Source organism: Trachinotus anak, unplaced genomic scaffold (assembly GCF_046630095.1).
Source record: "Trachinotus anak isolate AG129_WGS33_773 ecotype Australia unplaced genomic scaffold, CSIRO_AGI_Tana_v1 ptg000016l, whole genome shotgun sequence".
Lineage (NCBI taxonomy): Eukaryota > Metazoa > Chordata > Actinopteri > Carangiformes > Carangidae > Trachinotus > Trachinotus anak.
This window is the reverse complement of record NW_027273867.1, coordinates 26,374,444-26,442,500: the sequence shown is the minus strand read 5'-3', so window position 1 is coordinate 26,442,500 and position 68,057 is coordinate 26,374,444. Positions and strand designations below refer to the sequence as shown.

The window sequence follows — 68,057 nt, the reverse complement described above, 5'->3', positions numbered from 1 at the left end:
TTCAGTTTATTGCAAAAAGTTCCTCCTTGTTCACTTAACAAGTCATAGAATGTCATAACAGGTTATAAAAGGTCATAACATGTCATTAAAAGTCATAACAGGTCATAACAAGTCAGAACCGGTGATAAAAAGTCATTAAAAGGTCATAACAGGGCTGAAAAGGTCTTGTGATGAATCAGGCACAATCCTCACTGCCTACAGCAACAAAGCAGCCATTTATTATAACAACAGATTTTTATCAGGTTTCTCACAGTAGAAGTAATAAGCTCAAGAAATTACTACAACCCAAAGAAAATAACTCAGCTAACTGTTGGTGAGCAGTTACACCACAGGGATTTACTATTACATTTCCTTCAAGCTAGCAAAGTCTCAATAACATAGAACTCAACAAGTTACTCTACAACAACGCAATATCACCACAAAAGCATTTTATATTGAACTCATAAATCCTCTTATAACCTGCACTTTTACTGATTCAAGTATTTTATCAAAGATTTTTCAAGTCAACTCACCACCAGGACACTAAACAGCAGACAGGTAACAGCATGTGTGTCTGCAGGGGCCCAGCAGAGGGTACTCATGTTAACACAACAAACCAGTCCCATGGAAAATGAATAATAATTAATTATAAACAATGTTAACACAAATAAAATAATAATGGAAAGTGGGATCATTAAGTCTGCTATGCGCGTGTGTGTGTGTGTGTGTGTGTGTGTGTGTGTGTGTGTTTTGAATGGTTGTCTGGTTGAACTGTGTTGCTGCCAAAATAGAAACAGGGAGAAACAGAAACATCCAGACTCAGTCAGACTCTGTTTATCAGCTGCTGATAAAACATCAGTTACATAGGTCAGTGGCATATTATTATTTTGTTGTTGTTGTTTATGATATTTGTCAGTAGAAATAAATTGGACTTGGTGTTTTAGAGGGAAAGGCCACAAGAGGGGAGAAGAGCCCCACTTCACATTATAGCCCACAGGCCCATGTTTTACTAAGACATTTATGTTTCACCTGGAGATTTATGTTTTACTGGGACATTTATGTTTACTGGGACTCAATGAAGTGAAATTTGGCTCTACAGGCTGTTTCTACATAAACATACAGACTCTTGAGATATTAAATTTATTTTATATTTGTTCTCTATGTTTTTGCATCTTGTCATGAACTCATATCTTATTAATAAAGATTACATGAACTTTATTTGAACATGCAGAGACAGTTTAGTGTTAAACTGAAACTGAATTTGTCTTTGGAAACAACTCCTGTTGTTGTTAAACTGATTCATCAAACTGACATGAATACACAAACCTCATTAGAGGCTGTTAGCATGCTAACACACAGACACACACAGTAACACTGACAGATTTACTTCAGTCTTTTTGTCCTGTGTTTTCTGTCCTCAGTTGACCTTTTAGTTCATTCTCTTAAAACTGGTCTGAGCTCAGGATTTTGTTTCTTCACCTTTTTAGTATCAGACTGTGATTCAGTCCATCTGACAGTCTGAGCAGCATCACTATGGATCACTCACATTCAGCTACCACCAAATTTCTGTGGATTTACAGCCAGTTTTACACATTTACATGTTGTTGTAACATCTGTCTGTCACATCTACTGCACTGGGCCAAGAAACTGACTCCAGCAATGTTGATACAAAAAATCAGCTGCTCTTTCATGTTGAATGAAAACACAAAGATTGTTCAGCTTATTCTCTGAAGAAAGTTCATGGTGTTTAAAAGAAATCCAGGGAACTCCCTCTAACCCAGTCTAAAGGAAACCCAGAGAACTCTGATTATAACTTAAAAACCTTTTATTCAGTGACAGATAAATCAGAAGAAAATCACTGAATTACTGTTTGTTTATTCCAGGCTGTGTACCTCCCCCCATCTCTCTCTCCTTGTCTCCCTCCTTCTCTCCCTGATGCGGTTAGGGTTAGGGTTGATGTTTGTTTTATACTTTCATCCAGGTATACTACTTTTTATGTCTCTATTTCCTCCTAATTATGTCAGTATTTTATTTGACTGTAGTCATCGATCAAATCATCTCATCATTTCATTTCTCTGTAAGGCACATGTTGACTTTCAGTTTTCAGTAAATAATCCGACTTGACTTAAATATATCGAACAATAAAACGACAACAACAGTATTAATGACGACTGTTGGATTAAACCTCAGCAGGAAGCAGATCTGCTGCTGGGAACAGGAAAACAACAGTTTCTTGTTTAGTGAGTTGATGGGGTTTCCCAGAAACTGTCACATGCAAGGAAATACAGCACACACTGAACACACACACACAGTAACACAACAGACACACATACAGTAAAATAACACACACATTTACACTAACACAGTAATAGTTTAAAGAACTATGTATCCTTCAGTGCCATAGACAACCAGGATCTATTCATGGAGTTCAGGTTGATTCATGTTTGTTTTTAAACTGTCCTCAAACATCTCATTTATTCAGCTGAAGTCTGATGTCTCACTGTGTCAACTTAACAAAGTATAAGCTCTTTAGTGACTGAAAATACTGTCACAGAACAGTTAAACACTTTATACACACAAATACAGCAGAAAACCATAGAATAAAAGTGACTTCATCTCCATTTCTGTACTGTACTGGAAACTCAGATGTACATCATAAGTAATGATGTCATAAATCACAGGTACATTCTGAGTTCATTTTGTCATGTCATTGATGACATCACAGTTTATAGGGTTTAGGGTTAGTTTTCAACAACCACTCATCCAAAAAACTTCACAGTTGATGCTGCACTTCATCGAATCCTCTGAAGTGGATCTGATAAGCTCCATTAATTATATTATATTATATTATATTATATTATATTATATTATATTATATTATATTATATTATATTATATTATATTATATTATATTATATTTAGAAAATCCAAACACAACACATGAAACATGAACACACAGAAACACAAAATAAGACAAAGTTTAGCATAAAAACATAAAAACTTAAAATTACTGATTTGAAAAATCCTGATAACAGTCTGAGGAGAATCAATAACTGTCATTATAAATTATTATGAATTTGATCAGCTGTTTCAATTTGCAGATCCCACCGAAAACGTTTAGATCCAAAAGAACCAAATCTGTAATATTAGACAATGAAACATTGTATATATACTGTAAATTGTGTATAGATATTATCAAGACAAACAGATAAAGGTTGTCAGACAAGTGTGTGTGTATGTGTATGTGTGTGTGTGTGTGTGTGTGTGTGTGTGTGTGTCTCAACACACTGCTCCTCAGCTCTAGTTTCCTCTCTCAGTGGTTGGTTGACTTCAGGTGTTCCACTCCCACAGGAACACACAGGTAAAGAGGAGGGACAACACACCCACAACCCTTGTGTAATACTGGGCATACAGGAACATATGTACCATTGGGGATTTATAAAAAATCAAACATTTAAATTTCTCACTTACAAAAGTCTTCAAACCTTAATCTGGGACTTTGTAAGACCCCCTACAGCAGCAGTTGCAGCTTCAGTCTTCTTGAATCTCTACAGACTCTGACCCTAGATCTGGATCTTGTGTGGTTGCTTCAGGTCATTGTGGAGCTGAAAGGTGTCGCTCCAGTCTCAGGTCTGTGGACTCTGGATCAGATTTTCATCAGGACTTCTCTGTATTTGGATGCATTCACGTGTCCAGTTCTGACCAGACTCTTTGTCCCTGCTGTTTCATTTATAATCAGAGAGGTCAGATGTTGTTCTAGTACATTGACTTCACCACTTATGTGTAATCACAGGTTTCACTGACTGATGTTTAAGTGAATGATAAAGTTTGTTGAAACTTTATTATTCACTTTTCATGGAGTCACAGTTTTACAATCACAGTTTAACAGTCACACACATTAACTTTGAAGTATTGTGACTTTTACTGCAGTAAACCTTCTTTTAAGTCAGACACTTGAGTCAGTTGAGTCCGATGATGACATGTTTCCCGACCTTTCAATCAACATCTGTCATTAAAGTCAGATGTCATGACTGTCATTGAAGTCATTAACTGTGACTTCATGATCTAGTTCTGGTCCCGGTCCTGATCCTGGTCCTAGGTCATGTGTGACCCTGCAGCTGTGTTGTTCCCATCAGTCGAAGTCTGCTGATTTGAAAGTGGTCTGGAATGTGGTTGGTCTGGTTCAGAGCTGCTCTGATCAGGTCTGAGTCGTTAACATGAATCAATGTGTTCACAGGAGTTCGTTAATTAAACTGGAAACAGGTCTGTTGGTTTTAGTCACTTATAGAAAAGACTGTGAAGAAAACATGAAGAGCCTAAGGGAGAAGAGATTTAAATCAAATCACAGTAACTCAGTAACTTTATGTTTTCAGCTTCTTGTTTTCAGATGTCAAAAATGTCCTGAAGTCTCTGATACTGAAAGTGAAACCTCTGGAATCTACCTGTTCAGGTGTGTTTCAGCTCACTGATTACAGTGGTGACAAACTGAACTGATGAGCAGGAGCAAGAGGAGGAGGAAGCACTGGGAGATAATTTTAGTTTTAAATATATCATCACAATTATTTCTGTCACAACTGGAATTTTAGGGTGTGTATCATCTGTGACATGTTAGGTAACATGTTACTGACGTGTTCACGTGTTCTTCCTTCTCATCAGCTCTTTGTGTTCCTGGGATTTGTTGTCCAACCAGTTCTCCTCTGAATAAGAACTTCATACCACACATAGCATACACACATACACACACACTCACTCACGCACACACACACACACACACACACACACACACACACACACACACACACACACACACACACTCACTCACACACACACATACACACACACACACACATACATACACACACACACACACACACACACACTTAAAGGTAAACAAAGATGCCTTGATCACACACAATGTCAATTTTTTCTACATTTCCTGGTTGGAAATGTGTGTGTGACCAGTTTAAAGTAAAACTGTTTGAGTTTCTGTTTTTACAAAAATGTTCAAGAAGCTTCACCATTAAATCTTTCATCAATGTTTTATCACACTGGTAGCAGTAAAAGTTGAGGCAGATGTATTTTATAGCACACGAGCACACAAGTCTTTCAATGTATATAAACTCTGGTGTAAACGTGAACCTGTTGTTGTTGTTAGCTGATCTCAGATCTGTTTGAACCAGCAGCATTAACATGTTTCTCTGTGACACACGCAGCCTCTCACACTTCACTCAAACAGTGTGCAGTGTAACACATCATGTAAATACACTGACAATGATGATGATGATGATGATGATGATGACTTTCCCATGTGGGATCAGTAAAGTTATTTAACCAGTTACTTTCCTGATTCAGTATTTACATGTGACATATGTTAACTTCATGTTCAGCTCCTCTTCAGTTGAGTGACAAGAATAAATAAAATGCTCCGTACATGTTAAAGAATCATTAATAATAATGTAACACTGACAGATTTAGGACATCATGCTGACAAGAGTTTTTATTTGAATTCGTTTGAACACAGAACTTTACCTGCTGAAGGTAAATGAAACTCTCAGTCAATGTCTTTGAATTTATTTCTTCTACCTTTCGTGTTTTTTCATCTTTGCTTGATTTTGTATCTTTAATCTCATTTAACTGGATATTGTGTTTGCTCTATTGCAGTGTGTGACTCTTGTCAGTTACCAGCCTCATCAAGATCCAACTTTAGTCTAAACTCAGATTCAATCTGATTTAAATCTGGTTCCTGATCTGGATTGAATTCAGTGTAAATCTGGTCTAAACTCTGAGTGAATAATGTGATGTAAGCAGACAGGAATTGATTGGATCAGTTAAAGTGATCAAACAGTGTTAAACTGAGGGTAGACAGATGGGTGATTGGGGGAGGGGGAGGAGGAGGAGGAGGAAAAGGAGGAGGAAGAGGAGAGACTATAAAAGCTGCTGTTCCCTTTGGTCGATTACAGAAACTCAACAAGCTGAAGTTTCATTGCTTTAATATTTGTTTTCTTGAACCTGCTGAACAACATGCTCCGACGGTGAGTCACTGATTCACTTTGTTAAACTATCTTTGTCTATCTCTAATAACTGTAATCAGGTAATTATTTAATATCTGTTTCAACATTTTGTACAGTGACAACCTGAAGTTTTTATGTTTCTCGAACTTGAATGTTGGACTTTTGACGTTTCCGTAGAAAAGATTTAATTTTATTTTCTCTGTTATTCAGAATCAGACTTTATGTTCAATACATGATGAACTGACTCATCATAATTTAAACAACATAAACACATCTTTTTAATGACTGAAGTGAAAATCCTGCTGATGTTTGTGCTGCTGACATCAGTATTCAGGTTCATTTGTTGGCCGCTCTGAATAAATCTCCAGTGTTGGAGGATAAAGCCACAGTCTTCTCTGGTTTTTCACCCGACACGCAACTCTCATTATGAACCTTAAAGCTTTTCTGTCTCTGTGAAGATCTGAGCCTCTTTTTTCTCACAGCTCATTTCTCTCTATACATTGGAAAAGAAGAGACGCTTTGTTTTTTTTCTGTGGAGAAAACACAAAGAAACAGTCATTTAACCTTCAGGCTGAAGACTGGTTTCACCTGCCACTCAACACACCTGACATTCATCACTTCACCTTTGTTCTTTCACTCAGGTTCTTCACATGCTTGTCTTCATCTGGTATATTTGATATTCTTTATCTTATATTCTTTAATCTGTTATATACTTTATGTTATATTCTATACCTATATTCTTTACTTTGTGTTTTCTTTTACTTTCTTTAGTTTACATTCTTCACTATTGTTAAGTTTATCTTGTTTGTGTTTTTCTTTATGTTAAACTCTTTTTATTGTCTTAAGTTCTGCTGTTGAAGACAGAGAAAACTTTCAATCACTGTCTGATGTGAACTTTCATTAGTTTGATGACACTTTATATTTCTGATTATTTATTGTAATATTGTTGATTTATTTTGTTATGTTAATATTTTGTTGTTTGAGTTCACACTGAGGATTTTTTCAGGTGTAAAATGTTATTTTAGACTGAAAGGAGTAGTTTTGTTCTTTTCTCTTCCTGTACAACATCATGCAAAACACCATGCAAACAAGCTGCAGTCAAATCAACCCATTCACTGTGAATTTGTGTGTGTGTTTATGTGTGTGTGTGCGTGTGTGTGTGCGTGTGTGTGTGTGCGTGTGTGTGTGTTTTACAGGTGTGCTGTGTTCTTGCTTGTTGCACTTGTTGCTGTTTCTCTGGCAGCTCCAGTTCCAGGTAAGCAGTGACATCAGATCAATGATGATCAATAATGTTATCATCAATGTTGAGGACAGAAGAACTTCACACATTTATTTATTGAGGCAGGTGCGTAGGAGCACACTGTCTGTGGGATGAGGCGATTGGTTGCTGACTCACAGCCCCTCCCACTTCAGACTTTTTCTTTGTCCTTTCTTTGTCCTTTTTCCTGATGTTTTAATTACTATTGATTACAACTGATTACCATTGAACTATTAAAATCAGTCATAGATTATTTTGATATCTTTATTATGTATTGGCAAAGATTCAAAAGCAATCACCAGTCTGTGATTATTGATTTATTCATTGAGTTTTATCTGTGCAGGTTTGTGCAGGTTCAAACCAAATAATGAGAATAATATGCAGAGAGTTTTATGGATCAGTGTTAAACAAATGTTTATGATAAGAGAAAATAAATTTAAAATTATCAAATAGTTTGATGGGTGAGGACTCTGTAAAATGTTTGCTAAGATAAAGTGTATTTTATGAATTTATTACCACTGATTATTTTTATCAATCACATCATATATATAATTAGAAATTATTACTGCTAATCACCTAAAGAATAATCAGTAATTGCCAGGTTTATGATACATTTGGAATAAATAAAAATATAATGAGGAGGCTTCTTGTTATAATTTATACTGAAAATCATATATATATATATATATATATATATATATATTATAATATCAGATTATTATGAATCATCACTTTGGGATTTATTGAAGTTTAATGACGCTTTTAAATTAATAGAAAATTGTATTAATTGCTGTATCAATACTTCAATGAACCACTATGTATAACACTGTATAACTATGGAGAAGCTTTTAAGGCTCATGTTATAATTGTATTATATAATATAATTTTCTTTTTTTTCATTGAGAATATTGGACAAAATGTCAATAATTAGATATTGAAACATATTTCTAATCTTCTCATAATGAAACATACAAAAACACAGTACGTATGACACCACACACACACACACACACACACACACACACACACACTCAGTTAATGATTGTTCATTAGGCTGATGTCCTCATGTATAAATCATTCACACAGTCTTCCTCTGGGTCTCTGGAGGTGCAGGATGTGGAGCCAATCTTACCCTCTAAATGAACAATATTTTATTAGTTTTACATCATGCTCCAGGGGTAATAACTCAAGTCATATCCAGTCAAGATGACCACTTCATCTCTCACTTCTCTTTGTACATTTCCAGAATATGTTTACATAACGACCTGTCTCTGGGGTTAAATCCAACCTGCCTCCAGTAGTGCTGTATAATGCAGTTTTGTCATTGTCATCTATACTTTGTGTTATCTTAGCCTGCCCATGTCTGATATAATCTGTAGAATAATAAAACTGCATTGATGCTCCTTCATAGAATTTAGTAAACTGGTCTAAACACAACATCCTGACACAAGTTCAGTTAATTTGAAACAATGAGACAATTTCAGTAATTGCTGATAACAAATAGAGGGTCATTTAACGTCAGGAAGCCACTGGAGTTCACCCAATCATATATATACCACAGTTGTACTGCCCAGTTGTATGGCCTTATGTTTGGGACTCCCACATCATCTTCCTCCTTATGTTGCTGCAGTTCATCTATTTTCACTCAAACTCAACAGATATATTTTGTAAAGGTTTTATCAAAATTCAGAAACAGGTTTTGGCAGAGGGTACAATAGCCTAGGTAGCATGTAGCAAACCCCATTTAATGCCTCTTATAATGAGTGAGAGGGAAGTCCTCGTGGAGGACTGGAGCTTCTGTAGGCGTCTGTTGTTCATCAGGTCAGCCTGAGGCCTGAGAAATGTCCAAACTGCTGTAAACATTCAAGGAAACACACAGTGGTTATGTATAACTTAGCTAGGAACAGCAGCCTGTCGTCTGCAAAAAGGGAGACTTTGTGTTCCAACCTAATTATTGTGAGCACTTGAGAACTATTAACAATTAAATATTATTTCCTTTTAAGACATTGTAAGTTGTTTCAGATATGAATACATGTTTAGATATGAATCACTTTATCATTATTTATTTACAGTAAGAAATAATAAAGGCCACATGCTGGATCCGGTTTTATCTACTGGTTGTTCTCTGTATAATGTCTTATGTAGAGAAACTGAGTTTTGACTCCCATTTGTATTTCATCCTCAGCAAGTGTATTTAGCCTCACTGACAGTTATTCTCAATTCATTTAATTCCACTTGTGTAAATATTCAAGAGGATTTTCTCAGACCTTGTATAAATGATGAATTCTATTTAAGAAAGAAAATCTGTCATAACGCAAAATGCAGATTGAGACCTTTAAGGTTCAGGGATTTCATGAAAATGTTTAATTTGGAAGTTAAAAATGCTAAGTGTTCTAAGTTGCCAAGTGCTAAGTTTTTCTCAGATCCTGTAACTGAACACATGATTTCAAACGCCTCTTCAATAACCATCACAAATAACTTCTGCCCAAACTTCCTTCTCAGCCAAGGTGTTGGAAAAAATAGCTGCTGAGCAGCTCATTCATTTTATGAATCATTATCTTCAGTCAGATTGTACTGACACAGCTTTGGTTGATAACCTCTGATGGCATCTGACCTTTCTCTGACTTACACAGAGGAAAGAGAAAAAACAAACTACACTTTAATGAGCTGGTTGTTCTACACTCATCAGAGTTGTCTGTCACTGTGTCTGTCTGTCTGTCTGTCTGTCTGTCTGCCTCTCTCTCTGTTTCTCCAACTGCCTGTCTCTTTATCTGTCTCTCTGTCTGTCTGCCTGTCTCTCTGTCTGTCTTGCTCTGTCTGACTGTCTGTCTAATCTTGTGTTTTCTTGTGTTACAGAGGGAACAACAGATGAAGGTGAATATCAACTTTTCATTTTTAGTAAATGAATCATTAAATTGTTTTAAAACAGCTGGATACACAGCAGCAGCCAATCAGAGTGAAGCAGACTCATGACATCAGACAGTGTACAGTGCTGATAGCATCCTCTAGAGGTTGTGCTGGTCATTACACCCACAGTTTACTGTTGATTTGATTTCTGGAAATGATCAGTTAGAGAAACATGTGTGTTTACTGTTCTGATCCAGATAGAAGTGCACCACTGCTGGCTCACCTGAATGGTAACACACACACACACACACACACACACACACACACACACACACACACACAGAGCAACATTTACAAACACATATAATAATACAGAAACACACACAAAGACTCACCAACATTAATACACACAAATGCTCAAACTTAAACAATCACACACATACTGATAACTCAGATGTCTCTTGTTAGGGTTTAAGCATCTTTTTTTGTTGCTTTATTATTATTATTATTATTATTATTATTATTATTATTATTATTATTATTATTATTATTATTATTACTGTCTTCTGCCACAGCTCAAACTCCTCTCCTGAACATACAGATTTGTTCAAACTGGGGACAAATGGCAGTGAAATACACGGTTATTGAAATGCTGCGTACATTGTGATGATGAAACAGGTGTGTCAGTCCTTAGACAGACTGACTCCTGACAGACCACCTGATAGAGCCTGAAACCTGCTGCTCGCTGCTTTAATCTGAGCTGCTTTGTTCTGTTTGAACCAGAGTTGCTGCCAGTTACATTTATTTCTTATTGTTGTTGTAGGAGGAGCCACAGATGAACCTGTGACTGCACAGCCAGGTAACAACAAACACTGTTATACACTGTAACACATTATACACACAGTAACACATTATACACCCTGTAACACACTGTAACACATTATACACACAGTAACATATTATACTCACAGTAACACATTATACACACAGTAACATATTATACTCACAGTAACACATTATACACACTGTAACATATTATACACACTGTAACACATTATACACACAGTAACACATTATACACACTGTAACACATTATACACACAGTAACACATTATACACACTGTAACACATTATACACACAGTAACATATTATACTCACAGTAACACATTATACACACTGTAACACATTATACACACTATAACATATTATACTCACTGTTGATCTTTCTGTTTCACCTTCCTTAGAATCAGATGAGATCACTGAATCACCAGGTCAGTGTTTGATGTGGTGTGTTCAGTTAACATGTGAATTCAGTTATAATCCAGTTTAAACTTAACAAATAAAAAATCTAATTCTTGTTTCCATCTTTTCATGTATGTTTTATACTTGAAGTTTCATATAGTTGTAAATATTTTTGTTTGTCAGCCTCTGATGACAGTGACGGAGAAGACTCCACCATTGATGAGACCGACAACGCTGATGGTGAGAATAACATTTCAGTCTTTAGTATCCAGACCCCGATTACTTACCTTGCTGATTAATGAAAGGCTCAGGGCCTGACAGATCAGGGGCCCTCTGGGCTCTAAGATAAAAAACTACCATAGAGAGATTATTCCAGCCACTGAACTGTTATTCTTATTACTGCTACACATCTGGCATGATGTGTGTGAACCATCATTGTTATTGCATCACTATACATTTATTTATCTCTTCAAGTGATGCTGACAGCATCGACTCTGTTGAACAAACTCAAGGTGAACTGTCTGTCTGTGTGTTTGTCTGTCTGTTGGTCATTCTGTTGTCCAGGTTTCCTTCTTCCTTCTTTTTCTACTTGTCTTTAGTTTAACATTGATGATGTCACAGCTTCTTTCTTGTGAAACTCTAAAACAAAGAGTAATGTGAGACTAAGAGGAAACAAACTCAGACCAAACCCCAGAAAGAATGAGGAAGTTAAATTCCTTACAAATGTATAAGGAAACATGTCTCTGATTCCTGCTGGACTGAAGGTGTTTGATATGTAAGATATTTGAGTGTCACAGATTCATAGCCAGATACATTTGAGTCTTTTACTTCCTTTGACTCTGCATACTGTTGCTCCATTTTCTGCAAAATAACTACAGTAAAACTAATAATTATACAGTAATAATATTCACCTGTACTACATTTACAAAGTGATTAACAGAGAGGAGGCAGAGGAGAACATGATTGTTTCAGTCATGTAAGACAGAAAGAAAACCTATAGCCTGATCTGTTGTGGTGATATGAACAGTATGTAATAGGCCATGATCATTCTATGTCAGGGTCATGTGACTGTTTGTTAGGGTAAGGTGTATGCTGAGATTTCATGTTGTGAAACCTCTTTTTCTGGCTTTAATTTAAAGTCCGGCTTTCTATTACTTCTATTACTTATACCCCATGACTTACCACATCACCATTACTTATACCGCATGACTTACCACATCACCATTACTTATACCGCATGAGCTACTGCATCATTATTACCTCTACTGCATGAGTTACTGCATCACTATTACTTATACCGCATGAGCTACTGCTTCACTATTACTTATACCATGAGTTACTGCATCATTATTACTCATACTGCATGAGATACCACTCTACTATTACTTATACCATGAGTTACTGCATCACTATTACTTACACCACATGAGTGGCTGCGTCCCTATTACCTCTACTGCATGAGTTACTGTATCACTATTACTTATACTGCATGAGCTACTACTTCATACCATACTTTATACCATGAGTGACTGCATCACTATTACCTCTACTGCGTGAGTTCCTGCATCACCATTACTTAAACTGCATGAGTTACTGCATCACTATTATACTGCATGAGTTCCTGCATCACCATTACTTAAACTGCATGAGTTACTGCATCACTATTATACTGCATGAGTTACTGTATCGCTATTACTGATGCCACATGAGTTACTGTATCAGTATTACCTCTACTGCATGAGTTACTGCATCACTATTACTTATACCGCATGACGTACTGCCTCACTATTACTTACACTGCAGGAATTACTGCATCACTATTACTTAAATTGCATGAACTACTGATTCACTCTCATTAAACTGCTGTTATATCTCTGCAGATGTGAACACAGAGGAGTCTGACGCTGAACTCAGTGAAACTGGTAAACACACAAACTATTTATCCAAACAGAACTCTGTTCTCTTTAGTACACAGTGACATCACAAGTTCAACAGTCAGAGAAATACATTTATTTTCCTGAAAAGCTGAATCATGAAATACTGATCTGAAACTGAGCCAAGGGTTAGGGTTAGGGTTAACAGATGGCACATACTCATTACTACCTATACTACAACTACTAGTTGTAGTATATTACTATACTACCACTAATAGTACAACTACTACTGCTACTATACTGCAACTACCTCTACTACTACTGATACTACAATTACCATTACTACTACTACTATACTACAACTACCACAACTACAACTATACTACAACTACTACAACTACACATATTACAACTACCACTACTATTACTATAATACAACTACTACAACTAGTGATACTACAACTACTACAATAATTACTGATACTATGTTACTACTACTGATACTGCTGATGCGACTTGTACTGTTGCTGGCACTGCAACGCTACTATTGAAACAATTGTTAATATTGCTACTGCTAATAATATTACAGCTAATACATCTGCTGCTACAGATACTGCTGTTACTGTTACCCCTACTATTACTGCTTTAACTACCAATAATATTGCTTATACTGCTACAACTACTATTACCACTGCTGCTGTAAATATGATGACAAGAACTACTAGTACAGCTACTATTACTCCTACTACTGTGATTTCCGTTGCTACTCCTAATAATACTACTGTTACTGCCATGGCTCATGCTAGTACACAGTACAACACTAATACTTCAAGTATATGATGCTGAATCATTGCTTCATGTGTTAACAGACATAATGTATGTGACATTATGATGTAATACATCATGACATTAAAGTACATCCGACATGTGGCATGTGACATATGACATCATCACATTGTTAAACATCAGGTTGATTTGTCTCCACAGCTGCTGATGGTGCAGACTCTGTTGAACCATCAGAAGGTAATCTGTCTGTCCACCTGTCTGCCTACCTGTCTGCCCACTTGTCTGTCAGCCCACCTGTCTGTCCATCTTTATGTCTGTCTGTTGTTCTGCCTGTTGTTTGTCTGCTGTTCAGGTTTCCTTCTTCCTTCTTCATATACGTGTCTTTGTCTTAAGGTTGATGATGTCACAGTTTCTCCTCTCATTGAGAGAAAACAAACTCAGACCGAACTCTAGGAAAACAAGGAAATTAAATTCAAACATAAAGGAAACATGTTTCTGTGTTTCAGCTCCTTCGGATTCAGCTGAGGAAACTGATGAAGAAGGTCAGTTTTAATCTAATGTGTTTGAAATGCAGCACAGACATATGAGGAACAGTCAGAAAACCTGATGACAGTCCCTCCTCTATTTTAGGATCATTTCACACTTGGTTCCTCAAAACAAACTCAACACGATTAGTCAGCATTTTTTGTGCCTATGTGAACACTCCACATGCATTCAGTCCCTCTGAAGACCAGGTGGTCTCTGTTCAGTCAAAACCTGTATAAATCCTTTTAATAAGTAAAATGTCCTTCCAGACCCAATTTCCGTCTTTAAGAGACTGATCAGATCAGGTTTTCAGACCTGATCTGATGGTTTGATCAAACACACGTTTCTCTTTGGTACAGTGTGTTTGAAAGTTACATTATCTTACAACCGGGTATCCACAAAATATTTCAGTCATATCAGCATCATTCATCATGTGATACTGTAGCCCAACAGCCAAAGGAGTAGTTTAGTGATCGGCTTGTTGACTTAAGTCAAGTCAGCTTCACTGTGATAATAGATAATAACAGGTAATAACAGATTTTTACAGGTAATAACACATTATAACAGATGATAACAGATTATAACCGGTAATAACATATTTTAACAGGTAATAACAAATGATAAAAGGTGATAATATGTGATAACAGGTAATAACAGATGATAACAGGTAATAACAGTTGATAACAGATTATGATGATAATAGGTAATAACAGATGATAACAAGTAATAACATGATAAAAGGTAATAACAGATGGTAACAAATAATAGCAGAAGATAACATGTGATAATAGGTAACAACAGATTATAATAGGTAATAACAGATGATGACAGGTAATAACAGATGGTAACAGATAATAACAGATGGTAACAGGTAATAACAAATACCTGTGCAATGTCTTTAATTCTCAGATACTGAGGACAGTGCAGCTGAAGTAGAGACTGACAACAACGCTGCCACTGGAGACGACAGTGATGTTGACTCAACTGAAAACACTGACACTGATGCTGAGGCGACCACAGCAGAGGAGGAAGACAGCGAGACCCATGACCGTATGACTATGGAGGACTCAGAGGAGGGGGAGGAGGCAGGGAGTAAGAAGCTAGCAGAGGAGGTGCTTGGGGAGGAGGGAGATGAAACAGGAGACGCTGATATGTCAGAGGAGGAAGAACCAGCAGAGGGAGAGCAGGAGGTGGATGACAGTGAAGTGACTGATGACATTGCATCCGAGAATGATGAGGACAGCAAAACTGCTGACAGTGACGGTGACGGTAGTGACGTAGACAGCAACAATGACAGTGAAGTTGAGCCTGACAGTGAGGAACACAGTGACATGCTGGACTCTGAGGTCACTGAGGAGCAGGAGGAGGAGGAGGAGGAGGAGGAGGAGGTGACTCAAGACAGTCCTGCAAGGTCAGATACTGAGGATCCTGAAGAGCAGAGTCCAGAGACTGTGGACTCCACTGAAGGTAAACTGTGACTGATGACAAACAAATTCTTTGTTTTTATAAAGTATTCAAGAATACATCTGAATTCAGATGTCAGATGAGTTTGTGGATGAGTTCATGTGAATTCAGATGCCAAAATGTCGAGATGAAGCTCAGGTAAATAATGTAGAGACCAAGGTGGAGAAAAATGGCAACAAACAAAGTCTGGTGCAAGAATTTTAGGATCCAGACTTAAGGTATAAGAATTCAGTGAAATCTAGCTGAAGAACTCCAATGACAAGCAAAATAATTCAAAGGATAGAACAATGGATCAAGGAATCAAGATAAAGACACTAGAGGTAAAGTAATTTAGAGGTTGACATCATGAATTCACAAGTGTCATGAGAAAGATTTCACAGGAGTTTATAAAAATAAAAAGTTAAACAAATCATTTGGTGACCAACAAATAATTCAGAGTTCAAGATAAAGAAGTCAAGGCCAAAATTAAAAATTTTAAAGCCAAGATGAAGAGTTCAGAAGTGAAGAGGAAGACTTCTGAGATTATTAAGGCATCAAGATAAAGAGCTAATATAAATAAAGATTCTGATTCAAGGTCGAGAATTTTAAGTCAAGTCAAGATACAAAAATAAAAGAATTCAGATGTCAAAATGTAAAATTTGAACATCAACACAATTCAAAGGTCAAAGCTTCATCTAAACGACATCAGAATATCAGTGAACAGTTTCCAGAGAGTAAAGTTCATGTTGTGTCTTGTTGCAGCAACACCTGCTGACCAACCAGAACAACCTGATGACTCTACCCCCGCCCAACCAGAGGGTAAAGGTCCCACCCTACTGTGACATCACACTGCCTTACAGCCAGAAACTGTTCAGTTTAGTTGTAGCTTTTAGAAACACATTCAGCTTCACAGTGTTTCAGTTTAGTTCTGTGTCAATAGGTGGTCAATGTTTTAACAACTGGATTCAGTTAAATCCACCAAACCTCAGCAGTTGAAGACCTGGTTTAGTGGACTCAGGGATGACATTGTAGAGAAGCAACCATTCTGCACTTTACTTATCTTTAATGAACCATACTAACTTTTTAAATCTCTGTTTTCTCCTTTTAGCTTCGGTTTAGACGCTCAGTTTCTGCATGACTCCAGGTATCATTACACATTGTGATTACTGATGGAAACACACATGTCTATTTCTATGTAGATGATACCGTTATATATGTCCTAGGCTCTGATCTTCAGTCTGCCTGTGATATTTTCAAATGATCACTTCTTCATCATAGACAGAGTTCATCCATCATTGTCTCTTACTGTCCTGCCGTTAAACCCTTAACTGGGATCCAGCTCAACCATATATCTGTAAAACTCTCTTGTTTAAATGTTGTAACGAAATGATTCAGTAACTACAGAGTCTACAATATTTCACATATACTCATCAATCTAAGTGGAACTAGTTTCAGGTCCTCTGCTTGTTTTTAAATGAGATGTAAACTGTCCTCAGGCTCAGTTTAGAAATGTTAAAACTTTGATTATCTGATGTTTTTATGACTCTTGTTTTTACTAGTTCTTTGTTGATTGTGGTTGTCTTTCCTTACATGTTGGCTTGTTTGCTGCTTGTCTGATTGTCTCAGAGATGATATGATCAAGTCTGACTGTAGCTTTTAAACATTTCATCCTGTGCTGTATTCAGGTGAAATAGGAAAGAACAGTACTGTGAACAAGCTGACATCGAGTCATTGTTCAGTGGTTCTGTGGTTGGGGACACACGTGATCATCACAGATACTGAGCTCAGTTTTCAAGTCATGTGTGTCTTTGTTTTCTCCCATCAGACCATCCACCGCACAGTGGAAGACAGTTGCCATGACAACAACAGAAACAATAACAACCAGCTAAACTGCAACTAAACTTCAACTATCAACCTCCTGTTATCTTCGTTCCTCAGCTCCTTCCTGATTGGTTGTCTATGTTTTTCAGAGTAAAGAAATCTGTCTTCCACCAATCAACTGTCTGCTGTCCTTTAACTTGTCTCACTTTCTCTCTGTCTGTCTGACTTCATTCTAATGCAGAAACATTAAAAAAGCTGCTGATCTCAGATCTGCTCTGTGTGCACATACAGTCCATCGTTTACTTCACAAACATTAATTACTGTTTTCAAAACAGAGGTGTCAGAGCCAAACACTCGTCTGTACACAGAGGAACTGCAAATAAAGTTTGAACTTTCAGAAACTCAAGAGTCTTTATTTTAAAGTTGAACATATTCCTGTGTCCAGTCACGTTTTAGATATTGATCTGTAATTATAAACCTATAAACATTAATCTGCAGTGCAGAAAAATATATTTAATCTTTAAGAGTAGAAGATGCTAAAACTTAGCTTAAAGGTAAATCATAATAAACTGATGCTTTATGTAAAACTATAGAGAGGGAAACATGTCTGGTTCTTCTAGAGAACACTGGAGAACATTTAAACCAAGAACAGAAACTCCAGACAGACAACAGGGTCATGTGACCAGAACAGCTGAGATTGTTAGTTTTCTGCAGCCTGTTCTGTGGAAGAGGAGACAGTTTAACTGCATTTATCATGTGTCATCTACATATATATATATATATATATATATATATATATATATATGTGTGTGTGTGTGTATATGTATGTGTGTGTTTGCCCCAACTTCTCCTATGAAGACATATTTTCTATTTTTCCTACTGTTTTTACTGTATTGTCTTTGTTCTCCTCTGTTGTGTCCACAGCTGTTAACACATTAATAAGTATAGTTTGTTAGAAACGTTTAACGGATGAAACTGTTTTAACAGTGTTTATGGAAACTGAACAAACATTATTACACTGACACTTAAGGCAACAACATGGGTACAACATGTTCAAGCTACACAGTAAGAGAAAGTAGTTATGTATATACACATTTATCCAATCATATACAGTATGTACACATATGACTACACACATGTACATATACACATGCACAGACATGGGATGTCAGAGTCAGAGTGTGACGGGACAGAAATCTTTCTGTCGAAACAGTCTTTTTTATTGCACGACATATTTTCAGTTTGTGCCACAGGTTTGACCCTTTTATTAAATTACTTTTGTTTTTTTATTTGTCAACTCCCTTTCCGTTTGTACACACATATTCCTCTAAGATGCTATTTCCTGTCTGTCTTGTCGCAAATATGCTTTAATTATTTGATGGTAGCAAAGTTCGAAGTTCAAAGATGGTAGTATGTGCTTTATACATGATTTGTGCTATAATATACATTGTCAGATTTTTTGTATCATAGTAAGTAGATATTTATTGGTTTTGTAAAGTTTGGGTTAGATAATGTATGGATCAATTAGTAATTAGCAGTTGGGCAATGTGTCCATTACAACATGTTTTAGATAAAGTCATCAAACCCACAGTCTGTGTGTGATCTTTGAGAAAACACTGGAATAACAGATTTTTTAAACAATAGCAGTGGTCAGTCAGCATTGAGATTCCCTGTCATTTTTCACCTATAATCACATGATGACTATTACACCTGACCAAAAAAAAGGGAACTAACTGCATGTACCACCTGATGAAGGTAAGGAAGCTGAAAATGTTGAATTACAGCTGAACAAAAGAACATTGCTGATGTAAACAGCATCAGAAAACTACAATACATCAGTTTTAATAAAAACACCTGTCAGTCAGCATTTTTGCATTAGTGGTGGGTGGGCATGCATGGTGTGACTGTACCTGGAAGTAATGAGTTTTAATGACACCACCCATCTTTACTGGAAACCACAGAGAACTGGTCAGACCAGATTCCTCACATGAGTGTTGGTCATGCTGTGTTCACACCCTGCAGCGTGTTCACAACAACGTTCACAACAATATACGCAACAATGTACGCAACAATGTTCACAACAACGTTCACAACATCCACAACAATGTTCACAACAGTGTTCAGAACATTCACCACAGTGTTCACAACGGTGTTGACAATTTTCGCAACAATCTTCACAACATTCACAATAATATTCACAACATTGTTTACAAGTGTTCACTACGTTCACAACAACATTCACAATGTTCACAACAACGTTCACAACAACATTCACAACATTCACAACAGTGTTCATAACGTTCACCACAGTGTTCACAACAGTGTTGACAATGTTCACAACAATGTTCACAACATTCACACTGTTCACTACAATGTTGGATCAGTGGATGTGGACAAAAGGACTGGGGCAGATCACCTGAAGCTGATTACAGGTGTGTTGGAGGGGGAGGAGTCAGATTACCTGGTGCCAGAGGTTGCTGATATGGAAGACTGAGTCCAATGATGGAGCAGATGAAGTTTCTCTGACATGATGAATGTAAACTGACCTGCAGGTCCTAAGAGGTTAACTGAACCACACACCCACATACACACCAACAAAGAAGAAACAGAGCCATGGGGAGGGGGGAGAAACTTCCTGCCAGATAAACGGTGTTTATTTCAAAAAGACTCCTTATTGCTTAATGGGGTCATGGCGGAGGCCAATGGGTGTGTTTGTGTGTGTGTATGAGTGTGTGAGATGAACAATAAAACTCCCTACAGGTGAGTTTCACATGGAAGCAGCTGATAGGTTAATATCTGTGAGAAGAGATTTACCTTTACCTAAGACACACACACCTTAGTAGTGATAGGAGACATATTCAGATCGTGTTGTTCAGTAGCATCAACCACAACAGCTGTAATTTCCACTGATGATGGGTTTTTGATTAGTTCTTGAAATCCCACTGTTGAAAGGATGTCGGTCTAATCTCCTCTGAGCTGTTTCCACTTTTGTTGTTTTGTCCTCATAGAGAAATGATAATAAGTTTCTTATACCAGTAACACTATAAACTTTATATCCTGTATAATCAGTAAATAAAGATGCTATAACTGAACAAAGTGAACTGAACAAAACAATCATAACTAGAATTCCCATCTCCTGGTTGTTTCTTCCACCACCCAGTTGTTGAAGGAAATATGGTCATGTTCTCCCTTTCCTGTTTTACAGCACTGAATAATGACAGGAACATTGTGATGTCACAGTGAAACTGACCTTTAACCTTTTGGATATGAAATGTCATCATTTCAGTTTTTTTAATCATATTACACATTTTGGTAATTGTGTCATAAGTAGTGTATAATTTCTTGAGTTATGGCCAAAAAAGTGTTGTGTTAGGTCACTGTGACCTTTGACCTTCAACCTTTGACCACCAAAATCTAATCAGTTCATCCTTGAGTCTAAGTGAACATTTGTACCAAGTTTAAGGAAAATCACTTGAGACGTTACTGAGGTTTTCAGAAGAATGAGACGGGTGACCACTTTGTCTGTGGCCCCAGTTCTGTCTGTTTATGGCCCCAGTTCTGTCTGTCTGTGGCCCTCAGTTCTGTCTGTTTGTGACCCTCAGTCCTGCCTGTCTGTGGTGCTCAGTCCTCTGTGCTTCTGGGGTCTGACTGGTTCATGTTACCCGACCGTCCCACAGCTCTCGGTTACAGTTGAACATCAGGATCAAAGGTCCAGGTGGACTCCACTCATTCAGAACCAAGCTGGACCAGACTATACCTTAAAGTGCCCTTAATTCCTCTTCTGGACCTGATCCCAGAGTCCACATTGGCTCCAGCTTGGTTCTGGTTTCAGGATGTCCTGCTGCAGATGGATGCAGACTCATGTTCTGCCCTGATTCTCACACACAGCAGGAACTCACTTAAAAATAAAAGCACACAGGTCAGTGGGTGTTCTAGCATTTCCCACTGAAAGGACAATCTGTTGAACACAATCTGATGCGGGAATCTAACACAACTACACACATACTTTTAACATTAATATTTGTTATTATGTTGAGTATTTACATCAGTTTAATAGATATTTCAATTTCACTTTTCAAGTTAACTCAGTATCACATTTACAAGTATTTCCTCTGTAACTGTGTGTGTGGTTTTATTCATATCATTCATAATTTGTCTGTTTGTGTTTTAATTAACCTTGTTGTCCTTGGTTCAGAGAAGATGGTGGTTTAGGTTCAGTTCTGAAGAGTCAACATGTCTGCTTCTAGTCAGCAGTGATGTTTGTCAGTATTTAATCTCCATCATACACTGAGAGGACACAAGGAGGTGACACTGGACAAAAATGGACATTTTCTGACTTTTCTCTGATGCAGACCAGTAGAATATAAATGTGATTTTGTGGATGGAGGGGGTCCAGACTGAAGATGATCTGTGTGGTTATAATAAACTTTTTGCTCCTTTTTACTTTGTCCACCAGGGGGAGTAGTTTACATTATTCATTATCCTAATGGTTTTCTTTGTTTTACAATCACAGATTTTCTTATATTGAAATGAGAAAAAAATATTTATAAGGCCGTACAGTCTCTGGCTCTGTAAAAATATATGTTCATGTGTATTAGTTCTGACATTACTGAGACAAAGAGAGGTGCATTTGTCAGACCACACTGAGGAGGAGGAGGAGGAGGAGGAGGAGGCGGAGGAGGTGGAGGAAGTGATGGATGTAGTTCAGAGGAATGCTGGTATCTCTGTGTCTCTGTAATAAAGCTCCTCTCTATACGTCCACTTGCTCTGAAACTGAAGAAAAAGCCTGAAACAAACTTTTCTTTCTTGTCATGAAACTGAATCAGTTTCAGGTTTGTTTCAGTCTCAGAAGGTCTCTTTTCTCTACGGGAGACACAGGTTGAGAGGAAGAGGAGGAGGAGGACAAGGAGGATGAGGAAGAGGTGGACAAGGAGGAGATCCATGAGGCAGGTTGTCACTGTGGACTTTCTGCTGTTGGATTCATGTGAATCTGTTGAGATTCATCAGTCTAACCAATAATAAAAACTGAGTGTGATTGTGTTTTTCTTTCAGTGAAACAAAGAGCAGCTCTGAAGTCACCAACACTGTGTCACTGTGACATCCATGACCCCAACCCATTATCCTCATGTCTGAACCTTTAGATATGTTCATATGCTGCATATTCATCTGTTAGTTAATGTATACAAACATGGTCTATAGTCACTTTACAGGTCTCTCCAGGACCAGGTTATGCTCCAGGACTCATGTTTCTGTTGAACAATAGGAGTCTGTTTTAACCAAGAAGTTAATTAGACCAGAAACCTGAGGAGGAGAGGAGGAGAGGAGAGGAGAGGAGGGGAGAGAGGAGGAGAAGGAGTTATATTGTTGTTCTGACATATTTAGAGCTGTACAGGGTTGTGTTGTCTATATTTATATATATATTCCAGTTGAGGATGTCAGTAGACCAGTGCTCCCAGTCGAGGATGTCAGAAGGTCAGTGCTCCCAGTTGCTGGTGTCAGAAGACCAGTGCTCTCAGTCATTTACAAACTAAGAAGGTTACAAACTGTATTACCTGAATGAGTGGTTGGTCCTCCCTGTGTGTAGCCAATGAGGCAGGTGTGGTCATGACCTCACTGCAGAAGATAACAGATCTTTATTTCTATTCTAGTACAGGCCTTGTATTAATCCCATGCGTTGAAGTTACCGCATTACATGTTAATACAAGCTCAAAACTCCCTGTAATCTTTTCAAATTAAAAGCTCTTGTTTGAGGTACTTATATATATATGGTCAGTTTATCACCTGCAGTGGATTTGAGTCCACATGCTCCAGTCTGGAGTAGCAGCTGGATGACATGCTGATGAGCTGAGGGATGCACTTAAAAAAATATAATGAGTTTAGTTGACAGTATATTTAAATCATTCTGCTCCTTCTGTGTCCTCCTTCTTCCAGTTATACTGTAGGCAGGTCACCTGTCCAGGTAAACCCTGCCCCTCCCATAGTGCATGCTGGGATACACCTGCTTAAGATATGTCCTGCAGAGGACACAATGATGGATGGAAGTTACAGTTAACAACAGAAGAAGTAGTCAGTAGTAGGATTTCTTTGGCTTTGAGTATAGCAGTAGATGCAGTAGCAGTAGTAATATTTGCAGTACTGTTTGTCATAATGTTTGTAGTATGTTCAGTAGTAGTATGAGCAGCCCCTCCCCTCCCTCAGTCTGTATAAATATGAGTGTTTGAGGGAGGAGTGGAGACTCTTCAGCTGCTTCTCTTTAGTTCAAGAAGAGAACTGAGACAGCAGCATGCTGCCACCGTGAGTACTGCTACTACTACTACTACTACTACTACTACTGCTACTACCACAATTATTAATAATAATAATAATAATAATAATAATAATGATAACTTCATTTGTGTAGTGCCTTTAAAAGCAGAGTTTACAAAGTGTTTAGACAAACATTTAAAAAGCAATATTACCACTAATTTATACTGTTAATACTACTATGCTACACTGGACTGCTGTAGTAATTGAAAAGTACTGTAATACACTGTACTGCTGTAGTAATTGAAAAGTACTGTAATACACTGTAGTACTGTTGTAATATAATAATACTGCAATACTCTGTAGTATGGTTGTAGTATAACAATACTGCACTATGTTTTGAGTACACCAGTAATACTGCAGTACTACTGTTTAATTGTGTTGTAATTTTGTGCTTCATCCTGATTTGATGCTGATTTTGATTGACAGGCTGTCTGTCCAGTCAGTGTTCAGCTTCATTTTCATACTGTTGTCAGCTGACTCCTCATATCTCCAGAATGTCAACAGCTGTGTTTGACTGGTGGAGATATGACATTATACTCATGAACTCATATTGATTATATTGACTAGTATTGATTAGTATTGACTAAAACCTGTACCGCCTCTAATTGATTGGCATCGTTCACTGTTGAGTGCTGCTGATCTATGCTGACTGGTATTGAAGAGTGCTGATAATTATTGACTGAGATTGTGTTGTATTGATTGGGTATTGGCTTGTGGATTAAAATTAATTTAAATTTACTGTTACCAATTAGTATTAACTGACCACTGTGGACGTACAGCATTTCAGTGTTGGTCATTATTGATCAGTATGGATTGGTATTGATTACTGCAGTAATCTCTGTCACAACAGAAACCTGTTGATTGTGTGGATGGTCGTCTTTCTGGCAACAAGTGTCTCTACGGCTCCTGTGGAGGGTAAAAATACATATATATGTACTTTATGGACACAAATACACATATGTTTACATATAGGTTCACTTGAATGGTTAAAGTGTTTATACAGTTTACATTTTATCATTTCATTTCACTTTGTTTTTTTTATGCTTTCCAGAGAAGGAGCGAGAGGAGGTGGAGGTGGAGGCCACAGAGGAGGTGGAGGGGGAGCTGTCAGAGGAGGAGGAGGGTAGGCCTGTGTGTGTGTGAGAAAAAAAGCTTTTATCTTGAAAAGACAACTTCCTGCCAGTTTCTATAAACTCAAAACTTGTCTGAAAAGTGTTTCTACTTATGACAAAAAAGCTGATTCTATAAAAACTTGTTTTCAAATTAATCAATGTGGTCCATTGATTGAGTGATTAGCAGAACTGATTTGGTTCAAGGGTCGAGAATAGACATGTTAAGACGTCTCCTGAGAACTTGAGGTGGACATTTTTTTATATTTTATGGTTTATTTAGACTTAAACAGTGAACTAATCAAGAACGTGTCAGACTGGTAAATCAAGATGGAAAATAATTAGTTACCTGACAGTGACCTCTAGTGGTCATTCTGTGTAGTATGAATTTTGTCAGGAACAAAGGAGGGAAGGTGTGGGACTTCTTCAAGGTGACATCAGACTTTTACATCAGAGTAGAACTCTGTCAGTTCTACTGTCAGTTTGATTCAAGTTGGATCTGCCTTCTTGTCTTGTGTCTACTTCCTGGTAGACACAGAAGCATCACAACATTAAATGGTCTTAAACTCAATCAGTTCTTTGTGACCCTTCAGGCTCAGCTGAGGTGAGACCATTCAGTTTTCAACTCGACCTGTTTGACCTGACTCGATTTAACCTCACAGGACTTGACTTGTGCCAAACCTGACCAATCAAATGACAGATTGTATTGGGCAGTTTAGTTTGAAGAACTCGTGGTTTTCTGATGATGTCAGCATCTATCAGAGAAGTCATCCAATCACAAACTGAGTTACTGGATAAAAAGTGAGTGGACACACACAACACAAGAAGTAAGAATAAGAAAATTTGTTTATTTGGCAGCTGTTTGATCAGGTCATGTGATGAAGGTCTGTGGCACCCCATGTGAGTCAGTCATATACATCACTCTGAAACATGGTGATTAATGATTAGCTCTAATTTGTCAACAGTTTAGATTAATAAATAACTAATGTTTGCAGAATAGTTGACCACAGATCATACAAATCAGTGATGGAGAAGAAGGCTCCTCAATCCAAAATAACAGGACATTTATCAAGACTCTACAGAGCTGTCTTAGTCTGCATTCTTCTCTGTTCTCATGTTCTTGTCATCCATCATCATTCATAAACCAAGAACTGTTCTCATTCCACATCCACAGTACAGATCAAATAACCATAGGTGTTCTCATGTCTCCAGTGTTTTCAGGACATTCAAGGAGCTCAGTGGTGGTAGAGTCCTGGTGGCAACTGGTCTGTCCTCAGACCAGCGGGAGTTACCAATAGATTTCTAATATGTGGTCAGGTTCAGAGATGTGAGGACCAACTGGTCTCAGCAGGTAATAGCCCGTCTACTGAGATAAGTTTTCAGTCAGCCCCATGGTCACATCCTGTTGAGAACAGGATGGTCATTTACTTGGGCTTTGTTCTCCACAGTATTTTAATTGGATGTAAATTTGTTAGTAATATTTGTTCAGTTTGTCTGAAGGTGAAGCTTCAGTTTAACAGTCAAGCTTCTTCTGGACTTTGGGCCTTTACACTTACAGATGTCACCACATTTCAACATGAATCAATAGATAAATTGCACCACTCTGTTGTGTGGTGTATCGTTTCACCGTCTGACCTTTGAGTTAAGATTAGACTGTAGACGGTTGTGGACAGCTGCAGACAGCTCAGGACAGCTGAGGACAGCTGTGTACAGCTGCAGACAGCTGAGGACAGCTGTGGACAGCTGCAGACACTGCCGAAGCTCTATTATCTTCATTTATACTCTGCTTGTAGGACATGCTCCATACACACACAGTAGATCATCGTCTACATATTCTGTACATGTACACTATGGATCAGATCAAAATGACAACATGAAGAAGAGATGCTTTGTCTGCTGGATTATTCTGTGAGAGATGAAAGGACTCCTCACAGCCTCTCTTCAAACTTAGCTTCCATGTTTGTTAGACCTAACAAACTGGTGGACACGTGTTTATGTCGCACTGATGCTGGTGGACCCTCATGGTACAGTCAGGTACAGGTGTGTTGAAGTTTAATCCAGCTGAGTTTTAGATATGATAAATGAATGTGTGAATAATTCCCCATCAGTGGGAGTCCGGGCTCCAGATGAAAAATCTGTTGTCTTTGTTGGTCAGTTTTTAAAACTAACTCTGAGTCAGATCTGAATTTGATTAGTTCATAAAAAAATTGTTTTTTTAGTTTTTTTATTTTTATTTTGGTGAAGTATCTGAAAATCAGTAAGTGTAAGAAGAAGGAGAGAAAACAGAGACATGTTCAGGAGAAAAGAGTCAACAGGTGAGACCTGTGATAATTAAACATGTTGTTAAAAACTTCTTAATTAGAGAAATAAATGTTGGATGTTTTTTCTTTCCAGATGATGATGACTCCAAAAGTCAGGATAAGATTGAGGGTGAGAGGATAAACACACTGTGACCTTTAACCTTACAACATAAACCTTCATAACTACAGAGAGCTGAGACTGTACCTAACGGAGGTGATGACACATCAGTGTTGCTGACGTCTGATGGTTCATCAGATGTTAACAACACTGATGGAAACAGAAGCTTCATTCATCCCAAACATCTGACACCTATTGCCCCCCATCCTCCCACCTCCTCCCACAACCCCCGCCCCCCACCCCACCCCTTGTCCTCCGCTTCTTACAGGCATTCCTAGTGTGCAGCACACCACCATGGCAGCAGCAGCTGGAGGTTCAGGTGAGTTGATCCTGATCAGGTTTTTCCCTCCTGAACAGTTCGTTTGTTCCTGTTTGGTCTCAGGTTTAATCCAGATTAACTGGCTAGTATTCAGACCAGGATTAACTTGATCCAGTCTGATCCACATGATGCTGCAGGTCTTAGGGTACGGCAGGAGGTTAGGATTAGAGCCACAGTGCCATCTGCTGAAACTAAAGACAAACTGAGCTTCATGTTCAGTAGTAATGACAATAACAAGGTCAATCACAGGAACAGATGATCAAGATCTAAATGTGCAAAATAAAGTAAATGGGCAAAAAACATCAGTGTTAAAACGTCAGGTGGACATATCAGTTATTATTCATTTGTCATGTCACTAAATTAATTAGTTGTAGAATTAATAACATTAATAAAAAACATTTCACCTCTCTTAAATCATCTAAATGATCCCAAAAGGATCAGAAAGGGAACAGCAGGAGGGAGGGAGGGAGAGGAGGGAACAGCTGAAAGTCTGATAACAGGTTTTATTAAAAACAAACAGATCGTTGTTGTATATATTCCTTAGTAATACAGTACTTGACTCTTTTATACTCCTTAGCACTACTTCTCCTGTTTAAAGAACGGCAGTAAGTTCTCCTCCTGTTCTCCTGTCAGGCTCTGTAGGTTCTGCAGGCTCTGCAGGTTCTGCAGCAGCAGTAGGACTCTCTGGTGTTTCTTCTGGTCAGACTCAAGCTGCAGGTAAACAACAAGTTATTTTAATACAAGTTGTAATAATGTGGCGTAGCGTGGGTGTTTGTGTTGGTAAGGTGATGATGAATGAATGAATACTGAGTGATGTTACTGATGTTTGAATTTATTAATCAATCAACAAATAAGTTTGTCAGATATGAAATGTTTGTGTCTGATGGTTCCACAGGTTCTGATGGAGCTGACTCCGAGTCCAATGGTAAATATCTGTGAAATTAATATGTCCTAATCAATAATTTACTGATACATCACATGCACAGACACACGTTAGACGTATGCCAAAGAAAACAATGATTGATTATTGTGATGTGTGTTTCAGGTAATGGACAGAAGCTGCTGAATGGAGGAGTAGACAGTCAGACAGGTGAGCTGTAGGGAGCGGGGCTACAGGAAGAGACTGACAAGTTAGACAGGCTGTACACTCACCGACCACTTTATTAGGTACCTTGCTGGTACTGGGTTGGACCCTTTTGCCTTCAGAACTGCCTTAATACTTTGTAGTATAGATTCAACAAGGTGCTGGAAACATTCCTCAGAGATTTTGGTCCATACTGACATGATAGCATCACACACACACTGTGGTCATGAAGGGATGGACATGGTCAGCAACACTACTCAGCTGGGCTGTGGCGTTTAAACAATGCTCATTTGGTATTAAGGGCCCAAAGTGTGCCAAGAAAATATACCCCACACCCTTACACCCCCACCACCAGCCTGAACCATTGATACAAGGCAGGATGGATCCATGCTTTCATGTTGTTGACCTCTGACCCTACCACCAGCAGAAATCGAGACTCATCAGACCAGGCAACGTTTTTCCAATCTTCTATTGTCCAGTTTTGTTAAGCCTGTGTGAACTATAGCCTCAGTTTCCTGTTCTTAGCTGACAGGAGTGGCCCCTGGTGTAGTCCTCTGCTGCTGTAGAACATCTGCTTCAAGGTTCAACGTGTTGTGTGTTCAGAGATGCTCTTCTGCAGACCTTGGTTGTAACGAGTGGTTATTTGAGTTACTGTTGCCTTCTGTTGCATGCATAGCCTGTCTGTCTGGAGTGATGACTGTGTGTGAACCTGTGTGCGTGAGTGACGTCATCGGCCGACTGAGAGAAAACAGCGAGAGCGGCATCACAGACACGGCCAGCCTCTTCTCTCTCTTCTGTTTGAGCGATCTGGACCAGAGCTAAGTTACGGGCAGTTCAACGAGCCACCTGAGTAAATTAGTCAGTGTGCTCCCAACTACGGTTCAGAGCTGTTTGGCGAGGGAAGGTTACACATTCTCCTCTGACCTCTGGCATCAACAAGGCATTTTCTCCCAGAAAACTGCCGCCATTCTCTGTAAACCCTAGAGATAGTTGCAGGACAATCCCAGTAGATCATCACTTTCTGAAATACTCAGACCAGCCTGTCTGGTACCAACAACCATGCCACGTTTCTTCCTCATTCTGATGCTCGGTTTGAGCTTTAGCAGGTTGTCTTGACCATGTCTACATGTCTAAGTGCATTGAGTTGCTGCCATGGGATTGGCTGATTAGATAATTGGGTTAATGAGCAGTTGAACAGGTGTACCTAATAAAGTGGCCTGTGAGTGTATTTCTCTCTGTTTGTCTGTCTCTCTCTCTCTCTGATTACCTGTCTTTCTGTTTACCTGTCTGTCCTTCTCTGATTACCTGTCTCTCTTTCTCTCCCTCTGTGTTTGCCTGTCTCTCTCTCTCTCTGATTACCTGTCTGTCCCTCTATGAACCTGTGTCTCTCTGTCAGGTGTGTTAGGTTCTTTTGCAGGCGGAGTCTCTCACCTGGATTATACAGGTGAGTGTCCAGGTGAGGTCTGTCTACCATCATTTGTGCTTCATCAGATCTGATTATAGATTATTGGTTATTGATTAACCATAGTGCCCAGAGGGTTTCTGGTCCAACATGTCTGAGGTCTGAGGTCCTCTCATGAATCCCGATCACCTGTTGTTCTCCTCCTCCTGGATCTCTGAGGTCCAGACTTGTTTCAGCCGTTTGGATCCAGGATCTTTGTAGTTGACCAGAACTGCATAGTCAGCGACAGAGAGAGCGAGAGAGAGAAAGACAGAGAGAGACAGAGAGAGAGAGAGAGAGAGAGGTGCAGTCCTGGTCTCACTCTGGTTAAGGACTACAGGACTAGTAGTAATGGCCATGGTTCCCCAAACTCCCACAGTATCCCCTTCAAGATACCCCAGGGGACATGGTCCCTCTCCAAGTCCACAAAATACATATACACTGGATGGACAAACTCCCATGACAGCTGGTCCACTGATCCAGGAACAGGACAAAATCCACATCAGTCCTCCTGAATCTGAGGTTCAGCAGTTGGACTGAGTCCCCCGTTCAGCCAGAAACACAAACTCATTAAAAGAAGAATCTAATGACTTAACGGTCAGTCGTGTTCTTTACAGCGTCATCTGTTTTCAACATGTTCACTGATCTGTCTGCTTCTTCTTCTCCTCCAGGAGTCATCGACCCGTCCGGTCACGACTTCCTGCTTGGCCTGATGGGTAAGTTTGCCTGACCTGGGTGATCCTCAGGCATTTTAGCAAATGTTGATGAATATTTACCTTTTTTTACCTTTCAAACATCATCAGCGGATGGAGGAGTTAGCAAACAACAGGTTAAAACCAGGTGTATGAGCTAATGGCTCAGGTGTGTCAGTCAAGCTGATGATGTAAAACATCAACACCTCACAGCACTGTAAGAGTGAAACTACAGGTTTAACAGACAGACAGTTCTGACCTGTGGTTTATGTCCAGGTGGAGGTGATCCATCAACATCCCAGGTCTGATCTTGATCCTGTTTAAACACACCTGTCACTAAATATGCAGGTTAAATAACTTAATTCATGAAGGACACATAATCAGGTCTTAAAGATGATTGACAGCTCTGTCCTCTAATCAGACATCAACACGAGCTGTGACATCTACACCTGACTGTACGCTCATTGGTCAGAGCTTCGGATTTAAAAAGGAACAAAATCAAAATGGTGGAAATATACAACAAACCAGTACAGGTGTGACCACCATACATGTGACCAGTACAGGTGTGACCACTACAGGTGTGATTGGTAAACTTTTAAAGAATCTTAACTTGAAGTTGAGCTTTGATTTTGTCTTTTACTCTAATAGGTCACATGACTCCGCCCACTCAGCTGGACTCTACAGGTGTGTTTTTTCTTCAGATCTCTTCAGTTTGTGTTCCTGTCTGTTGTGTGAAATATCGTCAGTCACACCTGAAGTGCTCTCCACCTGTTCTATCAGGGGCAGCTGAATGTCCCAGAATGCACTACTCACTAACCAGTTTGTGTGAAGGTGCAGCTGAATGTTTAACAAAGCAGTCTGTTTGTGTTGACACTGTTTCATCTCAGTGTGTTGAACAGGACTCATCTTCTTCTTTTTCTGTCAGTTTTTAGAAAAAAAGCTGTGTCATTGATCGGTTGTATTACTGATCAATTGATTGGTATGTTAGGTATGTGTCAGTGATCAGTTCAGGTGTGACAGCAGATGTCATGTGATCAGGGATCAGATTTGTTTATTGGAGACTTAGTGAACTTACCTGTTCTTTTGTCATCCTGTTGAAGATCATGTTCATCAATCTGATATCAGCATCAACCAATCAGGACTAGACCACACCTCCCTTAGCTCAGCACCTGACCAATCACTGTCCAGCTCTGTCTCAGGCTCCTCCCACTCTGCAGCCCAGGAAGGTTGGTGTGCGAAGGACTTTTACTCTTAAAAACCAGACAGACTTTTACTCTGATACCTGGTGTTTGTTGTTTTCTCTCTGATTTTCAGTTGCAGCAGCTTCATCATCTTCATCACACAATGAAGCTCACAGACAACAAACAGGTAAACTCACCTGTACAGGCACACATCTGTAAGATAACTCCATCTCAGTGGTGATGGTTCATGTGTCAGACACCTGAAAATTAGTGTAGAAAATAAGAGGGAGAAATGTTATAGTGTCTGACAGGTGAAGACCTGGTCTGATGGATCTGGATTTCTGCTGAGACAGTAGATGGTAGAGTCAGAGTCTTGATCCATGGACCTAACTTGTCCAGGTGGTGGTGTGATTGTGTGGGGACGTTTTCTGGACTCACTTTGGACATTAGTACCAGTCAGTCCTGGTCTGAAGGTCTCAGTCTGTCTGAGTCTTGTTGCTGACCATGTTCATCCTTCATGGCCACAGTTCACCATCTTCTAACAGCTACTTCCTGCAGGATAATGCTCCATGACACAAACTGGTTTCATCAGCATCACACTGAGTCCAGTTCAGTCTCAGACCTGGATCCACTAGACCCCCTTTGGGATGTGGTAGAACAGTAGACCTGCTGCTTGAATGTGCAGCAGATAAATCTGCAGAAATCTGGTGGATCCAAGATGTGAAGAACTGAGTGTGTGTGTGTATTTTTCCTCACAGATGGAGGCAACTCACCTGACACTAATGGTAGGAGTCTGTTCGACCTCTGAGAATTAAATATACTTTATGATGTTTATTGATTATTTGTTGTTGTGATGTTCACCATCATCACATCGGTTCTATATGTTCCCTGTTGTTTCTTTGAAGAACCACACTGGACAGTATTTCAGCTGTGAGTCACTAACAGTTTGTTTTTCAGGAAACGGTCGACAGACTCTGCTGACGGACACAAACGGAGGTAAATTCTCCATCAGTCAAACCTCACAGCTGGTTCACAGCTGGATCAGTGTGAACCAGCTGATCAGTCTCTTTCTACAGTCAGAAACCTTGGTGTTATTTTTGACCAGGACTTGTCCTTTACTTCACATATAAAGCAAGTCTCTAGGACAGCCTTCTTCCACCTGCGCAACATTGCAAAAATCAGACCCATTCTGTGTCTAAAGGAAGCTGAAAAGCTAGTTCATGCATTTGTTACCTCAAGACTGGACTACTGTAACTCTTTATTGTCAGGATGTCCCAAAAATTCAGTAAAAAGCCTCCAATTGATCCAGAATGCGGCAGCACGAGTACTGACAGGAACTAGGAAATGAGATCACATCTCTCCTGTGTTAGCCTCTCTGCATTGGCTCCCTGTAAACTCCAGGATAGAATTTAAAATCCTCCTCCTCACCTACAAAGCCATTAATGGTCAGGCACCATCGTACCTTGGAGAGCTTATAGTTCCCTATTTTCCCAATAGGACACTTCGCTCTCTAAATGCAGGTCAACTTGTGGTTCCCAGAGTTTGTAAGAGTAGAATGGGGGGCAGAGCCTTCAGCTATCAGGCTCCTCTCCTGTGGAACCAGCTCCCAGTGTGGGTTCGGGAGGCAGACACCCTCTCTACCTTTAAGATCAGGCTTAAAACTGTCCTGTTTAGTAAAGCTTATAGTTAGGGCTGGCTCGGGTATGTCCTGACCCATCCCTTAGTTATGCTGCTATAGAGCTAGACTGCTGGGGGATTCCCATGATGCACTGGGCTCTCTCTCTCTCTCTCTGTCCTCATTCTGCAGGTCTCTCTGCCTCTGGAGCAGCAGGATCCAGATCCACCACTACTCATCATTACTATTAACCACTGTTATCTGTCATTATTATTGATAACACCATTACCTACACAGCTGTTCCTGGTCTCTCTCTCTCTCTTTTCTCCTCTCTTCTCCCCCCTCCCCCCCTTTTTTATCTCCTCCTAAACCCAACCGGTCAAGGCAGACCCCCCCACCCTGAGCCCGGTTCTGTTGGAGGTTTCTTACTGTTAAAGGGAGTTTTTCCTCCCCCCTGTCACCAAGCGCTTGCTCTTTGTGGGAACTGTTGTGTTTTTCTCTGTAACAAAGTAAGGTCTTGACCTGACCCTGTAAAGTGCCTTGAGATAATGTAGATTATGATTTAGCGCTATACAAATGAAATTGAATTGAATTGAATTGTCTCTGCAGTGACTGAGCGACCAGTTCCCCTCAGTGACCACCGGACTGATCTCCCAGGTACAGTCTAATTATTGATCAACTTGATCCATGTTGATAAACTGCTGTTCATTGATTAGAATTATGGTCTTGTTAACTGATTCAACAATTAGTGATCTCATTACTGATACTGACTAATGATGATGTCAGCAGGTGGAGTAGAGTCAGTGACCAGTCGCATCGACCTCACAGGTGAGAGGAAATGATTAAGTAAATAAATCAATATACTGATTACAACAGTATTGATTGCTGACAGAAATCAGACTCTGTGTTCTAATTTGTTCCAGCTTCAGGTCTTGGACTGGGACATGATGTCACTGGTAACAGTTACTATGACAACCAACATTAAGAGTTTGTTTTACCCATGAGTTGTTAATTCATTTTTGGGAACTCACTTCCTGTCATACGGTCATGTGTTAGAGTCGTCTCCCCTCATCCTCAACACAGAGTCTGTAGATGCCCTCACACACACATTGAACTCAGGTAAACCTGTCTGCTTACCTGTCTGTGTATACACCTATCTGTCTTTGTACCAGTTTGTCACAAACCTGTTTACCTGTTTTCAGTATCAGGTGTTTACGCCCACATAGACATGGTGACCATAGCAACCGACTCCACAGGGACAGACGCAGGTGAGTCCCACCCTCCTACACGGCCAACAGTGAGTTATACTGCAGAAAGGTTAAAGGTCAGACATGTTCAACATGTTGTGTGCTTGTAGTTTCAGCAGATCCAACAGGAAGTCCACCTGACTTCAGTAAGTGACTTTTCTTTATGCAGAAGAAGTAGTAGTTTAGGTCAAGTGTACCAGGTCTTTCTCTACTGTAAAAATATGTGTGTGTGTGTGTGTGTGTGTGTGAATATACTACGTGTGTGTTTGTTTCAGGTCATCCAGCTGTGACACATCACACACAGGTGGCTGGTAAGTTTTACAGATGTTAAATGACTACAAACCAGTCTCAAAACACTCCACAAACCAGTCTAAAACCAGTCTACAAACCAGAAATCAGTCCAGAATAGAACCAGTTTCCAGTTTTAAGTCAAACCAGTTTAAAAGTCTCTGTAATAGGTTTAAATCTGTCCATGTTGTTCTTGATAAAGGTTTTGGTTGGTATTAACTAGTCTCATTAAGGGCAAGGATTAACTAGTCCTGTTTCTGATGGTTTATATCTTACCTGAGATCAGATGCTGAAGGCTTCTTCTTTCTCTTTTCTTGGTTCTGCTTGTTCTCTGCAGGTTCAGTCACTGAACAGTACAACCCATCTGGTCAGGGTCCTGAAGGTTCGTAACAACATGCACTGATCATAAAAGTCTTAGCTCTTTCCACACCTGAAAACTCCAGTCACATCATGTGACCACTGCAAATCTGATTGATTATTATTTATTGAAAACAGCAGCAGAATCCTCTTTTGTGGGTAAAAAAAACAAAAAGAAACTGGATCAATCAAGTGAGATCAATAAGCAGATCACTACCTGAAGTATCAATACTATTGATATTTTAGGTCTGATACTAAGTCTTATTTGAGTATCAATACCAAAAAATGTATTCATCTCTTTAATTCAAAACAATTCACCCTGTTGTTCTGTCTCAGGTGCAGAAAATGTGGAACTGGAGGATACCTGCTGACTTCCACATCAAACCGCGAGTTCAGTTCCTGCGCTACAGATTCCAGTGTACTGACCAATCGGTGTGGCCTAGGAAATATGACCCCTCCCACTAGCTGTAGGTGTTTTCTAAATATTTAAAATGTGGAGTTTGTTTATAGATGTTTATTTTGTTTTAGAGTGGAATAAAAACAAGGTTTCAGCTGAATCTCGCATGGTTCGTGATTCTGTTTTGATTGATGACATCATACAGGATGTGACATCATTTTCACTGTCAGGATTCTAAAAAGTGGTCTTAAACTTCTACAATAAATGTTTTTGTCTGTTTTGAACATCAAACTGAGAATTTGTCTTCATTCCAAACTTACAGCCATCAAGATGTCACTGATTAGTTCTGTATCAATAATATTAATCTGCTGACATCATCATCACTGACATCAGGTGTTTTTCACTTTATCTGACCTTTGACTGTCTTTATTTCCCACAATCCTCCTCTGCTATGAGCAGATGAAGGGGTGCTCAGACAGCCCAAAAAGATGGCTTAAACTTATTTAATTGGTTTAAAGTAAAAACATAATAAAACAAGTGAATATATAGGATAGATTAATTAACAATACTAACCAAGACATGTACTGTATCTGTGTTACACTGTATCTGTTACATTGTATTTTGTATGCAACACTGTATCTGTGTATGTTACACTATGTGTTACACTGTTTGTATGTAACACTGTTACACTGTATTCTTTATGTAACACTATTTCTTACAGTGTATTTTGTATGCAACACTGTATCTGTGTTACACTGTATTCTGTTACACTGTATTTTGTTACATTGTATTCTGTGTTACACTGTATTTTGTTAAATTGTACTGTTACACTACATTGCATTTTGTGTTACTGTATTCTGTTTCACTGTATTTTTTGTTACATTGTATTCTGTGTTACACTATATTTTGTTATATTCTATTTTGTTACGCTGTATTCTGTTAGATTGTATTTGTGTGTTACACAGTATTTTGTGTTACACTGTATTTTGTGACCTGTAGAAACAACAGTTCATTTTCAGGTAATCGCTGGTTCACTGAGTTGATGTTTGCTCAGGGTTTAAATAGAACAACAGTTATTTTCATGTTTTGTTTTACTTGTGGGTTAAAAAGGATTCAGCATTCATAAAATGCGACTGAACCCATCTGTGCTGATGTAACAAAAAACACTGAGTGTTATAATGACACACTGATAAACAAACTGTATTTAATGTGCATCATTAACATATCATGGCTGATACGTGATCTGATTAATCAGTGATCCAACAGATCACATCTCTATCTGGTTGTTGTCTCCATGGTAACAGAGGTGATGGGGGCACTTCTCATTCATAATAAACTTTTCCAAAAATATTTCTCTTCATTATATCTATATTTTACACATGAAAACAAAGACAACCATAAACTCTGACTTCGACATGCAGAACAGGAGAAAACCTAGGTCACAGTATCCTGCCCACCAGTCCATGTGTGTCATCACATCTGCACTGTGACATCGTCTACCTGACTTCCGAGCTGTTTCTGATTGGACCAGCAGGTACAGACGCGGCCCTTGTTCTGCAAGTTTTTTTTTGTTTTTTTTTTTTTACAGCGAGCGTCAAACAAAAGATTTAATTAAAGCAGCAAAAAACCAAAAGCTAAAATAAAAGGGTAGAAGAAGAAGAGGACACAGATATATAAAGGGGTTAATATCGATAACATCTGCATACTAAAAACATGACCTTGACTGATTGATTTCATCATCGTCTATTGCTGCTGCTGAGTCAGTGCTCAGACTGTCCTGTTGCTATGGTCACTGATGAGTCATTACATTCCTGATGATGTCAGAGGTCAGAGTCCAGCTGGGTGGGGCTCAGCAGGTCAGCGGCCGGGTCATCGGTGGGCGAGTCTGGTGTGAAGTAAGGCTCCGCCTCCAGTTCCAGCAGTGACGGTAGGTCAGTCCCACCCTCCCCCAAGCTGACTGGTTCAGACATCAAGACAGGTGAGGTCGTGTACTGCACCAGTTGCTTCCCTGGACCAATCAGAGAGTCACCATGACAATGGGTCACAAGAAACACAGGTAGACTGGTGTGTGTGTGTGTGCGTGTGTGTGTGTTACCTGTGTTCCTGGTGTTGCTGCTTTCATCACTTCCTTTAGGAGGTCCTTCAGACAACAGCTGGGGGGAAACATTGACATCACAGTCAGACTACTGTGACATCATTGACAACAAATCAACAGGTTTTTGTCAAAAACACAAGCCTGTGCACCTGTACACACCTGTATATGTTTATTGAGTCAACAAATGACTGACTGAACCACTGCATATGTTTTGAGACAGGAAGTGCAGTAACAAAATAATAGTCTGTATAGTTGAACTCACAGTGTCCAAACTGTCGAGGTCAAAGTCACCAGAGGAACAGGGCGAACTGAAAAACTACACATGCATACACAAATGTTAACACGTTGACATACAGTTAATACATTCATAGGTTCATATGTTCACATACTGTTAACAGCGTTCATATAACGACCCTCTCTAACTGACCTCAATGAGTGGGGAGGTGTCGAAGGTGAAGGTTTGTGTGTTCAGGATGTTCTGGAGGTTTTCTAAACTGCTGTCAATACTGTCAACATGGTTGGACAGCTCAGACCTGAGAGAGACAGACAGGAGAGAGACAGACAGGAGAGAGACAGGAGAGACAGACAGGAGACAGACAGGACAGAGAAAGACAGACAGTGAAGAGAGACAGACAGGAGAAAGACAGAAAGACAGGGCAGAGACAGACAGAAAACAGACAGACAGTAGAGAGACAGACAGACAGAGACAGACAGGAGTGAGACATGCTGTGAAGTTGCTTCCTCACTGTATTTTTCTATATTTTTCTTTTTGTCATCACGAGTTCAGGCTCTTGCAGACTGAGAGGTTTCAGCTGCTCAGTCTCTGAAGTTCCTTTGACCACATGGACGCTGATGTATGCAGACTGTACAAATCCATAACACCTGAGCTCTAGGTTATGACACAAGTCAATGAACAAGAATAAAACATCATCCTGCATCATCCTAGGTTTTCACACTGTCAGAGATTTGTCCCAGGCTATCTTTGGTTGAGACCAAGACAGCAGCCATCTTTGAATCTCTCTCACAGACCAACTTAAGACCAAAGACATCGCCACGTTTCTTTCACCGTTGTCATCCTTCTTCTGGGACAGCCCAAAATTGTACAGGGTATTCCCGCCTTTAATCTACCTCTCAGCACTTTCTGACTTCCTGTCTATGGAACACAATTTATTTGTTGGGGTCTATTTTTAGCGGTGGATGAATCCGCATTTTAATCAGGATCTGGATACACAAAAAAAACTTTTTAAGTCAGATTCATTCGGTGTTAGTTTGAGACTGCACATGATGACAAGAAGGAAAACACAAAATATCACCAGGGTACAGGTCAAAACAGACTAATATTTAAAATGTTAATCATTTATAGATTCATTCATTCACTTGTCAGCTTGTGTTGATACGAAGCGCCAAACATCAGGTGAAGGTTCACCTGCAGAGGGAGGGGGACGGGGTCTGAGAGAAGCACAGGGATTTTAATGACACACCTGACCTTCAAAAGGACTAAAAACCTACAATAAAGGTACAAATTTAATTACACACTAAAGCAATTACAACAACAAATGGGAGAGAACAAGTCAAAGACAGGTGTTCAGGCCAGTTACGGGACTAGGTAAGCAATCTGGGAGCAAGTGGTCAGCAGGTAGGTGTTAGGACGGGTGTTGGGGCAAGTGTTGGGGCAGGTTTTGGGATGGGTGTTGGGACAGGTGTTGGGGCAGGTGTCTGGATGGGTTTGGGGACGGGTGTTGGGGCAGGTGTTGGGGCAGTTGTTTGGATGGGAGTTGGGACGGGTTTTGGGATGGGTGTCGGGGCAGGTGTTGGGGCTGTTGTTTGGATGGGAGTTGGGACGGGTTTTGGGATGGGTGTTGGGGCAGGTGTTGGGGCAGTTGTTTGGATGGGAGTTGGGACGGGTTTTGGGATGGGTGTCGGGGCAGTTGTTTGGATGGGAACTGGGATGGGTGTCGGGGCAGGTGTTGGGGCAGTTGTTTGGATGGGACTTGGGACGGGTTTTGGGATGGGTTTCGGGGCAGGTGTTGGGGCAGTTGTTTGGATGGGAGTTGGGACGGGTTTTGGGATGGGTGTTGGAGCACGGTGGGACAGATTGTTGGACTGGTGATGGGATAGGTTTTGGGGCAGTTGGTGGGACAGGTGTTTGGGCAGGTGTTAGTGCAGGTGTTGGGACTGCTGTTGGGGCAGTTGGTGGGACAGGTATTGAGTTAGCTGTAGCAGGGTACCTAGTAGGGACTTTAAGCAGCGATGGTTGATGGGGCGGCTACAGCAAAACGTAATGATTTTATCTCGACACTTCCTCCTGTTCGAGCCCAACTGCCCACTACGGGAGAGCGACTGGTTTGCTATTGTACAGTTGGGCTGAAATGGTAGGAAGTGTCGAGACAGAATGCACGTCATATCACGTCAAGCCATTCCTTCAACCGCCGCTGCTTTAAGACCCTATTAGCAGGTAGCACGAGCACCTGCAGCCACCCTGACTGATGCGAAAAAGGTGTAACAGACTTACCTGTCGATACAGGCGATGGTCTGACATTTCGGCTGTGATATACCAGGGTTGGAATTTGGAGTGGGATTGGAGTCAGGTGATTGGCTGGTTGGGGCAGGTGGGAGGGGCCCAGTGGAGGTGGGGCTCATCATAACAATAGCTATAGCAGGGACACAGAGACAGACAGGTCAAACTACCAACCTCCACATATAACACCACAAATACAGAGTTAGCAGAATCTGAACTCGTAACAACCTCTCTTTCAGCTGGTACCTGGTGTTGGGTTGGTGGTGGATGTGTTGGGAGTCGGCTGTGTCTCGCTGTCCTGTAGGATGGAATTGATGAAGGTGGTGGGAGAGAGTGGCGTGTCTACAGGTGTAGCCCCACCCTCCAGAACAGGACACACCTCCCCCTCAGGACTGGACGGCTCCTCTTTGACATTAACTGACTGGCTCTGTCTGGAGATAAACACAGTAAAACAATGTTAGTGAATGCCAATGGACCAATCAGTTAATGACTACAGAAGGCATGATCTGATTGGTCCTCACCCTGCATCCATCCAATCACTGACCACATCCTCTGTAGTAGGTGTGGTCACCTCTGTTATGTCAGAGATGATTGGTCCAGAGGTCACTGAGGAGTCAGCTGAGAAGAGACTGGCTGCAGCCTGAAGAAGACCCAGATGATAAGATCCTTTATGAAAACAACTCCTGAACCAGAACTATCAGCTGAACGATCTGTATTAAAACCTGAGGATACTCTGACTAATGGGTGGCCTCAGAAAGCTGAAGCTGCATCACTTTACCTGCATAGGCTCCAATGAGAACTGCCGACTGTATTTAGGCATGGAGTGGGCGGAGCTAGAGTCATTCAGCATCAGAGGCCTGCACAGAGAGACAAAACATCTCATTCCAATCATTTCACCCCTAATGAGGGAAGTGATATCTATAAATCTATAATATATAAATCTATTCCTCATCTGGTTTTAAGCACAAGTTCACATTTTTCATGTCTTCTTTGATGCCAGCTGCTTCATAAAGACTCACTTCAGTGAAGGAAACAGGTGTGATCTCTGCAGTATTTGTAGTAAAGTGTTGTATTTGCAGTAGGGATCAATTGATTATCACTCTGGCTGATTATCAGAGGCAATTCCAGCATTTTTCTGATCATCATTATTGTTATTTTTTTAACCAATAAAATTGATTAATTTAAAAATGCACTACTTTGGCTCCGATGCAGCTGCCTCTCTCTGTCTGTTCTCACCACTCTGTGATGAGTCTGGTCTGGAGCAATGTCCCGCCCACAGCACCATCTGATTGATTACATGTCAAGAGCAACAACCTATCAACACTGAAGGCTACTGTGACACAGATCAGAGCTGCTGCAGTTAGAGAGCAAGAGAGAAAGAGAGAGAGAGAGAGAGAGAAAGATCATTGCTAACTGCTAAGCTAAGCTAACCAGCTGATCTGAATATGATGTAAATAGCAGCTGGATCAGTGACAGTCTCTAAAGCAGCAGAGACTGAGAGCTGCAGCAGATCTACAGTCAGTTTAAATGTACAGCAGATAGTTAGTGACTGTGGTAAAGAGAACACCAGAGTTAACTGTGTTCAGACAGAGCAGCAGTGAACACTACAGAGACTGGAGAGGAGACACTGACCTCTGTCAGAAGGTCAATGACCTCACTGACCTCTGGGGCTCAATGACCTCTCTGACCTCTGCAGGTCAATGACCTCACTGCCGCTACAGAAAAGACATTTTACGACAGTACCAGTCCAAATTCTGAGTAAACATGTTCTCAGGTAAAAGAAAAGTTAAACTGTCTCTGAGTGAACGTGTTACTGCATTACATTTGAAAAGAGGAGGGGGAGGGGTCAAACATCTTATATGGTGATAATAATAATATATAATAAAACTATTAAAGAGCAGCTTCAGGCCGCAGGTGAATCACTTACCAGGTGAGAACAGAACCAAAGGCAGCTGATAATGACTGATATAAACTCAGTTGTCAGTTTATTAGAAACACCCAGATAACCCGAGTCTAACATACGAGTCCTGTAATAAATCCTCATTCATGAAGGTTTTAATGTTCAGATTGTTGTTGGATCAGTTGTGTGATCATTGTGGAGGATGTAGTGTGTGGAGCCGCATCATATTATATAGAGGTGGTTCTGTTATTTAGCCTCCCTTCATTGATATAAATGGGGATGGACAAAATAATAGAAACCGATCCCTAATTTGCAGTATTTTGTGTAGTATTTGCAGCATTATTAGTAGTAAACTTGCATCTTCCTCTTGACTCCCAGGATCCTGTTGGTTTGGACGAGAGACACCAGAAACTGGATCAACTGGAGAGAGAAAGAGTTACTATTAGCTCACGTGAAAGCTAAGCTGACATGCTAATGTGGTGATATAGCTCTGTCTGTTGGTTTGATCAATAAAACACTTTAATTCATGTGCAGCTGCAATCATTCATGGTGACTTAGATATCTGATGCAGTTTCTTATGTTTTTATGAAATAAAGTTCATCATTAAACAGTTTTAGTGTAACCATAGTGATCAAAGGTCAGATCTTGGGTTATTGTTTGTAGATGTTTGTTGAGACTTTTCTCACCAACATCTGATATAAAGTAACAACCAATCAGCATAAGAGCTTACAGCTCTCACTCATTTCACATGATGCTTAAAACCAGGTCAGAGGCTGCAGTCTGACCCCAACTGGTCTTCCAGACCCTTTTCCAGGGAGGCACCTCTATATTAGGTCTGATCTACTTTACTTAAAAAGCCTACTCTTGATCCAGATGTTTTAGCCAATTACAGACCCATATCCAACCTCCCCTTTGTTTCCAAAATCCTTGAGAAGGTCGTTGCAAACCAGTTGATTATTTGCACAGGAATGGTTTGTTTGAAGAAGTTTTAGATCCATCATAGAAACAGCTCTGGTTAAGGTTACCAATGATCTCCTCATAGCCTCAGACAATGGACTTGTCTCTATACTTGTCCTACTAGATCTTAGTGCTGCATTTGACACCATCGATCATAAGATTCTATTACAGAGACTAGAGCATATGGTCAGCATTAAAGGAACCGCACTAAGCTGGTTTAAGTCATATCTGTCAGATAGACTCCAGTTTGTTCATGTTAATAATGACTCTTCTATCATCACTACAGTCAGTCATGGAGTTCCACAAGGTTCTCTGCTAGGACCAATTACTTTTCACTCTATATATGCTTCCTCTAGGAAACATTATTAGGAAGCACCAGATAAATTTCCATTGTTATGCAGATGACACTCAGCTGTACTTATCTATGAAGCCAGGTGAGACTAACCAGGTGTGTCTTAAGGACATATAAAAGACCTGGATGACCTGTAATTTCTTAAACACCTCAGGATGATAGACTGACCCCCCCCTACATTTCTATCACAGTACTTCATGTCATTAACTTAGTATTTTCTCTCTCTTGTATGGAGTCCTACCTTGTTGACGACTTTCTGTTGTTGGACGTGTTTCTGTCTCAGAATGGCCACCTCTCTCCATAGAGCCTCATTCTCACTGCAAGACAAACGTATATAGATACATACAGTGCATCCGGAAAGTATTCACAGCACTTCACATTTTGTTATGTTACAGCATCATCAACATCAGGGCCAATAGTTTTGTAATAGAAAAACTAAAATTTGAAACTGAGAGTTCAAGTTTTGATCTTGATCTTGTTTTTCAGTTTAAATTAGGACTGTCAAACGATTAAAAATTTTAGTCTGATTAATCACAGGATAGCTGTGGATTAATGACAATTAATCAACATTCCTATACAGTACACATAGACACAGATGTACAGTATACACAAATACACCTGCTGAGCATTTTATTAGAAACACCATACTAACACTGTGTAGGGCCTGCCTTCACTCTGAAACCAGTTTGTGACCTGGAGCATTATCCTGCAGGAAGTAGCTGTTAGAAGATGATGAACTGTGGCCATGAAGGATGAACATGGTCAGCAACAAGACTCAGACAGACTGAGACATTCAGACCAGGACTGACTGGTGTTAAGACCCAAAGTGAGTCCAGAAAACACCCCCACAACATCATCACACCACCACCACCACCACCTGAACAGGTTGGTCCATGGATCCAGACTCTGACCCTACCATCTGCTGCCTCACCAGAAATCCAGATCCATCTGACCAGGTCTCCTTCGGCTCCAACCAGTCTGTCCATTCTCCTCTGACCTCTGACCTGCTCATCAACACAAAGCTACTGCTCACTGGTGGTTCTGCTGAGATCAGAAGCTTCAGAAACAACCATGAAGCTCCTCACCTGGATCTGCAGGGGTTTATACACTGCTGCTACATGATTGGCTGATGGATAACTGCATCAATAAGCAGACGAACAGGTGTTCCTAATAAATTGCTCAGTGTTTATGTACATACACAGATATCTGGATACATACAGATGCAGTACACAGGGATTAATATTGGGGAGGTCTGTGACTGCTGGACTAAAGGGGGTCTGGTTCTGGTCTACGTTGTTGAGGCCCTTATCTTATTGTGGAGTCAGTGGTTTCCTGTTTCATTTTTGTGGGCATGTAAACTTTAGGTTTGGATCCTACAATTTTATTAAGGAAGGCCCTGACCTGGTATTGACCTGGTTCTGGTCTTACTGTTTCATGGCGATGATCCTGGAGTCGATGGTCTCCTGTTTTCCCTTCATCAGCTGGACGTCATTCAGGATTTTGTTCACTTCCTCTGCAGAGAGCTTCACTTCCTCCTGACGCACAGAGGACACCTGGACCAATCACAGACAGACAGTCACCATGGAGACCACGACTTTGTACAGGTGTATCTGTTTCAGGTATATACACTGATGACTTTGTTGGAACAGTTTCACATGTTAACAGGTAAGCAGGTGTGCATACAAGATAATAACATATATGAGCTGCTCCATTTTTAAAACTTCGAAGTACAAATAAATAACTGAAGAAAACAGCTCCACTGCTCTCGACCCGGGTCACGTCAGTGAGGGTTGAACACATACTGTAATTGGTCAGTGAGCCAGGGGCCCCTGAATGACAGGTACACACCGAGGACTGGTGTAGACATGGTCCACTAACCAGCTGGATTTCTCATGTGGCAGAACCACAGTGGTTCAGACCAATCAACGACCTCTGAGGGAGGAGCTACTGGCAGCTCCAGTAAAGTGACTGTTTCGGTGTTTGTAAGAGACTTTTATTCTGTAAGACAAGAATCGTCTGCCAACGTGCTAACTAGCTTTCAAAGCTCCTCAGACTGCGGCTTGTTGTTTGTGTTTTCTCTGCGGTGCTCTCTGATTACATCATGTGACAGATGGTTCATCCAATCGCCTGCTCAGGTGATTGGTCAGAGACGCAGAGAGAGAGAGAGAGACAGAGACACAGAGAGAGAGAGAAAGAGAGAGAGAGACACGTAGAGAGAGTCAGAGACACAGAGAGAGAGAGAGACAGAGACAGAGAGAGAGAGAGAGAGAGAGAGAGAGATAAGCAGAGAGAGAGACAGGGAGAGAGCCAGAGACACGCAGAGAGAGAGAGTCAGAGAGAGACACAGAGAGAGAGACAGACATAGTGAGAGAGTGAGAGAGAGAGAGACAGAGACGCAGAGAGAGAGACAGAGAGTGGGAGAGTGGGAGAGTGGGAGAGTGGGGCGGGGAGGGGGTGAGTGAATCAATGCTCTCAGTGCAGTTCTAATAGGAAATCAATATGTGGTGGTGAGTGACATGTAGGAAACAATGACAGATGTATAAATACAGGTGCATACATTGGTAACTTTGCGTTTGATGTTCTCCAGCAGGTGTTCTTGTCCTCTGATGAAGAACGGATGTTGGAACTCTGTGTCGTCTCTCTCTGGTTTCAACAAACCACCTTGCTCAATGTGCACCACCTTACGGAAGCCATCTGTACAGAAATCAATTCACAAAACAACAAATTTAAGATCCTCATACAGAGAGACAGCAGTCAGCAGTGCTTCATTACACCTCCTCACCGAAACCACCTGTACACATACGGACAGAAATTCATCCTAATGCTCCTCTGTGATCCGTCAGTGCTTCATTCAGACTGTTAGAGGCTCAGAAGCTGTTCATTGTCACATCAAGATAAAACCTGCTGGGATCTGATCTGGAATCTGTCAGGGATGCTGTTTATACTCACACATGTTGAGCTGTCTGATAAAGCTGGCCATGTTGTTGTGTTTGAAGAACTTTGGTAGAACTTCTTTAGAGAACCGACCCTGATCAAACACATGGAAGCTGGTTCCACTCTGAAACAGAACACAAAGATAAACATCAATATTAAGAATAAAAACACATTAAGACACCAGAGTCTTCAGCAGGACTCTGATCTTCCTGATAAACCAGGATCAGTCTCTTCAAGTTGACCCAGCTCAGTCTGGTTTGGTTAAACTATCACTACTGTTATTACAATTACTCCTGTTATTACTATCACTACTGTTATTACTCCGGTTATTACTACTGTTATTACTATTACTACTGTTATTACTCCTTTTATTACTGTTATCACATTTACTATGGTTATTGCTGCTATTATTACTACTGTTATTACTAATACTACTGTTATTACTATTACTACTTTTATTTCTCCTGTTATCGCTATTACAACTGTTATTGCTACTATTATTACTACTGTTATTACTATTACTCCTGTTATTGCTATAACTCCTGTTATTACTACTGTTATTACTATTACTACTGTTATTACTCCAGTTATTGCTATAACTCCTGGTATTACTACTGTTATTACTATTACTACTGTTATTACTCCTATTATTTCCATTACTACGGTTATTGCTACTATTATTATGAGTGTTATTAATACTTTTATTCCTATTGTTATTACTCCCGTTATTACTATCATTATTGCTACTGTTGTTACGACTGTTTCTAATATTACTACTGCGATATTACCGTTATGACTACTATTATTTTATTATTACTGTTGTTACTGCTACTGTTACTTCTACCGTTAATATTACTGTTGCTATTGTTATCGTTGCTGTGTGTGTGTGTGCGTGTGTGGGGGGTAGATCTTCTTTTAGCTGCTCTGTAACAAACTGTGACGTTACACTGTCAGACAGTTCGGCTGTTCAGGTCTGATACAAACCAACAGGTGATGCACTGCTAGTGGAGCGGGGAAGATTAAACTGGTCTGATCTGACTCAGGTGTGCAGGTTGTTTTCTCTCTGCTGATCTCATTATCTCAGATCTGCTGTTAGCAAGTTAGCTTGGGTGGTGAACGTCACTTCAGTGGCTACAAGCTAACAGCTATTAACCCTGACTGTCTGATTAACGTTTAACTGTTCTCCCTGTCCCCTGCTGCTAACTATTAGACGTTAGCTCCCTGCTACGCTAAGATAAGTGAGTACCGGGCTCCAGCAGATGAGCGGATCGGTGTCCGGATCTTCCACCAGGGTCCACAGTTTTGTGAGAAAGGCCGGGACGTTCCCTCCGCTGAGCACCGCCCCTCCTCCACCTCCTGCTGGATACTCCATTACAGAAATAAAATCAGCCGCACTCCGGATTTTTAACAGAAACACTGGAGCTAATCTGAGCTAACGATGCTAAATGTTAGCATGCTGTAAGCAACACCCGCCGCTCAAAACAACGAACAAACCGCGATACTGATCCGGACTGAGGTGTGATCCGGACATCAGGCTCGGTTCTGCTGCTGCTGGACTCCGCCGGTCTGTTCCGGTACAGACGGTTTACTAACGTTTGTTTTAACGAAAACTCCACGGTGGAAAATTACATCAAACCCGATCCCGTCGAACTAACAACTGCGTAGCGAGTAGCCTGTCGCCGCTAGATGACGCCGCAAACGTAACACGAACGTTTGGTCGCGTTGTGACGTCCATTCCACAAGGAAGAACCGTGTTGTTATGATGCGTCCATAGGAGGACCTTTGAAATCGACTGCATGCACTTCAAGAATGTGATATGACAGATTTATATGGTATTCCTGTAGAAGATATTGTAACATACTTAGGTGTATTATATTACTTTATTCCAATAAAATTAAGAAGAAATTTAATCTCTGGTTAATGAAAGACTTATCTTTATATGGTCAGGTACTATTATCCAAAGAAGAAGGAATTTCCAGATCTGTATATGTTGCTTTGTCACTTGATTTTCCACAGGATTTTTATTAAGGATTTAGACAAGGTGCATTATAACCTAATTTGGAGGAATAAGTCTCATTATTCAAAAAAAAGAAGTACTCTGAAACACCAAAGACTGTGGAGGTCTAGAAGCTCTGGATCTTCTGGATGAACTTCAGCTACTGGTGCAGAAGAACAGAACAGAGACTTTTCTTCATCTCCAGTTCTGTGCTTCATGGAGACCATCGATCCACACAGCCACGTGTGGATCCTGCACTGTAGCTGGCCGGCTTCCAGCTCTTCAGAGCGGATCGCGACACAGAGCTGTCCGGCAAAACCAAAGGTGGAGGAATCTGTTTCTATGCTAACAGTGGCTGGTGCAGAGACGTGACAGTGATCCTGCAGCACTGTTCTCCTGACCTGGAGACTTTCATCATAAACTGCAGGCCCTTCTACTCCCCCCGTGAGTTCACCTCAATCATTCTGGTCGGTGTTTACATCCCACCACAGGCCACAGCAGATACTGTGTGTGGAGCGGACCAACCCAGACTCCTTAGTTCTTGTCCTTGGTGACTTTAACAAAGGTGACCTCAACCACAAACTGCCCAAATACAGACAGTTTGTTAATTGCCCGACCAGAGAGGGGAACACTCTAGACCACTGTTACCCCACAATCAGTGGTGCTTATCCCGCCGTCCCCCGGGCTGCACTGGGCCACTCTGACCATGTCATGGTCCACCTGATTCCCACATACAGGCAGAAACTAAAACTGTTTAAACCTGTTGTGAGGACATCGAAGCAGTGGAGCAGTGAAGCCATAGAGGATCTGCGGGTATGTTTGGACTGCACTGACTGGGAGGTGTTCAGGACTGCTTCCAACAGTCTGGATGAGTTCACAGAGGCTGTGACGTCATACATCAGCTTCTGTGAGGACTGCTGTATCCCATCACGCACCAGGGTGAATTATAACAATGACAAACCCTGGTTCACAGCTCAGCTCAGTCAGCTCAGGAGGCAAAAGGAGGAAGCTTTCAGGAGTGGGGACAGGGACAAGTTTAAAGAGTCCAAGCACAGGTTTAGCAAGGCGGTGAGAGAAGCTAAACGACTGTACTCTGAGAAACTTCAGCTCCAGTTCTCAGCCAATGACTCTGCTTCTGTCTGGAAAGGGCTCAGAAAGATCACAAACTACAAACCTAAACCCCCCCACTCCATTAACGACTTCCGTCTGGCCAACGATCTGAATGAGTTCTACTGCCGCTTTGAAAGACAGTGGGACAAGCCTGACACTAACCTCCACATCAGAGCCACATCAGAACCCCCCTCCTCCTCCCCTACCAAAGGAACGTCTCTCTCTATCCTGGAGAGAGATGTCAACAGGCTTTTTAAGAAGCAGAACCCCCGCAAAGCAGCCAGTCCTGACTCTGTCTCTCCATCATCCCTGAAGCACTGTGCTGATCAGCTGTCTCCAGTGTTCACGGACATCTTCAACACCTCACTGGAGACCTGCCACGTGCCAGCCTGCTTCAAATCCTCCACCATCATCCCTGTCCCCAAAAAACCAAGGCCCACAGGACTAAATGACTACAGACCCATTGCCCTGACCTCTGTGGTCATGAAATCATTTGAGCGCCTTGTCCTGTCCCATCTCAAATCCATCACTGACCCACTCCTGGACCCCCTGCAGTTCGCCTACAGAGCCAACAGGTCTGTAGACGACGCCGTCAACGTGGCTCTCCATTTCATCCTCCAGCACCTGGACTCCTCAGGGACCTATGCCAGGATCCTGTTTGTGGACTTCAGCTCTGCTCCAGGACAAGCTCTCCCAGCTGAGCGTGCCTGACTCCACCTGCAGGTGGATCACCGACTTCCTGTCTGACAGGAGGCAGCACGTGAAGCTAGGAAAGCACGTGTCTGACTCCCAGACCATCAGCACTGGATCCCCACAAGGCTGCGTTCTTTCTCCTCTGCTCTTCTCCCTGTACACCAACACCTGCACCTCCAGCCATCAGTCTGTCAAGCTCCTGAAGTTTGCAGACGACACCACTCTCATTGGACTCATCTCTGATGGCGATGAGTCTGCCTACAGGTGGGAGACTGACCGTCTGGTGACCTGGTGCAGGCAGAACAACCTAGAGCTAAACGCTCTGAAGACAGTGGAAATGATAGTGGGCTTCAGGAAGAGCCCAGCCCCACCCACCCCCATCACCCTATGCGACTCCCCCGTGGCTACTGTGGAGCATTTCTGCTTCTTGGGAACCACCATCACACAGGATCTCAATTGGAAGCTGAACATCAGCTCCCTCATCAAAAAAGCTCAGCAGAGGATGTATTTCCTGAGGCAGTTGAAGAAGTTCAACCTGCCAAGGACTATGATGGTGAACTTCTACACCTCCATCATTGAGTCCATCCTCACCTCCTCCATCACCATCTGGTACGCTGCTGCCACGGAGAGGGACAATAACAGACTGCAGCGTATCATCCACTCTGCTGAGAAGGTGATTTGCTGCAATCTTCCATCCCTCCAGGACCTGTACGCCTCAAGGACTCTGAGGCGTGCAGGGAAGATTGTAGCTGACTCCTCCCACCCTGAACACAAACTCTTTGAGACACTCCCCTCTGGCAGGAGGCTGCGGTCCTTCAGGACCAAAACCTCTCGCCACAAAAATAGCTTCTTCCCATCTGCTATTAGCCTTATCAACAAGGCTAGAGAGCCCCACTGTTGCTGATCCCCCTGATCCTCAATTGCACCAATCACCAGAAAAAATTCCTTGTATGTGAAAACATACTTGGCAATAAAACTGATTCTGATTCTGATTCTGATTCTGATTCTGATTCTGATCTTAGTTCTCTCAATAATTAATTTATGATTAAGTCGATACTTGAATGTTTAAAAAAGTAAAAACAGCTTTTGGGATATTTCCCCAAATTTTTTTGTTTGATACAGTGGTATCAATTTTCAACTAAAATGTGATTTGTCTGTCGATAAAATCCCTTTTAAGTTCGCAAAATTTCATCAACAAGCACTGACAGCTTGGTTGTTAGCATACAAACATAACATTCCACCCCATAGATACCTCATGTGGAACAATTAAGACATCCAATATGAAAATAAAACTATTTTTATCACACATTGTTTGATAATGGCATATTGACAGTTGGCCAATTACTTAATGAAAAGGGTTATTTACTATCTTATGAAGATTTTCTTGATAAATTCAAAATACCCATAAAACCAAAAGACTATGACATTGTTTTTGATGCTATACCAGAAAATGTCTTTATACTGTTTTAGAACTCTGGGCTGTAAACCTTTCTTTAATTTAAGGACTAGATGGGAAGTATTTTATGGTGAAATTAATATCCTGAAAGAGAAGTGCTCTAACACAAATATTAGAAATACTTACTGTCCCATCAACTCAATGTTTTATTCTAATGTTTTATATTAATGTTCTATTTAGTGATATACAGTGGGGAAAAATATGGAGACTTTGTGATAAATGCTGTATTGATAATAAATACAAAGAGTTGCCTTTCAAGATATTGCATAAAATTTATCCAGTTAACATGTTAGAAAGATTCAAACTAGATATTGATTGCAAGTGTGAGTTTTGTGGTGTAGAAAAAGAGAGTATTTCCCATTTATTTTTTCACTGTATATATACCAGAATGTTCTGGATTGATGAAGCTACCTTTCTGAAAAAGAAACTAAAAGTTAACATTGAAGTAGTTATGTTTGATGTAATGGTTTATTTTTGTCAGGATAAGAGTGAAAGTAGCATGTTGTATATTATACAACCTTTATTGTTTTTTGGAAAATTCCATATTCACAAGAAAAAATGGTCAAAAACCAAAACAACCTTCCTACAATTTATTAATGAATTTAAACATAATAGCACCACTCTATCAAATGTTAAAAACATTTGAAAAAGCTGTAAAGATTTTAATACCACTCAATGAATATAATCTGCTGGATGTAACTTAAATGTGAATCTCTTTTTGTTTTTTGTAATTGTCTTTTCTTTTATTATTTGTGTCTGTGTGTTGACAGCATGGAGTACTATATTAGAACATTGTATGTATGTAACCCCTGGTGCTGTGTATTGTTTTGTTACTTCTTTTGTTTTTAATGTGATGACTAAAGTAAAAAAAAAATTTAAAAAGTAAAAGAAATCAACAGTGTTTAGCTGTTGACTGGTTCAACTATTCATTTTTATGTTAAGAAAAGTTCAACTTTTGAACCTTATTTTATATAGAAATAGTACATCCACCAGTGTAAGTGGACTAAAAAGAAAACACATAACAATATTAAATAATATTAAATATTATTCAGACAATATATTGATTCATTACATGGAACAGAAACCTTTAAAGCCTTAAATATTTTCATTAATGTCTTTGTTGTTTGTTTCATGATACCCCTGTGTAGACATGAGTCTGTGACAGACTCATGTCTTTATTTTCAATCTCATTTTATATGATAGGTTCACTATCCATAAATGCAAATGATGCAAACTGTATTTTTCTATTAATAGAGGCATGAACTTCAGAAAAAAGACTTTGTTTTAAGACAAAATGGTTTCTACTCCAGCAACATATTATTGTAGTACTTTTGTAGTAATGACGACTGGAGCAAAGTTTGGTGCTGATCACAAGACTTCCTTCAAATGAAGAAGATAGAGGAAGTTTCATTAAAGTTGACCCACATATTTCATCCAGTGACACACTTCTTACAAAGGCTAAAGAATGACACAGATGTCAACTGCTATTTCTGTCAAATACTTCCTGAAACTTGCTCACATTTTGATCTTGTAATTAAAAAAAAATGCTCTGTGGAAAGATGTTAATAATTTTATAGCTTACAGCTCTTTTTTGTTTGTTTGTTTGTTTAAATATGTTTTCCTGGAAACGTAACTTGACATTTGCTAATAGTTGGGACCATGCTCCCTGTTCTGTTCAGCTAATTATGATGACCGGAAGATGGCGCCAACGGTGAACCCTCCGGCGGAGAAGCGTCACCTTTGACCCCGTGGACCCACGTGGTTTAATGGAGGGGAGCAGCGGAAACATGCGGAGCAGCGAACAGAGAGAAGAGATGAAGAAAATCCGAGAGAAAACAGTAAAGAAGAGAAGTAAACAGAAGGAGGAAGAGGATCAGGACCAGGTGAGATACAGAAAGACCGGACGATGACTGTGTTTACTGGATAAACTGGGGGAACTGGTGAAGAGCTGGCGGCAAGCTGTTAGCATGCTAACGAGAGAAAGGTACACCAAAACACGCTGCTATTTAACAGTCAGAGAGATAAATCATAAAAACAGAGTAACTGACTGCGTTAATGTTCAAAGAGCTGAGCCGAAATGAAGAGGAGACGAGACCGATTCCGGCTGACCCTCGTAGGAGTTTTGAGAGGGTTCAAAAGAAGCAGAGAGATTAAATTGAGCAGTTTTTAAATGGAGTTCTGAATAGACACAGGACAGCATCTGTCAGAGTAACCGACGGTCTAGTTTTAGCTAGACGATGTTATTCTGGGTTCATTAGTATTATAGACGAACTATATAACAGCTAATACAGTACATATTTAACTACTAGTTTGTCTTAAGTGCGCAGACAGAGACGCACGCCAAACTCCCTTCAGAATCTTTCCATTTTAAGAAGGTCTGCCCGTCTTCAGACCATATATTGTTAGACATCTCATATGGCTGCAGTATCTGGTCGTATGAGTAGTTCAGGACCGTTCTTAAGAATTACCTGAGGAACAGACACTGACGTCTGGAACAGTTGTATAACAACGGTGAGAAACGGTCGTATTCTAAGTGGAGTTTTAATGCAGTGGAATACGGACAATAGCGTTAGCTAAAGCTGGCTAATGTTATACTAGAATCAACAGTGGTATTTATTTATAACCACAAACAGATAGTTAGCATCTGACTAATAACGCTGATGTTTTCATGTAGCATTAGCTGTTAGCATGTTAGCTGTTTCTTCAGGACACTTTCTCTGAGCGCACCGAGCAGACACTGCTATGACGGAGACTCGCACCAAATTCCATTCAGAATCTAACGGTTTTAAGATGCTCTGTTTTTCTGTAAACAGGACTGAGAACGTGTTCGGGATCAGGACGGTCTGATAATCAACTCAGTATATAGACAGTCCCATAAACTTTTACTTTAATTATATTTATTTGTTTTCATCCGCTTTTATCCTGAGAGGTATTTATACACAGTTATATTGGAGGTGATGTCAAATGACTGAGAAACAGTTGCTCACAAAAACTGAAACAAGGTTTCTGAATTTGTGTTTGGTCAGATAGCTCTGCTAAAACCAGCAGGTTTTGAATGGAGTCTGGTGTGGTATTTAGTCTCTGTTTATTCTTCAGATCTTTAACTTCAACTACAAACCTGCTGAGGAGGAGGAAGATGAAGAGGACGAAGATCTGTCAGACAGTGAGGACAGCGTCTACTCAGGACTGGAGGATTCTGGGAGTGACAGTGAGGATGATGAAAAGGAGGGGTCAGGTGACATCAATGATGATGACGATGATGATGATGATGATCGGAAGGTGGAGTCAGAGCAGATTCAGCAGGTAGAGTTTAACATGTTAGCCCGACAGCTAACTGGCCAGTTGTGACTCACCTGTGAGGAAGCTGCTGTTGTTATCATTGTTCTCCTGTAGAACATCACCTGTGTTCCGTTGTACCTGCAGACAGAGGAGAGGAAGAGGAAGGAGGAGGAGGAGGAAGGAGTGACAGATGAGTATGAACATGACTCTTCAGACGAGGAGGTGAGGAGAGAAAAACTCTGCGTGGGGTTCAGGTTCCTCTGGGTTCTCCAATGTTCTGTTGGGTTCACATTAGTCTTCATGATCTCTGTAATGATCTGTCTGTGAACCAAATGCTCTTGCACTTCACAAAAGTTCTGTCATGGTTTTCAGGGTTTCTCAAATGTTCTGTCGTGTTCTGCGATGATTTTTTTGTCAAGAATGTTTTATTGAAAAAGAATTGCGTCATGTAGGACAGAAAAACACAGTCTGCATTTTCATTAGGAAAAACACCAAAGAGAACAAAACAGGTTCTCTGATGAAATCTGTTGGATTTCATATTTTTTTTCAAGGTTCTCAGTCATGTGTTCATTCTCCTAGGTTCTCTGAGAGTTTCCTTTGTTGTTCAATGTCCCCTGACGTTCTTGTGGTTCTACAGGACATCAGGAACACAGTGGGGAACATCCCCATGGAGTGGTACAGAGACTTCCCTCACATTGGATACGACCTGGACGGGAAGAAGATCTACAAACCAATCAGGAACAAGGACGAACTTGACGACTTCCTGGACAAAATGGAGAATCCAGACTACTGGTGAGCCTGCTAGCATGATGCTAGCTCCCCTGTTGTTTTGAAGAGGGAATGCTAACGATGCTAACAGAGGTCTGTCTGCAGGAGAACGGTCCATGACAAGCAGACAGGAAGTGACATCGTCCTGTCAGACGAACAGGTGGAGCTGGTGAATCGTCTGCAGAGAGGACAGTTTGGAGAAGTCAACTTCAACGAGTACCAGGTATGCTCAGGTTCCTCAGGTGAGACTCCGCCCCTCAGCCTGTGGATATCTTTAAACATGTTCCTGTGTTTTCTGTCCAGGTGAGCCTCTATTAAACTGTCTCTGCTGGAAAGGAAGGACACACCTGGGCACCTGTTGTCTGTTGTCCAATAACAAATCAGATCAGATCCAGTGATGTTTTACATTTTTATGTCCCTCAGCCCTCAGTTGAGTTCTTCAGTAGAGACGTGATGATTCATCCAGTCACCAACAGACCTGCAGACAAACGGAGCTTCATCCCCTCACTGATTGAGAAGGAGAAGGTAAACACCGGTCTCTACCTGTTTGTCCCCACCTGTCTGTCTCCACTTGTTTTCACCTGTGTGTCTCCACCTGTCTGTCTTCACCTGTCTCCACCTGACTCACCTGTCTGCAGGTGTCTAAACTGGTCCATGCGATAAAGATGGGTTGGATCAAACCTCGGCGGGTGGAGGACGACAGTAGGGGGCGTTACTACGACCTCTGGGCCAGTGAGGACTCCTCTATTTTGGCCAAACACAGGATGCACCTGCCTGCCCCCAAAATCCCTCTACCTGGTCACCAGGAGTCCTACAACCCCCCTCCTGAGTACCTGTTCACAGACGAGGAGGTACCTCACTGTTGAAGACCTCACCTGTTCAACTTACCTGCTCATAGAATAGATAGAACCATGAATCACCCCATCTCTCTTTCTCCACCTGCCTCCACCTGTCTATCTACCTGCAGCGAGCTCTGTGGGAGCAGCAGGATCCATCAGACAGGAAGTTGCCATACATTCCCATGAAGTTCTCGAGCCTCCGTCAGGTTCCTGCGTTTCCTCGTTTTATCCACGAGAGGTTTGAGCGCTGCCTCGACCTTTACCTGTGTCCTCGACAGAGGAAGATGAGGGTAACTAGCATCAGTTCACTCTTCAGGCAGCAGGTGTTGCTGCAGTGTAAGAACACCTGAGGGCAGGTGATCAGTAACGTCTGTGTGTCTGCAGGTGAACGTAAATCCAGAGGATTTGATCCCAAAACTTCCAAAGCCCAAAGACCTGCAGCCATTTCCTACAACACAGTCTCTGGTACGTTTGTCTTTTCTTCTTCTGTGGTGGTTTAAACATGGAGAGAGGTTCTCCAAGCTCTCCTGAAGACACCTGAGGTGTCATATGAAAAGCACCTCCACACAGCTAACCAATCACTGAGGGAGTGGCTGTGATGTCAGAGTGTTTGAGAAAGTCACAGAAACGGTCCGACATAGACCCCAAATCTGACATTAGGGGATCACCTGCACCTTCAAACCAGATGTGAACCTTAAGAGGCCTGATCACACCTGGTATTAACATGTGTCTTCAGTGATCACAGGTGTTTAGATCACTTACTGCGTCATATGCAAATAAACAGGTATGTGGAGTTGTTTCAGCCAATCACTCTGTCCTCACTAACACAGACACACTGCCGGCTGACAGGTGTCTCCTCTCTCACATCATGTACCTGTGTCTCTGTGTGTCCAGGTGTACCGGGGTCACAGCAGTCTGGTTCGGTCCATCAGTGTGTCTCCATCAGGACAGTGGCTCGCTTCAGGTAACTCACCTGTTGTTTGGAGGCATGGCCTCTGGTTGCTATAGTAACAGTGGCTGGTTTTCCTGTTGTGTATTTGCTCTGGTGAATCTCTGATCACTTCTTCCTGACGGTTTATGAGGACTGTGCTGCTCTAGACACCTTCCTGATGAACACCTGTCCAACAGCTAGACAGTCCACACACGTGGCCTTTCTCAGGACGGGGTGGTGGTCTGCGGTCCCAAGAGACACTTGAACAAGCCAAGGTCACAACCCCTCAGGAGTCAGAGCTCAGGGATCAGTTGTTGGACCTGTTTTATTGTTATTGTACATGCTCCTCTTCAGGATCCTGATCCATTTGGTTGTGACCTCTGACCTTTAACCCCTCTGATGTCTGGTGCAGATTAGCAGCTGAAGTTTGATGAAGTCCTGGACCAGAACTACAGCATGTGTGATGAGGCTCTGTGTATATAACTTTGTACTGTGTGTATCCAGGTAGTGATGACGGCTCTGTGAGGTTCTGGGAGGTGTGTTCATCTCGCTGTGTGAAGACAGTCCAGGTGGGCAGAGCTGTGAAGAACGTGGCTTGGAACCCGAATCCATCTGTCTGTCTGCTGGCTGTTGCCCTGTAAGGACCTGTCTACCTGTTCACCTGTTTATTAATTTACCTGTCTGACATATTTATAGTTGGCAGGAGACCAAGGTTATCAGCAAACATCTGACCTTTGACCTCTGACTCCTGCAGGGTCACGACAGGAGCTGAGGATGTTTGCAGATGTTCTGCTTTAATTTTTAATTTTAATTTTTAATTTGCTCCACCTGGAGTGGGGCTGAAATATTTTGGCATCTTTGTCAAAAGTTAAGTGGTCTTAGTTAGTTTAGAAAAGTTTTATAAAAGGTCAAAGGTCGTTGTGATAAGGTGGCATCTACCTAACAGAGTTTGGTTATCATGAGGAACATTTGGGGGGGGGGGCACTGTGGGACCAGTGCTGATGTGAATGTGGATGTATGTAAGACAAGACCTGGTCCAAACCTGGATGTCTGGACCACTTATGGTCAAATCCTGATTTTATAGCCAGAGAGAGAGATAATGTGTGTCTCTCACTCTCTCTCTCTCTCTCTCTCTCTCTCCCCCCCTCCCTCCCTCCCCTTCTGTGTTGCTGTCGTTCAGCCAAAGTGTTTTTTGTTCTTTTACACAACAAATAAAGTTCACTTTAAATTCAAATGTTCTTCTCTGTGTTTCAGGGACTCTGTGGTCTTGATCCTGTCTCCCTCTTTGGCAGACAGACAGGTTGTCTCGTCATCAGAGCGACTCCTCTCAGGTGAGCAGGAGGTGGAGCCAACAGAGGGGGCGGGGCCTGTCATCTGGAGCGAGGCTGAGGGCGAGGAGCTAAACCAGGGGATCCGCCTCAAAATACAACATCCCAAAGTGAGAGAACACTTATTTATTAAAGACACCTGAAAAATGTCTGGGTCAAACTCACTGATCAGTATTGATCCCTCAGGCTGTCCACCAGGTGGTGTGGCACGCGAAAGGAGACTACCTGGCGTCGGTGATGCCTGATCACTCGAGCCACCTGCAGGTTTTCATCCATCAGGTCAGCCGGAGACGGAGCCAGAACCCCTTCAGGAGGAACAAAGGTCTGGTTCAGTGCGTATCCTTCCACCCTGTCCGGCCCTACTTCTTCGTGGCCACGCAGCGCTCTGTCCGGATCTACAACCTGGTCAAACAGGAAATGACCAAAAAACTACAGGCCAATTCCAAGTGGATCTCCAGCATGGCCGTCCACCCCGGGGGTAACCACATCCACCAGATCCACCAAATCACAAATTCATTGCAACACCAACTTCACACCTAAGGGGCAGAGCCTCTGTCTCACTTTTCTCTCTTCTGTGTACAGGTGATCATGTGATCTGTGGGAGTTATGACTGCAGGCTGAGCTGGTTTGACCTCGACCTCTCAACCAAACCATACAAGATGTTGCGGTACAGATCTGTCACTCAAACTCTCACCTATCTGTCAAATCCACATCTGTCCGTCAAACCCACACCTGTCCACCTTCTTGTGAATGAATTGTCACATCACAGTTTTGGTCGTAACTGAACAGATGTGTTAGAGTATTGATTAGGTTCTGATTGCTCCTACTGTGAGTTGTAGTATTGATGATGTTGATCAAATTGATGGTATTGATCATCTTGATCACTTCCTGTCTGCAGACACCATAAGAAGGCAGTGAGGGGTGTGGCCTATCACAGAGCTTACCCACTCTTCGCGTCAGCGTCTGATGATGGATCAGTGATCGTCTGTCATGGGACTGTCTACAAGTAATATACACACAATAATACACAGACACACAGATAAACACTAACCCTAACACTAACACAATGCCCCTTCTCTCCAGTGACCTGCTGCAGAACCCATTGATTGTCCCAGTGAAGGTCCTTAGAGGTCATGTGATTACTCATGACCTCGGTGTTCTGGATGTCACCTTTCACCCCACACAGCCCTGGATCTTCTCCTCCGGAGCCGATGCCACTATCCGCCTCTTCACATAGCAACCTGCCTGGCAACCGCGCCAGCAACCAAACAACCACAGGTCTGTGATGTGGTTGCTAGGATACAGGCTGTTGAGGAAATAATGCTTTCTGACTGTTCAACCTAAAAACATTTTTTTTCTTTGTTTGTTTTTAATTAAACTCAAACTGTCCAACCTGTTTCTTTGTGTGTTTGTCAAATCATCCGGCATGTGTTTTTACCATGGTAATACATGCCTGACCACACAACGCCGTCTTTTGTCTTCAACAGATCAGTTTTTAATTCTTCCAGCTGCTGTTTTCTGCCAACAGGTTGATGAGTTGGTGTTTGATCAGTTAATGTTCAGGAGAAGTAATGCAGGTGAACAAACATGAAGCAAACATATGAAACTGAATTGTGACTGTTGGCTTTGATGCAACATTTCTAATAAGTCAGTTTAACATGATGATGTTTGATGGGAAATAACAAATAACATATCGGAGCCAGGTCTTTGCTGGACCTGGCAGATCTTACGATCAAGACCTGACCTTTCCATCTTTTTCCTTCTCACTTGCACTTGCTCTCTCTTTCCTCCTCTCTCTCTCTCTCCCACCCTGAGTCCAGTTCTGCATGAGGTTTCTGCTTCCTAAAGAAAGTCTTTCCTTGCCACTGTCACCATGTGCTGCTCTTAGTGGGAATTGTTGGGTCTCTGTAAAAATACTTTAATGAGAAGGTCTAGACCTCCTTTGTTTGGAAACCGCCCTGAGATAACTTCTGTTGTGAAATAAAAATGGACTTCACTAATGCTCTGGCTCTCTGTAGTGGCAAGGTGTCAGGTGTATTTAGCCCCGCCCCCCGTCCCCACAAGTTGACAGGATTGGTTCCTTAGGTTCTATGAGGCATGAATCTTTGGCTGTCTGAATCTGTTTTTATGAGACTGTCATAGTGTTGACTGATTATTTCATTTTTTTTTTTTTTAAATATCAGACGTTAACAGGGTTAAAAAGTTGAATTATCATCTTTAACCTGTTACTTTACACTAAAAGAACTGAACCGGTTTGCACCAAACTTAGTGGATGGATGGGTCCTGGTCCGGGGAGAAACCCACTACCTTTCGGTGCTGGTCCAGTTCCAGAGGCGGATCCAGGAGGTATTTATCACCTTCACATTTTGAGATGAAGCATTTTAACACTTTTGTCAGTTTCTCAGGAAATAATGTTTGAATCTTGACGTAAAAGATCAGCTGATCCACATCACACAGAACTGCGGCAGCGGTTAGGAATGATTACGTCACTATTTCGTTCACCGTGAAGCTAACGCAGTTATACAGTAACGAGACAATTGACACAGCGGTGAGGCTGCTGACGTCATCACAAAGCGTACAGGTGTGTTGTGTGATGGAGGACAAATGTAAGATTTTCGGTCCCGCCTTTTTATACAGTCTACGGTCCCCGCTGAGAAAACCGTTTCAAACGGGCGTCTGTGCTCGCGCTTTTAATTTGAAATCCAGTAACCGCGGTTCCTGGATGTGACGTTATATATTACTTCCGGCGGAAGTTTTCGGTGTAACGCCAAGATGACAAGTAAGGACAGAATCACACCGTCCCGTGAAAACTGCGTTTATACTAGCTGTTACTGGTAAATATTCTGTGATACTGCAATTTATACTGCAAATTATACTCTAATGCTACAAATTATACTCTGATACTACAAATTATACTACAAATTATACTCTGATGCTACAAATTATACTACAAATAAAACTCTGATGCTACAAATGATACCACAAATTATACTCTGATACTGCAGATTATTAGAAGCTTGTTCTAGTTTAATGACACCATCAAACATATTTGTCATTTGATTGATTGACATCTGCTGAGGACTGATGAGAAAATATTTAAAACTTAACTCTGATCAGGTTCTTACTGATCAGGTCAGTTCTGTATAGATCTTTATTCAGACACAAGAACAGAGCTGATTACCCTGCTACAGAACCTGGACGTGCTGCTAGACAACACCAGGTTCTGTTCAGGTGAGAATGCTGAGCAGTCTGTGACATCATCAACCTTGGGGCTAAGTCTGTAGGACAGTTACTTGATGTAACCCAAGTTTATCTGCTGACAGATAGAACCTTGTTCTCCACTCAAAGTTAGGTGTCTCATTTATAGATTGTTCTAACACCTGATTGGCTGCTGAACGTGTTGATCAGCTGGGGTCTCCTCATTATAATGTGAGAGCTTTACTTACAGAACTGCAGTTACATCCAGTTCAACACAGTTTGTATCAAGTGGTTCCACTGGTTCTACTGGTGTTTGACTGTTGGAGGTTCTGTTGTTTGTTCTTGTTTTTACAGTGAAGAAAATGTTTGGAAACTCTGTGAGTTTGTTAGAGAGGACAGAACTGCACCACTGGAACAACTGTTTGTGGTTTTCATCTCTAACAAAAACAGAATGGTGAGGACACACAGGAGAACATGAAGCTACTAGATCATCTGTGCCATGTTCTACAGAATGTCCAAAACAGGATCTGTGATGTTCTATAAAACATTTGTCAGGTTCTAAAAAGGTCTTTAAAATATCTGTCAGATTCTCTGAAACATCTATAAGGTCCTATAAAACATCTGTCAGGTTCTATAAAACAGCTGTCAGGCTCTCTGAAACATCTGTCTGTTCTCCATCAGGTTCCTCTGTGGAAACAAAAGTCTGGACATGGAGACCGGCCGGTGATCTGGGTCTGTGATGTCACTGTGTGTTTGATAATATTAGTGATGTCACAGAGTTCATTGAATAATAACAGTAATGATGTCATGGTGACATCACTAATGACATCATTGTGTGTTTCAGGACTACCACGTGATCCTGCTGCAGGTGGGTCTTCAGTCAGACTCTCTGGTTTATGATCTGGACTCTGAGCTGTCGTTTCCCTGCAACCTGAAACTGTACGCCGCCCAGGCCCTCCGCTCAGAACGCAACATCAGACCCGAGTACCACAGGTAACACACCTGAACACCACAGGTAACACATCTGGACACCACAGCTAACACACTGAACACCACAGGTAACACAATGTACCGGTCTGTCCTCTAACAGGAAGTTGCGTGTTGTACCTGCTGACAGCTTCTTGTTGAACTTTGCGTCTGATCGATCTCACATGAAGACCTCTGATGGATCCTGGAGGATGCCCCCTCCACCATACCCCCCCATACACACCTCAGGTCATATGACACCTCCTGTAACCTCAGCATGTCTGATGATGTATACCGTATGACGTCATGATGAAATCATGCTGTGATGCATTACCTCCTCAGAGAGTCACATGAACCTGGATGACTTCATCAGCATGGACCCTGCTGTTGGCTGGGGGACAGTGTTCAGTCTGGACCACTTCCTGCAGAGCTATGTCGGAAACTCTTCATCATCCTCATCATCTTCATCGCCGTAGCTGTATTCAGCAGACACACCCCTTTTTAGATTTGAGTCAGTGCTACAAACAACTGTGGACATAAAAACTTTGTAGACATGAACTACAACTTCCATGGTGCATTTCAACAAAGCATCGTAATGAGCTTCAGATCTCTGTTTGAAGCTGTTTAAATCAGTACACTGCATACTAACAGCAGCGGAGGCTCATGGGTAATGTAGTATTTAGAGTGTTAATCCTGCAGGTCAGATCTGGTTTAACTTAACCTAACACTGACATCCTGATCACATGGACCATGAAGCTGGTTATTGCCTGGTCCAGTTAACTCTGGTGTACCTGTACAGGTACGAGCTCATTTATGTAACCAAGGAAGATTTTTAAAAATTATTAACATCATCATCATCAGATCCATGAATAAAGTATTAATATGATCTGAGAAAAAACTGTGAGACCTGCAGGTAAATTCAGTGATGTCATCAGGTGAAATTCAACATGATCACATGACCAGGATAAAACAGAAATGATTTACTGGCTGAGGATAAACTGTCGATAAGATGAATCATCATCATCAAGTTTCTTCTGATGATGATGTGAACATGCGATGAAGATCAAACAGTTAAAGTGACGTCAGACTGTTTGTGGAGAGAAGTAGTTGATGTGTGATGAGCTCAGTGAGACTGAAATGTTCATTTCTAATGATGAAGTATTGATCAGTGTGTGGATCATTGATCTGATCAGAGACATCAGAGGTTTAGTTTTTATTTCCAGTTCTGCTCAGAGTCTCCTCCTGTTATTCTGAACTGCAGTGATGAAGAGGAGAGTCACAGCTTCATCAATGTCAGGATCCTGTGGATGAAAGAATCTGTGTTCAGTTCAGATGAAGCTCTAATAGTTCTGATGGAGTTATTTAGTGATAAACTCTCCTCTGTTTGTTAGAAGCTCTGTTTTAAAACCACAGTGGACACATGGAAAGACTCCAACAGCAGAACATCCACTGATCCATATAAACATCTACTGATCTTTATCATTAGACTTTATTCTCAACTCTTTTGTCCCTGTCAGGATCCTGTAGACATGATGACTCAATTTTTCCAGGTATCTGATTGGTCAGTAGTTATATGTTGACAGGTCAGGAGTTCAGCATCAGTTACCATGGTGATTAAACCAGTAACAAGTGTTACACTGAAGCTGGTTTTAAACCAATATTTATGCAAAGTAAAAGTTGTTGCTCCTCTACAGCCTGGACACAGTGGGACAATAACATCCTGAATGTTGCTGCTACTTCCTGAACACGTGAAAAGTGTTAACATTTGGCCCAGAACAAATAATAAATCATCCAAACAGAGTTTAATTGGTGCCTGATGAAAAGGTTAAATATGTTAACATTTTAGAGAATGTCATTAATATTTATACATACATAATATAATCAGCTGTTAGTTGGTTGTTATGACCTGGGCTGCGCCTGGAGTAAGCAGAATAATCTAGTAAAGAGAAAGTCACCTGTCAACAGGTGATTCTTACTTTGAGTTTATGTTAAAGTTCACAGCTGTCACACCTGGACTGACCAACACAGGTAAGTGTTTAAACTGGTTGATGTGTGAACCTGAAAATCTTCTTTATAACTCTTTACATCAAAGGAGCTTGATGGATAAAACAAACAACATGACCTCAGCTGTGAGGAAGGAAATCCTGCAAATGATATGAAATGAATTATTAAATAATGACCAACATTAAACTATCAGAAGTAAAACTGATGGATGGATGTTTACAAAGAATGTTTAAGTTTGTTATTTCTCTGTCAGGATAGATAGATAGATAGATGGATGGATGGATGATAGATAGAGCCTTAGCAGAACTTCTTATACCAGAGAACCACACCTTCATCTGAAGGACACACTGATCAACTTTAGAATGCAGCCTATTGGCAGGGCAACAGAACCAGAGTTACAACCAGATAAATACCAGCTGCGTCCATGCACACTTTTTCTGAGACAACAGGTTTACTGTTGTAGTCTGAGTGTTACTGTGAGGTGGTTTAAATCAGACCATTGTAGTTTGATTGTTATTGAGACGTGGTCTAAATCCGACTGTTGTAGTCTGATTGTTACTGAGATGTGGTTTAAATCTGTAATGGTACATGTAATAAATGTAGTTTGTTCGCAGTTATGGAGGCGAGGCTCAAAGATTTGGAATCCCGGCTCTGTACCATGGAAACCACATCTTTAGCCTCTCCAGTTAGCCAGCCCCCAGTAGCTGGTGCAGACCGACCCAGTGTAGCTCCTTCTCTCCCCCCAGCAGAGAAGAGGCTTAGTCCTAAACAAAAGCTCACGGCTCACCACCAACCTGTTCACGTTTCTAACAGCCCCCCCCCCCCCAGTGACACACCCGCTGGGAAACAAACTCTGGTCATTGGTGATTCTATTCTGAGAAACACGATGTTAGCGACACCAGCGGCCAAATGTGGTAATGTAAAGGAGGAGTACTGACTAAGCACACCCACACCTCCAAAATGGCCAATAGGAAAGCAGTGCATTTTTTGATGACCAATGACAAAATTACAGAAAACTATGAACACTCCAAAAAAATAGATATAACGGTTTTCATCGGATGGGCAGATGATTCCTCTGGGTGGGCAACGCCCACCCCTGCCCACCTGGAGACACCCCCCCGTTCTCTGGGCCCCTACCCAGTTGATAACTGGCAGACTTTCTGGGGAAGGCCTGGTCTGATTAGACGAGACGGCATACATCCCACGCTGGATGGAGCTGCTCTCTTATCTAGAAACTTCACTGAGTTTATTAGAAAGCCAAAGCCATGACAATCCAGAACTGGCTAGGCCACTCTAGAACCTTGAAATGCTTCTTACAAAGCCACTCCTTTGTTGCCCAGGTGGTGTGTTTGGGATCATTGTCATGCTGAAAGACCCAGCCACGTTTCATCTTCAATGCCCTTGCTGATGGAAGAAGGTTTTCACTCAAAATCTCACGATACATGGCCCTATTCATTCTTTCCTTTACACGGATCAGTCGTCCTGGTCCCTTTGCAGAAAAACAGCCCCAAAGCACGATGTTTCCACCCCCATGCTTCACAGTAGGTATGGTGTTCTGTGAATGCAACTCAGCATTCTTTCTCCTCCAAACACGACAAGTTGAGTTTCTACCAGAAAGTTCTATTTTGGTTTCATCTGACCATATGACATTCTCCCAATCCTCTTCTGGATCATCCAAATGCTCTCTAGCAAACTTCAGACGGGCCTGGACATGTACTGGCTTAAGCAGGGGGACACGTCTGGCACTGCAGGATTTGAGTCCCTGGCGGCGTAGTGTGTTACTGATGGTAGCCTTTGTTACTTTGGTGCCAGCTCTCTGCAGGTCATTCACTAGGTCCCCCCGTGTGGTTCTGGGATTTTTGTTCACCGTTCTTGTGATTATTTTGACCCCACGGGGTGAGATCTTGCGTGGAGCCCCAGATGGAGGGAGATTATCAGTGGTCTTGTATGTCTTCCATTTCCTAATAATTGCTCCCACAGTTGATTTCTTCACACCAAGCTGCTTACCTATTGCAGATTCAGTCTTCCCAGCCTGGTGCAGGTCTACAATTTTGTTCTGGTGTCCTTTGACAGCTCTTTGGTCTTGGCCATAATGGAGTTTGGAGTGTGACTGTTTGAGGTTGTGCACAGGTGTCTTTTATACTGATAACGAGTTCAAACAAGTGCCATTAATACAGGTAATGAGTGGAGGACAGAGGAGCCTCTTAAAGAAGAAGTTACAGGTCTGTGAAAGCCAGAAATCTTGCTTGTTTGTAGGTGACCAAATACTTATTTTACTGAGGAATTTACCAATTAATTCATTAAAAATCCTACAATGTGATTTCCTGGATTCTTTCCCCCCATTCTGTCTCTCATAGTTGAAGTGTACCTATGATGAAAATTACAGGCCTCTCTCATCTTTTTAAGTGGGAGAACTTGCACAATTGGTGGCTGACTAAATACTTTTTTGCCCCACTGTATATATATATATATATATATATATATATATATAT

At 41.0% G+C, this 68,057-nt stretch overlaps 5 protein-coding genes and 1 long non-coding RNA gene across 13 annotated transcripts; 4 read left to right on the top strand and 2 right to left on the bottom strand.

Moving 5' to 3' along the window:
- Nucleotides 1-5,891: 5,891 nt before the first annotated feature.
- stm (starmaker) lies at nucleotides 5,892-18,188 on the top strand. 3 transcript variants are annotated; one of them, XM_071500264.1, is made up of 14 exons: nucleotides 5,902-6,011; nucleotides 7,187-7,245; nucleotides 10,105-10,122; nucleotides 10,353-10,385; nucleotides 10,919-10,954; nucleotides 11,341-11,367; nucleotides 11,522-11,578; nucleotides 13,219-13,260; nucleotides 14,200-14,235; nucleotides 14,505-14,540; nucleotides 15,433-15,990; nucleotides 16,729-16,785; nucleotides 17,075-17,110; nucleotides 17,792-18,188. In XM_071500264.1, exons 1-13 carry the CDS (start codon nucleotides 6,001-6,003, stop codon nucleotides 17,083-17,085), a joined length of 981 nt encoding a protein of 326 aa, XP_071356365.1. In that variant the 5' UTR covers nucleotides 5,902-6,000; the 3' UTR covers nucleotides 17,086-17,110; nucleotides 17,792-18,188. The 3 variants fall into 3 exon arrangements, with proteins under 3 accessions (XP_071356368.1, XP_071356365.1, XP_071356366.1); XM_071500267.1 differs by lacking the exon at nucleotides 16,729-16,785 and having other exon boundaries at nucleotides 5,892-6,011; nucleotides 17,792-17,961; XM_071500265.1 differs by lacking the exon at nucleotides 10,353-10,385 and having other exon boundaries at nucleotides 5,905-6,011.
- A 5,831-nt stretch (nucleotides 18,189-24,019) lies between these two features.
- On the top strand, nucleotides 24,020-37,591 carry LOC139633823 (dentin sialophosphoprotein). Of its 2 annotated transcripts, none has more exons than XM_071499791.1 (24): nucleotides 24,020-24,081; nucleotides 24,944-25,008; nucleotides 25,145-25,216; nucleotides 27,597-27,632; nucleotides 27,889-27,939; nucleotides 28,573-28,656; nucleotides 28,835-28,864; nucleotides 28,985-29,029; nucleotides 30,420-30,467; nucleotides 31,136-31,180; nucleotides 31,805-31,840; nucleotides 32,257-32,382; nucleotides 32,471-32,524; nucleotides 33,096-33,122; nucleotides 33,295-33,333; nucleotides 34,562-34,609; nucleotides 34,739-34,780; nucleotides 34,876-34,908; nucleotides 35,009-35,071; nucleotides 35,155-35,220; nucleotides 35,310-35,345; nucleotides 35,475-35,510; nucleotides 35,825-35,869; nucleotides 36,181-37,591. In XM_071499791.1, the coding sequence occupies exons 1-24, from the start codon at nucleotides 24,071-24,073 to the stop codon at nucleotides 36,213-36,215; spliced, it is 1,173 nt and encodes a 390-aa protein (XP_071355892.1). In that variant the 5' UTR covers nucleotides 24,020-24,070; the 3' UTR covers nucleotides 36,216-37,591. The 2 variants fall into 2 exon arrangements, with proteins under 2 accessions (XP_071355892.1, XP_071355890.1); XM_071499789.1 differs by having other exon boundaries at nucleotides 30,420-30,479; nucleotides 34,742-34,780.
- Nucleotides 27,945-33,288, bottom strand: LOC139633824 (uncharacterized). The gene is made up of 6 exons (XR_011693831.1): nucleotides 32,535-33,288; nucleotides 32,232-32,406; nucleotides 31,974-32,074; nucleotides 31,416-31,472; nucleotides 30,455-30,696; nucleotides 27,945-28,650 (listed from the first exon to the last, which is right to left on the bottom strand). It is a non-coding gene; the product is annotated as an uncharacterized lncRNA (long non-coding RNA).
- Nucleotides 37,426-48,687, bottom strand: hsf1 (heat shock transcription factor 1). Of its 2 annotated transcripts, XM_071499787.1 has the most exons (15): nucleotides 48,244-48,673; nucleotides 47,013-47,121; nucleotides 46,621-46,757; nucleotides 45,492-45,616; nucleotides 44,305-44,380; nucleotides 43,113-43,174; nucleotides 41,633-41,711; nucleotides 41,376-41,494; nucleotides 41,101-41,285; nucleotides 40,849-40,987; nucleotides 39,714-39,785; nucleotides 38,764-38,869; nucleotides 38,599-38,652; nucleotides 38,337-38,394; nucleotides 37,426-38,249 (listed from the first exon to the last, which is right to left on the bottom strand). In XM_071499787.1, exons 1-15 carry the CDS (start codon nucleotides 48,367-48,369, stop codon nucleotides 38,062-38,064), a joined length of 1,635 nt encoding a protein of 544 aa, XP_071355888.1. In that variant the 5' UTR covers nucleotides 48,370-48,673; the 3' UTR covers nucleotides 37,426-38,061. The 2 variants fall into 2 exon arrangements, with proteins under 2 accessions (XP_071355888.1, XP_071355889.1); XM_071499788.1 differs by lacking the exon at nucleotides 39,714-39,785 and having other exon boundaries at nucleotides 48,244-48,687.
- A 5,291-nt stretch (nucleotides 48,688-53,978) lies between these two features.
- Nucleotides 53,979-60,793, top strand: bop1 (BOP1 ribosomal biogenesis factor). The gene is made up of 16 exons (XM_071500169.1): nucleotides 53,979-54,135; nucleotides 55,349-55,555; nucleotides 55,676-55,753; nucleotides 56,169-56,323; nucleotides 56,405-56,522; nucleotides 56,723-56,824; nucleotides 56,938-57,150; nucleotides 57,267-57,428; nucleotides 57,523-57,603; nucleotides 58,033-58,102; nucleotides 58,574-58,706; nucleotides 59,324-59,507; nucleotides 59,584-59,875; nucleotides 59,980-60,064; nucleotides 60,296-60,403; nucleotides 60,481-60,793. The coding sequence occupies exons 1-16, from the start codon at nucleotides 54,019-54,021 to the stop codon at nucleotides 60,632-60,634; spliced, it is 2,259 nt and encodes a 752-aa protein (XP_071356270.1). The 5' UTR covers nucleotides 53,979-54,018; the 3' UTR covers nucleotides 60,635-60,793.
- A 764-nt stretch (nucleotides 60,794-61,557) lies between these two features.
- On the top strand, nucleotides 61,558-66,685 carry ntaq1 (N-terminal glutamine amidase 1). Of its 4 annotated transcripts, none has more exons than XM_071500170.1 (6): nucleotides 61,558-61,743; nucleotides 62,950-63,049; nucleotides 63,277-63,342; nucleotides 63,440-63,588; nucleotides 63,686-63,810; nucleotides 63,904-65,359. In XM_071500170.1, exons 1-6 carry the CDS (start codon nucleotides 61,670-61,672, stop codon nucleotides 64,035-64,037), a joined length of 648 nt encoding a protein of 215 aa, XP_071356271.1. In that variant the 5' UTR covers nucleotides 61,558-61,669; the 3' UTR covers nucleotides 64,038-65,359. The 4 variants fall into 4 exon arrangements, with proteins under 4 accessions (XP_071356271.1, XP_071356273.1, XP_071356272.1 ...); XM_071500172.1 differs by having other exon boundaries at nucleotides 61,572-61,743; nucleotides 63,277-63,327; XM_071500171.1 differs by lacking the exon at nucleotides 61,558-61,743 and adding an exon at nucleotides 62,113-62,231.
- Nucleotides 66,686-68,057: the final 1,372 nt, after the last annotated feature.

Coding starts and splice junctions, on each gene's coding strand:
- ntaq1 (XM_071500170.1), top strand. CDS start 61,670: ATGGATGGGTCCTGGTCCGGGGAGAAACCCACTACCTTTCGGTGCTGG. Junction 63,589..63,685: donor ATCAGACCCGAGTACCACAG/GTAACACACCTG, acceptor GTCCTCTAACAG/GAAGTTGCGTGTTGTACCTG. Junction 63,811..63,903: donor CCCCCCCATACACACCTCAG/GTCATATGACAC, acceptor TTACCTCCTCAG/AGAGTCACATGAACCTGGAT.
- LOC139633823 (XM_071499789.1), top strand. Junction 33,123..33,294: donor CAACTCACCTGACACTAATG/GTAGGAGTCTGT, acceptor TTTGTTTTTCAG/GAAACGGTCGACAGACTCTG. Junction 35,221..35,309: donor CTCCACAGGGACAGACGCAG/GTGAGTCCCACC, acceptor GTGTGCTTGTAG/TTTCAGCAGATCCAACAGGA.
- stm (XM_071500264.1), top strand. Junction 13,261..14,199: donor CGCTGAACTCAGTGAAACTG/GTAAACACACAA, acceptor TTGTCTCCACAG/CTGCTGATGGTGCAGACTCT. Junction 14,541..15,432: donor TGAGGAAACTGATGAAGAAG/GTCAGTTTTAAT, acceptor TTTAATTCTCAG/ATACTGAGGACAGTGCAGCT.
- bop1 (XM_071500169.1), top strand. CDS start 54,019: ATGGAGGGGAGCAGCGGAAACATGCGGAGCAGCGAACAGAGAGAAGAG. Junction 55,754..56,168: donor ATGACTCTTCAGACGAGGAG/GTGAGGAGAGAA, acceptor GTGGTTCTACAG/GACATCAGGAACACAGTGGG. Junction 58,103..58,573: donor AGGACAGTGGCTCGCTTCAG/GTAACTCACCTG, acceptor GTGTGTATCCAG/GTAGTGATGACGGCTCTGTG.
- hsf1 (XM_071499787.1), bottom strand. CDS start 48,369: ATGGAGTATCCAGCAGGAGGTGGAGGAGGGGCGGTGCTCAGCGGAGGG. Junction 40,988..41,100: donor CACCACCAACCCAACACCAG/GTACCAGCTGAA, acceptor TCCCTGCTATAG/CTATTGTTATGATGAGCCCC. Junction 39,786..40,848: donor ACCATCGCCTGTATCGACAG/GTAAGTCTGTTA, acceptor TGCTTCTCTCAG/ACCCCGTCCCCCTCCCTCTG.